This window comes from Chiloscyllium punctatum, chromosome 15 (assembly GCF_047496795.1).
Source record: "Chiloscyllium punctatum isolate Juve2018m chromosome 15, sChiPun1.3, whole genome shotgun sequence".
NCBI lineage: Eukaryota > Metazoa > Chordata > Chondrichthyes > Orectolobiformes > Hemiscylliidae > Chiloscyllium > Chiloscyllium punctatum.
The window spans coordinates 95,194,859-95,266,947 of record NC_092753.1 but is presented as its reverse complement, the minus strand read 5'-3'; the positions used below and the strand labels follow the sequence as shown (position 1 = coordinate 95,266,947).

The following is a 72,089-nucleotide window of genomic DNA, read 5'->3' as shown; positions in this document are numbered from 1 at the left end:
CCCTGGTCATGGCGGATGGAGGTGTAGAGGGATTGGATATCCATGGTGAAGATGAGGCATTGGGGGCCGGGGAAACGGAAGTCTTGGAGGAGGTGGAGGGCGTGGGTGGTGTCTCGATCGTATGTGGGGAGTTCCTGGAATAGGGGGGATAGGACAGTGTCAAGGTAGGTAGAGATGAGTTCAGTGGGGCAGGAGCATGCTGAGACAATGGGTCGGCCAGGGTGGTTAGGCTTGTGGATCTTGGGAAGGAGGTCGAACCGGGCAGTGCGGGGTTCCCGGACTATGAGGTTGGAAGCTGTGGGTGGGAGATCTCCTGAGGTGATGAGGTTCTGTATGGTCTGGGAGATGATGGTTTGGTGTTGGGGGATGGGGTCATGGTCAAGGGAGCAGTAGGAAGAGGTGTCCTCGAGTTGGTGTAGGGGTCAGTACGCCAGACTACCACTGCGCCCCCTTTATCCGCTGGCTTGATGGTGAGGTTGGGATTAGAGCAGAGGGATTGGAGGGCTGCGCATTGTGAGGGTGAGAGGTTGGAGTGGGGGAGGGGGGACGACAGGTTGAGGCGGTTAATGTCCTGGCGGCAGTTGGAAATGAAGAGGTCGAGGGCAGGTAATAGGCCAGCACGGGGTGTCCAGTTGGATGCAGTGTGTTGGAGGTGGGCGAAGGGGTCCTCGGAAGGTGGGCGGGAGTCCTGATTGTGAAAGTAAGCTCGGAGGCGGAGACGATGGAAGAATTGTTCGATGTCACGTCGTGTATTAAATTCATTGATGCGTGGACGGAGGGGGATGAAGGTGAGTCCTTTGCTGAGGACTGATCGTTCGTCCTCAGTGAGTGGGAGGTCTGGAGGGATGGTGAAAACTCGGCAGGGCCGGGAGCTGGGATCTGGTGTGGGTGTGGAGCTGGGAGTGGGGTCGGAGCCAGTACAAGGGTAGCCTGCCTTTCTGGGATCTGTGCAATAATACACCAGATCATTTACATTTCTGCTACACACTCAGTTTTAATGGTTTTGCAGTTTGTAGGTGGCAATCCCTTCACCATTTAGAAGCTGCTGCATGCATCATTATTTTAAAATGTTGCTGCTCAACCTTCTTAAAACTCGAACAGTGGTTCAGAACAAGCAAGTAAATTCAATCATTTCAGTTGTATTTCATGATTAATTGGGGTAACTGCTGTGAGGCTGTTTCTCCTCACTGGAGAGTCTGATCTCATGGGTCATAGTCTCGGGAGAAATAGTCGACAGCTTATAGAATCATCGGTCTGAAAGGAGACCATTCAGCCCATCAGGTCAATGCAATTTTCTGCAGGAGTTACTCAGCGAGCCCGCCATCTTTGCCTGTTCCCCATATTTCTGTAAATGTTTCTATTTGATGATTGTTCAATTCTCTTTAGCAATGGGGCTGCATGGTGGCTCAGCGGTTAGCACTGCTGCCTCACAGTGCCAGGGACCCGGGTTCAATTCCTGCTTCGGGCAACTGTCTGTGTGAAATTTGCACATTCTTCCTGGGTGTGTGTGGGTTGGCTCCTGCAGTCCAAAGATGTGCAGGTTAGGTAGATTAGCCATGCTAAATTGCCTGTAGTCTTAGATGCATTACTCAGGAATGAATGTAGGGGAACGGGTCTGAGTGGGTTGCTCTTTGGAGGGTCGGTATGGACCTGTGGGGCCAAAGAGCCTATTTCCACACTATAGGGAATCTGGTCTAAAACCACCATTGAATCAGACTCCATCATGCTCGAAGGCAGTACATTCCAGATCCACTTGCTGCATAAAAATATTGCTCCTCATTTTACCACTGGTGATTTTCCTTATGTCTGTACCCTCTGGTTCATGACCTTTTAGCCAATGGGAACGGTGAAACATAGAAAATGCGAGTGAGAGTAGGCCATTTGGCCCCTTCAGACCTACTCCACCATTCAACATGATCATGGCGGATCATCCAACTCAGTCCCCGTTCCCACTTTCTCCCCATACTCTTTGATCCCTTTTGCCCTATGAACTATGTTTAACTCTTTTTCAAAAACGTTCAATGTTTGGCCTCAACCGCTTTCAGTGGCAGAGGATTCCACAGTCTTGTCACTCCCTGGGTGAAGTAATGTCTTCTCATCCTGGTCCTAAATGATCGACCCCAGAACACTTTCTGATGACTTACTCTGTTCAGCCAGTTCATGAGTTTGGACACTGGGATCGAATTTGCTGTCACTCCTCTTTTGCCGTGGTTGTGGGTATGTTCGCTTAGCTGGGAATTTGATTTACAGACATTTCGTCCCCTGTCTCGGTGACATCCTCAGGGCTTTGGAGTCTCCTGTGACACGCTGCCATACTGTGTCCTCTGGAATTAATGTTGCTGCTTCCAGTTGTTTGTTGTAGTGGCCGGCATATTGGGTCTAGGTCTGTAGGCTTGTTGATGGAGTCTGTGGATGAGTGCCATCCTTCTAGACCCTGTAGTTTGCAAGATTCCCTGCAAAGACTGCATGAGACACTATATAGGACAAACAAGCAGACAACTAACAATCCACATCCACCAACGCCAACTAGCCATGAAATGCCACGATCAGCTGCCCCTAGTGGCCATACACTCAAGTTGGCCACAAATTCAACGAGGACCAAACAACGATCATAGGACAAGCTAAACAGAGGACAGCCAGAGAATTTCTAAAAGCATGGCACTCATCCACGGACTCCATCAACAAACACATAGACCTCAACCCAATATACTGGCCACTACAATGAACAATTGGAACTGGCAACTGGGAAGCAGCAGGAATGGAACCAAATAAATTGTAGAAGACGCAGTACAGTAGCACATCAGGGGAGGCTCCAAAGCACTGAAGATATCACCTAGACCAGGGACAAAACATCTGCAAATCAACTTCCCAGCTCGGCAAATACACCCACAACCATGGAAACCAACACCCAGGCTACAAATCTTTACACAAGCCTTTGTCACCCCTTTCTAAAGAGCACAAGTCCGGCTCTATCAATCATCCACATCGCTGATGTTCCTCATCTCCAGCACCATTCTCATAAAACTTTCCTGCACCAACACCTTCACAATCCTCCTGAATAATGGCTAGGACACAAAACACCACTGCACAATAAAGGTTTACCATCACTTCCTTTTGTCTCTTTTCAATGCCCCCATTTACAATCTCCAATCAGGCTTAACAAATTTACTAGAACTCATTGAGTCAGTAACAATCAGGAGAAATAAAGAGTGATATATTTGGATTTTCAGAAAGCATTCAATAAGGTACCATACATTAGACTGCTGAATGAAGTAAGAGTCCATGGAAGAGGTGGTATATTAGCAAAAGTAGAGGATTGGCTAATGAATAGAAGACAGAGAGCTGGGATAAGGGGGGCATTTTCAAGATGGCAACTTTTGACTGATGGGATGCCACAGGGAATAGTGCTAAGGCCACAATTATTGACCATATCAATACATATCAATAACTTGGATGAGGAAAGTGAATATATTATGGTCAAGTTTGCAGATGACACAAAAGTAGGTGAAAAGGCAAGCAGTGATAATGACACAAAGAATCTACAGAGGGATAAAGACAGATTAAATGAGTGAGCAAAAGTGTGGCAGTTGGAATAGAGTGTTAGAAACGTGAGATTTTGCACTTTGGCAGGAAGAACAGAGGAGCTGAATACTGTTTAAATGGAGAAAGACTGTGGGATTTGATAGTCCTTCAAAGTTTGGGAGAAGATTTGTAGCTCGGGTGCTCGTTGTGGTTCTGTTCGCCGAGCTGGGAATTTGTCTTGCAAGCGTTTCGTCCCCTGTCTAGGTGACATCCTCAGTGCTTGGGAGCCTCCTGTGAAGCGCCTCTGTGATGTTTCCTCTGGCATTTATAGTGGCCTGTCTCTGCCGCTTCCGGTTGTCAGTTCCAGCTGTCCGCTGTAGTGGCCAGTATATTGGGTCCAGGTCGATGTATTTGTTGATAGAGTCTGTGGATGAGTGCCATGCCTCTAGGAATTCCCTGGCTGTTCTCTGTTTGGCTTGCCCTGTAATGGTAGTGTTGTCCCAGTCGAATTCATGTTGCTTGTCGTCTGTGTGTGTGGCTACTAAGGATAGCTGGTCGTGTCGTTTCGTGGCTAGTTGGTGTTCGTGTATACGGATCGTTAGCTGTCTTCCTGTTTGTCCTATGTAGTGTTTTGTGCAGTCCTTGCATGGGATTTTGTACACTACATTAGTTTTGCTCATGTTGGGTATCGGGTCCTTTGTTCTGGTGAGTTGTTGTCTGAGAGTGGCTGTTGGTTTGTGTGCTGTTATGAGTCCTAGTGGTTGCAGTAGTCTGGCTGTCAGTTCAGAAATGCTCCTGATGTATGGTAGTGTGGCTAGTCCTTTGGGTTGCGGCATGTCCTCGTTCCGTTATCTCTCCCTTAGGCATCTGTTGATGAAATTGCGAGGGTATCCATTTTTGGCGAATATTTTGTATAGGTGTTCCTCTTCCTCTTTTTGTATTCCTTGTGTGCTGCAGTGTGTTGTGGCCCTTTTGAATAGTGTCCTGATGCAACTTCGTTTGTGTGTGTTGGGGTGGTTGCTTTCATAGTTTAGGACTTGGTCTGTGTGTGTGGCTTTCCTGTAAACCTTTGTGGTGAATTCTCCGTTCGGTGTTCTCTGTCCCATCACGTTTAGGAATGGGAGTTGGTTGTCCTTTTCTTCCTCTCTAGTGAATCAGATTCCTGTGAGTGTGGTGTTGATGATCTGGTGTGTGTTCTCTAGTTCTGTGTTTTTAATTATTACAAAGGTGTCATCCACATATCTGACCCAGAGTTTGGGTTGAAGTTGCGGTAAGACAGTTTGTTCTAACCTTTGCATTACTGCTTCTGCTATGAGTCCAGAGATCGGTGAGCCCACGGGTGTTCCATTGATTTGTTCGTATATTTGGTTGTTGAATGTGAAGTGTGTTGTGAGGCACAAGTCCAGTAGTTTAAGTATGCCGTCTTTGTTTATAGGTTCAACATCCTGTTGACTGTTATATCTGTCCAGCAGGTTGGCTCTTGTTTCTTTGGCTAGGGTTTTGTCGATGGAGGTGAACAGTGCTGTTACATCAAATGAGACCATAGTTTCTTCCTTGTCTATGTGTATATTTCTGATGATGTCCAAGAATTCCTGTGTTGATTGTATAGATTGTCTGGATCCGCTGATCAGGTGTTTCAGTTTCTGCTGTAGTTCTTTAGCCAGTTTGTGTGATGGTGTCCCTGGTAGTGATACTATGGGTCTGAGTGGGATGTCTGGTTTGTGCACTTTGGGTAGTCCATAGAATCTGGGGGTGTTGTTGCTTTCAGGTTTCATTCTTTGTAGGTCAGACCTGGTTATCTGTCCGTTTTTTTGTAGATTCCTCAGTGTGTTGTTTATCCTATTGGTGAGCTGTGGGGTGGGGTCAAACTCCCTCTTTTGGTAGGTGTTGGTATCTGCAAGTAGTTGTTGTGCTTTTTGCATGTACTCTGCTTTGTTCAGGATGACCGTCATTCTGCCTTTGTCTGCTGGTAGTATAATTATGTTCTTATCGTTTCTTAGTGATTTTAGTGCTTCCTTCTCCTTGGTGTTGAGCTTATGTGTTTGTCTTTTCCTTGTTATCAGCGGTACGATACTTTGTCTCACAGTTTGTTGTGTCTCTTCTGTCAGTCCATTGTTCCTGAGTGTGCATTCTAGTGCTGCTAGGAAGTCTGCTGTCTTGGCGTCCCTGTGGTTGTAGTTGAGTCCCTTGGCCAGTATTGTTCTTTCCGTGTCTGTGAGCTGTCTGTGGGAGAGGTTTTTAACCCAGGTGTGTGTTGTGGTGTCCTCTTCTTTGTGTGTTAGTTTGGCCATTTTTTCTTTTAGTGCCGTTTTTTTGCAGTGTGTGGTCCTGTTCTGTTCTATGGTGACGGCCTGTTCTATGGTCCGGGTCCATTCCTGATTGGTGGTTTTTGAAATTAACGATTTTTGGCGCGCAATTTCTTGTCTATATTTGTGTAGTCTGTTGTGAGCGTCTGTAATCATTACCCGCATCATCCTGAATCCGTTCTGTCTGGCTGTGTCCCTGGCTTGTGGATTGTTGACTGGTGGTCTGTATCTGACACATGGTGGAAGGATTCGATTCTTTCGGCATTCATGCAGGAACCGGAGTTGTTCGTATGTGGCGCTTAGGCAGTTGGCACAGGATTCCCATTTCCTGGCTTGTCTTAGCGTCTCTCGCCCGTAGGTGTTCAAAGTTTGGGAGAAGATTTGTAGCTCGGGTGCTCGTTGTTGTGGTTCTGTTCGCCGATAGTCCTCATGCATAAATCGCAAAAAGCTAGCATCCAAGCCAAACTGGTTATAAGGAATACCAGTAGAATGCTGGACTTTATTTCAAAGGGAATGAGGTTTAAAAATTAAGGAGGTTTTGCTGAATTTATATAGGGCACTAGTTAGTCCACAATCAGACTACTGTGAACTGTTTAGAGCTCTTTACCGAAGGAAAGTGTACGTGGCACCAGAGGCAGTCCAGTAAAAGGTCACTAGGCTGACATCAGGAATGGAGGGCATGCCGAATGAGGAGAGGTCAAATAGGTTGAGCCTGTACTCATTTGAATATAGAAGAATGAGAGGCATACAAGTGTTACAACACAGGGTAAACCCTCCTGCTTAATTTAAAACATGCAACGCAGAAAAGATTTATCCCGTGCAGTAATCTGTAAAAATACGTGTGGCCAAGCACCATTTAAAGTAAAAAGTAACAACTTTATTTCTTAAAGTATAACAGAGATTAATTAACTGACAACTATTTACCATGCCTTACTCTAACCTATCTGTTACCTTCCCTTCTTTAATACTAGTCTGATAAAACTCCCAATTAAGATTTACAAAAGCACCCTTCTTATCTCAAAACCAGGCAGCTTTTGGTCTTCTATTCGGGTCTTCCTGTGTCTTCATTTCTTCTTCTTAGGAATTTCTGCATCACAAGTTACTGATCAAAAAGGTACCTTTTAAGAGAGCTATTTTCATGCTGGGCTTGGCAGTTCTCTTCTCAACTGGTCAATTTTCCCTGGTCTTATACCCCCAAAACATCCGATTGTCATTGGCTTTTAAGATTGACAATATACTCAATTCAAACTGGATTGGAGTTTGATATTTTTGGCGTATAATTTAAATTGATTGGCTGAATTTGAATTTGTTTTTGTCTCCAGGCAACGAGCTAATTGAGTTGTTTTACCAAGTGTTACATTGTTGCCTTATTGAGAGCACTTGGTGCTGTGTCCAGTAGTTTTGCTGCTTTTAACTCTCTTAAAGTACACCCACATCTTCATAACAAAAGATGTTGAGAGAACTTGACAGAATCGATGTGGCACATTTGTTTCTGCTTGTGGGAGAGTGTAGGAACCGAGAGTGTAATCTCAGAATAAGGGGTTTCCCATTTAAGACAGAGATGAGTCGAAATTTCTTCTCTCAGAGGGTGCAGAGTGCTGTTGAGGCTGGATTGTTAAAGTATATTCATGGCCAGGATATATTTTTAGTTAGTAAGAGAATCATAGGCTATGGGGGGAAAGGCATGAAACTGGATTGAGGATTATCAGATCTGCCATGATCTCATTGAACGGTGGATCAGACTCGATGGGCTGAATGGCCCACTGCAGCTCCTACATCTTATGGTCTTAAGATCCTTAATATCTTATTAACTGCTGTCAAACTGCTCCACCTGTTTCAAGGATTGTGTCCCTCTGCCTGGCACCACTTTGAGAATTGTACTCTTGATGTGATATTGCTTCTCTTTGTTTTCCTGCTGTAGTCTATCACTTCACCTTCCTATACGTTAAACTTATTCTCTCATATGTCTGCCCACCATAGTACAGAATGTTTCAAAGTTTTGTGACATCCAGGTCTAGAACATTAAAGTCCACACTAAGGAGAAATTTCACACAAAACTTTGTAAATCTTTAGGAATTCTCTGTCACAGGTTGCTGTGGATGCTCAGTTATTTGGTACTGTTATGGACTAGGCCAGACCACTCAAAACATTCTTAATCAAGCAGCCCAGAGCATAACTTTGCAATTTGTTTTGGTAGGTTTACAATGAAAATTACCTGGAGGAAGTTAGCGAGGTTGACTACCAGGTTTTAAAACAGACAAAAATTTATTCACAAAATTACACAATGAAACACAAAGAACACAATAAAGGACCCCTACAGAACTTAGCCTATCCAAACGGGACTTAATTATCCTGTTCTGAAAATACACAACAGTACCAATAAGAAACCCCCTTAAAAACAATTGGAAAATGAACAGGTGCTTCCAGGTTGAAGTTAGAAGGGCAGAAGGGAGAGAGAGAGAGAGAGAGAGAGAGAAAGGTTCTGGACTGAGCTGCTCAGGTGGAGAGCTAACCAATCCCCTTTCATTATACAAGTCACTTCTAAAACATGACCATTTTGGCCTGAAGTCTCATCTATTTACATATAAACAAAAAGCCTGTCAACATCCTTGACCATCTCTGTACCAATCTAGTCACCTCAGAGCCAGGGCTGTGTATGATCCCTCTGAAAATAATCAAGGACACAGTATCCTTGAGGAAAGGAGCAGCTTTTAGAAAAAAGGACCAGCTTTGTGACAGTACACTCAAGCTTGAGGTGTTTTGGACACTAAGGGAACCATGTGATGTGAGAATGATTTGCCAATGTAGAATTGAGGTCAAAGATCAGGGTTTTTATCTTTGCAAATGGCAGAGCTGCTTAACAGCTATTTGTACAAATGCCCAGTTTATGCACCTTAACTTGCATGAGCTTTCTTTAACATTCATTCACAGGATGTTGGTGTCACTAGCCAGGCCAGCATTTATTGCCCATCCCTAACTGCCCAGAGACAGTTAAAAGTCAACCACATTGTCGTGGGTCTGGAGTCACATGTAGGCCAGACCAGGTAAGGATGGCTGCTTCCTTCCCTAAAGGATATGAGAGAACCAGATGGGGGTTTCCAATAACTGACAAGGGTCATCATTAAACTCTTAAATTCTGAATTTTTTAAACTGAATTCACAATCCACCATCTGGAGCCTGGTCCCCAGAAGGTTACCTGGGTCTCTGGATTAACAATGTAGCATTGAGCCATCACCTCCCCATTAAGGAATGACAATGAACTAAATGTTCTGCTGCTCTTTATGGGACAGTGTTTCACACCTCTATCGTTTGAATATGAACTAACACCCACAATGCTTCTGCAGAGCAGCCAATCATGGGATACCACCATTACAGGTTTGGTAGTGTTTTATTGCCTCTCCCTAACTGTCCTGCAGATGCTGGTTAGCTGACTCCTTGAACCTCTTTGACCCGCTCTTGCAGTCGAAGTATGTACAGGGCTGGCCTCCAACAAAAGATGATGTTTGGATTCTCTCTTGTTTGAGCTGGCCATTGAGGTGGCCCGAATGTTGCTTGCCATTTGTCAACTCAAACCGAGATATTGTCCAGTTCTTGTTGCATATCTAAACATTGTGCAATCATTGGTGAACATCCCCACCTCTGTCCTGATGAAGGAAGGGAGGTTATTGATGAAGCAGCTGAACAGACACTCGGACTACAACAATCAGCAACTTTATGGTCATAACTCGACTCTCAGTTCCAGATTTTAAAAAAAATTATTTCAATTCCATTATATACCATGGTGGGGAGCATAGATTCCCAACAGTGTGGAAACAGGACCTTGGCCCCAACAAGTACGTCCCAATCCCCGAAGAGTAACCCACCCAGAACCACTCCCCTACCACATTATCTTATCTTTACCCCTGCCGAATGCACCTAACCTACACATTCCTGAACACTATGGGAAATTTAACATGGCTACTTCATCTAATCTGCGCATCTTTGGATTGTGGGAGGAAACCAGAGCACCCGGAGGAATCCCACACAGACACGGGGAGAATGTGCAACTCCACACAGACAGTCACCTGAGGCTGGAATCGAACCTGAGTCCCTGGCGCTGTGAGGCAGCAATGCTAAGTACTGAGAGACCATGCCGCCCTGCGATTGGAGCCCAGATCCCTGAAATATCACCTGGGACTCTTGAACAATAATACCACAAAACCATCAATAGGAAAAAGCTCAGCTTTAGTGCTATGGAAGGTGCTGGAGAATGAAAGTTATTTCTATATCTTTCCTGTTTCCTAAAACAGAGGCTGGAGTTTAGGAGCAGGAGTAATCCACCCAGCCCCTTATTTCTGCTGCACCATTCAACATAAACAAGTCTGATTTCATTGAGGTATGATATCCACACTCACTTCACAACCATTGAGCTCCTTGCAAAGTGTAAATTCAACACAGCCTTCAGTATACTCAGCGACACAGCTATCACTATACTCAGTGACACAGCTATCACTATACTCAGTGACACAGCTATCACTATACTCAGTGACACAGCTATCACTATACTCAGTGACACAGCCTTCAGTATACTCAATGACAAAGCTATCACTATATTCGGTGACACAGCCTTCAGTATACTTAGCGACACAGCTATCACTATACTCGGTGACATAGCCTGCAGTATACTTAGTGACACAGCCTTCTTTGCTTTCTGCAGAAGATGTAAAGCATAGAAGAGAAGTTGAGAAAGGACTAGAGAGAAGGAACTGACACTGAGAAGCAGTCAATGGGGACAGAAGGATTGGAAATTCAAGAACTCCATAAATCTTGAGAAGATGTATAAAATAGGCCAAACCAAATAAGGCTATTTTGGAGATTTAATAATCATTAGAATTCTCTATTCTAGTGTCTTGAAGAGACTTGATCAATGAGTATGACCAAGATGGAAGTCAGTAGATTTCTAAAATTCAAAGGCATTTAGGTTTTGAAAGTTGTCATTGTGGTAGATGATCAGCTCTAATGTTACTTCATGGTAGAATAGGCTGGATGGGATGAATAGTCTCCTCCTGCTCCTATTTTCAATGTTCCTCCTGGTCAGTTAGCCCTATTACATATGAACATAAGAACTAGGGGCAGGAGTAGGCAGTTCAGCCTCTCCTGTCTGTACTGTCATCTAAAACGATCATGACTGACCTTATACATTCATGCATTCATAAGAAATAGGAGCAGAATTAAGCCATTTGAACCATTGAGTCTGCTCTTCCATTTGATAATGGCAGATATGCCCCTTACCCCCATTTTCCTGCCAGCTCCCCAGAACCCTTCAACCCATTGCTCATTAAAAATCTGTCTATCTCTTCCTTAAATATACACAATGTCCCAGCATCCACCGCACTCTGGGGGAGTGAATTGCACAGATTCACAATCCTTTGAATGAAGTGATTCCTGTTTTATATCTCTGTTTTAAATCTGCTCGCCCTTATCCTGAAGCTATGACCTCTTGCTCTAGATTACCCCAGGTGAGGAAACATTCTCTCTACATCTACTTTGTCAATCCCCTTGAGTATCTTGTACACCTCAATTCAATAATTACACTCCCACTGCACCATTGCCTTGAAAATATGTCGAGAGTTCTCAGCAGCAGGTCAATGGAAGGAGAGGAAATTACAGGAGGGCCAGCTGCAGCTTAGAATGTCTGGAGCTCGAACTTACCTTAACCAGGAACTATATTCAAGCATTTTCCAGTGGACCTCACCAGACAGGGAGTAATGGTGTAAGGACAGCGTTAATCAGGCTGTCCTGAAAGCTACAAATACTGTGGATACTGGAATGCTGAAATAAGACAGAAATGTCGGTTTAAAGCTAATAGTTTGTTGGGTTTGGGTGACTCTGCGGCAATGGTCAGTTTCAGCATGATGCATTAGTTTGTTCACATTAAGAGTTTGCGTCCAGTTCTGGTCATCATACTTTATGAAGGACAGGTGTTTCCATGAGGAGGTACCGAGGAGATTGAAGAGGATGCTTCCAAGATGAGGAATTTTAGTTTACTAGATTAGATTGGAGAGACCACGGTCATTCTCCTTCGAGCAGAAATTTGATTAAAATGTATAAGATTGTTACAGGTTTAGTTAAGTGGTTACACAAAATAAGTGAAATCAATAAGTGATACCAGAAAGTTAATTGAGAAGAAATCTTTTTATGCAGGAAGTGGTAATAATGTGGAAGGCAATTTCAAAAGGAAACTGAAGAGCAACTTGAGGGAAATAAATGTATAGGATTTCAGGGTTAGAGTGACAGAGTAGGTTTGATTGAATTCTACAGAGAGCTAGATGTCCTAGGCTGAATGTCCTGCATCTGCACAGGAATGACTCTATAAGTACAACCTTTTACACACTGCTTTCTTTTACTTGCTGCTGAATAGTACAGAAAGAAACCATTCTTATAATTAAAGTTTCACTTGGTGGAAAAGCAATTATGTGGACGAAGGGTGAGACTATCGATAAGATAACAAAAGGAACATTAGAGTGCTTGTTCATTCACAGAAAAGAGTTTGTTAAGCAAAGAAAACTACTAATAAGGTTATGTCAATTGAATTTGACTTATAGGGTGTTGCATTTCACCTGTTAGATAAATAATGCAGAAATGTGTACATTGTCAGACAAAGGAGGATTGAGAAATGTAATCAGTGGAGGTGTGTAATTTGTAATTTGGATTTGTAAGCATCTTGGAATGTATTACTAAATGGGAAAATGTTGAACTGTGGTAAACATGTTGAACATGCAAACTGTGATAAACACCTAAGATATTAACTCATTAGTATAAGAATTCTGAGCATTTGAATTCCAAACTCAGCTAGGATGCAAAATAAAAAAAAACGAAAGAACTGCAGCTGCTGTAAATCAGTTCTGAGGAAGGGTCACTGGAATCGAAACGTTAACTCTGCTGCCAGATGTGCTGAGCTTTTCCAGCAGCTTCTGTTTTTGAGTCCAGATTGATTAGTGCACTGAAACTAAACTGTAGAGAATGGAGGTGGTTATCGTGACACATAAAATACATCAGTGTGCAAAGAAGGAAAATAAAACAAAGGAAAGAAGTTCCTATTACACCTTCCAGTTGGTGAGTACGTAGTGAGAATGAGTATGTAGTTTCAGACCTTCAGAGGCAGTGTGGGAATTTGGTGCAGGCAGAAAAGAGGTGCTTTTTTGCTTCTTTTTTAACTAACAGCTGCTAATTTGACCACCTATTACAAGTTACTTTCAGATTGAAGGTAAATAGGGGAAATATTTACAGGCCACAAACTAAAAGACCTCTATGAGATTTCTCAAAATCAAATTAAGAATTCTGTAATGAAAATGGACATGTCGGGCCAGATGATGTGTTGTACCTGCATGATGTGAGTGCTGCTCGACCCCATTGTGGTCTATATCGATCACATCTACAACAAGAGTAATTTACTTGAGGAACTCCGGCTAAGAGTTGATGAACTGGAGTCTGAGCTTCAAACACTACAACTCAGCAGGGACGGGGAAGAGTTACCTGGTCACTATGTTTCATGAGGCAGTCACACCCATCAGGTTAACTCCCTTGAACTCAGTCAGTGGTCAGGGAGAGGAAGACCAAATAAATACCGAAGGAACTGTGGATGCTGTAAATCAGGAACAAAACCAGAAATTGCTGGAGAGGCTCAGCAGGTCTGGCAGCATCAGTGAAGATGTCGTCAAGGTCATTGAGGAGGGTTTGTCTACAGATTCAGGATGGGTGGAAGTCAGAAACAAGAAAGAAGCAGTCACTTTATCGGGACTTTTTCACAGTTCCCCCCAATAGCAACAGAGACAGAGGAGCAGGTTGGGAGGCAGATTTTGAAAAGATGCAGAACTAACAGGATTGTTGTCATGGATGACTTTAACTTCCTTAATATTGATTGGATATTTCAATAGTTTGGATGGAGCAGTTTTTGTCAGGTGTGTCCAGGAAGGGTTCCTGACTCAACATGTAGACAGGCCGACTTGAGGGGAGGCCATATTGGATTTTGTACTTGGCAACGGACCATGCCAGGTGTCAGATCTCTCAGTGGAAGAGAATTTCAGTCATTGTGATCACAACTCCCTGACCTTTACTATATGTGTGGAGAGCAATAGGAGCACATAGCATGGACAAGTATTTATTTGGGGAAGGGGAAATTACAATGTTATTTGGCAGGAACTTGGGCACCTAAGTTGGGAACAGGTGTTCTCAGGGGCATGCATGACAGAAATGTGGAGGTTGTTCAGGAAGCACTTGCTGATAGTGCTGGACAGGTTTGTCCCACTGAGGCAAGGAAGGGATGGTAGGGTGAAAGAATCTTGGGTGTAAAGGGTTGTGGAACATCGAGTCAAGAGGATGAGGGAAGCTTACTTAAGGTTGAGGAGGCAAGGATCAGACAGGGCTCCAAAGGGTTACAAGGGAGCCAGGAAGGAACTGAACAATGGACTTAGGAGAGCTAGAAGGGGGAATGAAAAAGCTTTAGCGGGAAGGATTAAGGAAAACCCTCAGGCATTCTATACTTATGTGAGGAACAAGAGGATGGCCAGAGTGAGGGTAGGCTGATCAGGGATACTGGAGGGAACTTGTGCCTGGAGTCGGAGGAGGTAAGGGAGGTCCTTAATGAATATGTTGATTCAGTATTCACTAGGGAGAGGGACCTTGACGTTTCTGAGGACAGTGTGAAACAGACCAATATGCTTGAACAGGCTGATGTTAAGAAGGACGATGTGCTGAAAATTTTGAAAAACACAGGATAGATAATTCCCCTGGGCCAGATGGGATATACCCAAGGTTACTACAGGAAGTGAGGGAAGAGATTGCTGCACCTTTGGTGATGATTTTTGCATCCTCACTGTCCACTGGAGTAGTGCCAGATGATTGGAGGGTGGCAAATGTTATTCCCTTGATCAAGAAAAGGACGAGGCATAATCCTGGGAATTATAGACCAGTCAGTCTTACAAAGAACAAAGAAAATTAAAGCACATGAATAGGCTTTTTGGCCTGCACGAATTCAGATCCTCTATCTAAACCTACTACCTATTTTCCAATGATCTGTATCCCTCTGCTCCCTGCCCCTTCATGTTTCTGTCTTGATATATCTTAAATGACGCCATCGTTCCTGCCTCTACCACCTCCGCTGGCAACGCATTCCAAGTACCCACCATCCTCAACGTAAAGAACTTTCCACACATCTCTCCCTTAAACCTTTCCCCTCTCACCTTTGACTTGTGACCCCTAGTAATTGAGTCCTCCACTCTGAGAAAAAAACTTCTTGCTATCCACCCTATCATTCCTCTGATGATTTTGTAAACCTCAATCAGGTCCTCCCTCAACCTTCATCTTTCTAATGAAAATAATCTTAATCTATTCAACGTCTCTTCATAGCTAGCAACCTCCACACCAGGCAACATCCTCGTGAACCTCCCCTATACCAAAGCATCCACACCCTTTTGGTGATGTGGTGACCAGAACTGTACGCAGTGTTCCAAATGTGGCTGAACCAAAGTCCCATGCAACTGTAATGCGACCTGCCAAATCTTGTACTTAATACCCCATCCAATGAAGGCAAACATGTCATATGCCTTCTTGACCACTCTATTGACCTGCATTGCCACCTTCAGGGTACAATAGACCTGAACACTCAGATCTCTCTGTACATCAATTTTCCCCAGGGCTTTTCCACTCACTCTAGAATTAGATCTTCCAAAATGCATCAACTTGCATTTGCCCATATTGAATCCCAACTGCCATTTCTCTGCCCAACTCTCCAATCTATCTCTATCCTGCTGCATTCTCTGACAGACCCCTTCACTATCTGCTACTCCACCAATCTTAGTGTCATCTGCAAACTTGCTAATCAGACCACTTATACCTTCCTCCAGATCATCCATATACATCACAAACAACAGTGGTCCCAGCACGGATCCCTGTGGAACACCACTGGTCACAGTTCTCCATTTTGTGAAATCCCTTCCACTACTACTCTCTGTCTCCTGTTGCCCAGCCAGTTCTCTAACTAGTACACCCAGGACCCCATGCGACTCCATTTTCTCCATCAGCCTACCATGGGGAACTCATCAAATGCCTTACTGAAGTCTTGTATGTGACATCTACAGTCCTTCCCACATCAATCAACTTTGTCATTTCCTCAAAGAATTCTACGTCTGTGGTGGGCAAATTATTGGAGAAGATTTTGAGAGACAGGATTTGCTTGGAAAACCATAGCTTGATTAGAAACAGTCAGCATGGCTTTGTGAGGGTCAGGTCATGCCTCACAAACCTTATCAAACTCTTTGAGAATGTGACAAAATCCATTGATGAAGATAGAGCAGTGGATGTGGTGTACATGGATTTTAGCAAGGCATTCGATAAGGTTCCCCATGGTAGGCTCATTCAGAAAGTAAGGAGGCATGGGATACAGGGAAATCTGTCTGTCTGGATACAGAATTGGCTGGCCCATAGAAGACAGAGGGGGCAGTAGATGGAAAGTATTCAGCCTTGAGCTCAGTGACCAGTGTATTCTGTAGGGATCTGCTCTGGGACCTCTGCTCTTTGTGATTTTTACAAATGACTTGCATGAGGAAGTGGAAGGGTGAGTTAGTAATGTTTGCTAATGGCATGAAGGTTGGTGGATTGGTGGATAATGTGGAAGAGGGGGGCTATTGTAGTTGCAGCGGGACATTGACAGGATATAGAACTAGGCTGAGAAGTGGCAGATGGAGTTCAACCTGGAAAAGTGTGAAGTGATTCATTTTAGAAGGTCGAAGTTGAATGCAGAATACAGTGTTAAAGGCAGGATTCTTGACAGTGTGGAGGAACAGAGGGACCTTGGGGTCCACATAGGTCCCTCAAAGTTGCCACCCAAGTTGATAGAGTGGTAAAGAACGTGTATGGTATGTTGGCTTTCATTAGCAGCGGGATTGAGTTTAAAAGCTGCGAGGTTATGCTGCAGATCTGTATTACCCTGGTTAGATCACGCTTGGAATATTGTGTTCAGTTATGGAGCCTCATTGTATGAAGAATGTGGAAGCTTTAGAGAGTGTGTAGAGGAGATTTACCAGGATGCTGCCTGAACTGGAGGGCATGTCTTATGAAGAAAGGCTGAGGGAGCGAAGACTTTTCTTATTGGAGCAAAGAAAGATGAGAGGTAACTTGATGGAGGTGTGCAAGATGGTGAGAGGCACATGGTGAAAATGTCTATCACGAGGGGGCAACATTTTAGGGTGGTTTGAGGAAGGTTTAGGAAAGCTGTCAGAGGTAGGTTCTTGACACAGAGAGTGGTGGGTGTGTGAAATGCACTACCAGCAGTGGTAATAGAGTCAGATACATTAGGAACGTTTAAGCAATTCTTGGATTGGCACATGGATGATAGTAAAATGAAGGGTATGTAGGTTAGTTTGATCTTAGAGTAAGATAAACATTCGGCTCAACATCAAGGGCCGAAGGGCTTGTACTGTACTGTACTGTTCTATGTTCTCCCTCAGAACTGAAGGAGAGGGAGGTGTGACTATGAATGGGGCAGGTATAGGGATCCAGAAGGTAGTGCTGAAGGAGTCTCAGCCCTTGAGCTTATCTAACAGGTTTGAAATTCTTGCTCCCTCTGTGGGTGAGAGCGGGGGCTGCAGGGAGGATGAACAAACTGACCATAGCACTGTGGTAAAGGGAGCCATTCAAGAGAGGGTGAAGAAAAGAGAAATAGAATTGTGATTGGGGATAGTATATTCCAGGAGTAGACACTGTTCTCTGTAGCCAGGATTGAGAATCCTGAAGGCTGTATTGCCTGCCTGGTTCCCAGGTTATAGTCATAGATTCATCCATCACGGAATCAGACCCATCTGTCCAACCAGTCCACACTGACCATGTTCCCAAACCAAACCAGTCCCATCTGTCTGCGCTTGGTCCATATCCTTTCAAACCTTTTCTATTCATGAGCATATCAAACATTGTAACTCTACCTGCATCCACCAATTTCTTTGGCAGTTCATTCCACACATGAACTGCACTCTGTGTCAAAACATTGTTCCTCATCTCTGTCTTTGGTCAGACTGCATTCGAATATTGTGAGCAGTTTTGGGCCGTAAGGGAGGACGTGCTGCCGTTAGAAGGAGTTCAAAGAGGGTTTACAAGAATGATCCCGGGGATGAAGGGCTTGTCATCTGAGGAGCGGGTGAGGACTCTGAGTCCGTACTTGATGGAGTTTAGAAGGATGAGGGGGGATCTGAATGTAACTGGGAGAATACTGAGGCCTGGATAGAGTGGACATGGAGAAGATGTTTCTATGAGAAAGAGAGACTAGAGCTGGTAGGCACGGCCTCAGAGTGAAGGGACAACCCTTTAGAACTAAGATGAGGAGGAATTTCTTCTGACAGAGTGTAGTGAATATGTGGAACTCATTGCCACAGAGGGCTGTGGAGCCCAAGTCATTGAATATCTTTCGTCATGATATGGAGGTGTCAGTGTTGGACTGGGATGGATAAAGTGAAAAATCACATGACATCAGTTTAGAGTCCAACAGGTTTATTTGAAGTGGCACTTGATGAAGGAGCAGTGCTCTGAAAGCCTGTGATTTCAAATAAAAGTCTAGATTAGAATGGTGCTGGAAAAGCACAGTAGGTCAGGCAGCATCTGAGGAGCAGGAAAATCAATGTTTCGGGCAAAAGCCCTTCATCAGGAATCGGATGCTGCCTGACCTGCTGTGCTTTTCCAGCACCATTCTAATCTAAACTCTGATCTCCAGCATCTGCAGTCCTCACTTTCACCCTGTGATTTCAAATAAACCTGTTGGCCAATAATCAGGAGAATCTTTAGGATGGAGATTGATAGGTTCTTGAAGGGTAAAGGGATTGGAAATTACAAGGAGAAGGCAGGAGAATGGGTTGAGAAACACATCAACCAGGGCCAAATGTTCGAATTCGGCTCCCATATCTTAAAAAATGATGGTGTATGTAATGTTGGGATAGTGTCCTTTTAAGACGTGAGTCACACTGGTTCGTCATCAGCAGGGTGGAGGCTTGTTCTGATGTGTTTCAGGTTCTTACACGCTGCCCAGTTTTGGAATAAAGCCTGTTCAGTTGCAGCAACTCCAAGTTTGTATGTTCTTCAGTTTGAGGAGACAGTGAGGACTGCAGATGCTGGAGATCAGAGTTGAGAGTGTGTTGCTGGAAAAACACAGCAGGTCAGCCAGCATCTGAGGAGCAGGAAAATTGACATTTTGGGCCAGAGCCCTTCATCAAAAATGTTGTTGAGTTCTGACAGGAGCCTTGTAACCACTGAGAACCACAGAGAGTAGTTACAATTCCCAAGCACTTTAAAAACAACGATATTTATATTAGTGCATGATATTTCTATCATGTTAGTGCTGGGATCTTTGTTATTTGTTATTTACATAAATGATCTGGGTGTGAATGTACACGACATGATTAGTAAGTTTGTGGATGATACAAAATTAGGAGGTATCATTGATAGTGAGGGAGGTTATCAAACATTTCAGAGGGATCTGGATCAGATGGGGAAGTGGGCTTCGAATTGCCAAATGCAATTCAATACAGATAAGTGCGAGGTGTTACACTTTGGAAAGTCAAACCAAGGTAGGACTTATACAGTAAATGGTAAGGTCTTGAGGAGTGTTGTGGAACAGAGGGAGCTAGGAGTACAAGTACATAACCAAAACAGAAAATGCTGGAAAATCTCAGCAGGTCTGGCAGCATCTGTAAGGAGAGAAAAGAGCTGACATTTCGAGTCTAACTGACCCTTTGTCAAAGAGAGGGCTTTGACAAGGGATCAGTTAGACTCAAAACGTCAGCTCTTTTCTCTCCTTACAGATGCTGCCAGACCTGCTGAGATTTTCCAGCATTTTCTCTTGTGGCTTCAGATTCCAGCATCCGCAGTAATTTGTTTTTTATTTAGTGCAAGTACACAGTTCATTGAGAGCAGCGTCACAGGTAGACAGGGCGGTGAAGAAAGCATTTAGCATGCTGGCTTTCATCAGTCAAAGCTTTGAGTGTAGGAATTAGGACGTTATGTTACAATTGTATAAGTTGTTAGTGAGGCCACACTTGGAGTATTATGTACAGGTTCGGTCACCCAGTTAGAGTTAAGCTGGAAAGTGTCCAAAGCAGGTTTATGAGGATGTTGCCAGGACCAGTAGGCCTGAGTTAAAGGGAGAGGTTGGCCAGGGTAGGACTTTATTCCTTAGAACGTGGGATAATGAGAGGTGAAAGTATTGAGGTGTATAAAGTCATGATGGGCATAGATTGGATGAATGAATATAGTCTTTTTCCCAGGGATGGGGAATTGAAAACTAGAAGGGCATAGGTTTAAGGTGACAGGGGAAAGATTTAGGAAGGACCTGAGGGGCAACTTCTTCACACAGAGAGTAGAATGGGCTGCCAGAGAAAGTGGTTGGGCAGGTACAATAGCAACATTTAAAAACCACTCAGATAGGTACATGGATGGGAAGGGTTTAGAGGGATATGGACCACATGGGCAATTGGAACTAGCTGAGTGGGCACCATGGTTAGCATGGACCAGTTTGGGCTGAAGGGCTGTATTCCATGCTGTATTGCTCAATGACCCTACGTGGTTTAGAATTCAATAAGTCAGTGTCCAGTGAGTTCTTGCAATGGCTGGCCTGGCAGAATTTCTTTTCATTGAAGCTCAGATGTAAAAGGTTACAGTTGAATGTTCAGCAATTCTATTTCCCGGCTATGTTCAATCACACATTGTGGGCATTCCTAGCTGGTCAGTACTATTACTGGTAGATTGGAAGTTAGCTCAATTATTGGCTGAAATACAAGACCGTATTTGGATGCCAAGGCTCAAAAGAGGTTAAGAGGAGAAGTGTACTGTTTGCTGAGATGAGAACTGCTTGTAGTTTGCTAACCTGAAGTGAATAGCAGTCTGAGGAAAGAATTCAAGACTGTGTTGTTAAAGCCAATCAGAAACTGAAATTCCAGTCAATTGACTAGAGTTCCTGGATGAGACATTCAGCCAATGAATTGGATTTGAAATCTCCCATCAAAACTTATTGTGTGTTGTAGGAGATAATTGTGGGCCATCAGTTCCATCTCAGGCATAATGAGTTTCAATTTCACAGAATCACAAAAGTGGCACAGTGCAAAAGGAGGTCATTTAAACCTTCGTGTATTTTAATTGTGTGCCAGTCTCCTGCCTTTTCCCCTTAATTTGCAAACTATTTCTATTTAAGTACTCATTCCTCAGTGCCTTCTTGAATGCATCAATGGAACTTTCCGCCACTAATGGTTGGTGACCAGTGATGCCCCACAGGGATCTGTTCTTGAGCCTCTGTTCTTTGTAGTTTTTATAAATGACTTGGATGAGGAAGTGGAATGGTGGGTTAGTAAATATGCCGATGGCACAAAGGTCGGTGGTGTTAGAGATAGTGTTGAGGGTTGTTGTAGCCTACAACAAGACATTGACAGGATGCAGAGCTGGTCTTAGAAGTGGCAGATGGAGTTCAACCTGGATAAATGCGCAGTGATTCTTTTTAGTAGGTTGAATTTGAACGCTGAATACAGGGTTAAAGGCAGGATTCTTGGCAGTATGGTGAAACAGCAGGATCTTGGGGTGCACCTACATGGATCCCTCAAAGTTGCCACCCAAGTTGACAAGGTTGTTAAAAAAGTGTATAGTGTTTTGGCTTTCATTAACAGGGGCATTAATAGCTGTGAAATTTTGCTGCAGCTCTATAAAACCCTGGTTAGACCACACTTGGAATATTGTGTCCAGTTCTGGTCACCTCATTAAAGGAAGGATGTAGATGTTTTAGAGAGGGTTCAGAGGAGAATTACCAGGGTGCTTCCTGGATTGGAGGACACGTCTTACAAAGAGAGATTGAGTGAGCTAGGGCTTTTCAAGCTGCAGAGAAGGAGGAAGAGAGATGACTTGATAGAGGTGTACAAGGTGATGAGAGGCATAGATAGAGCAGATGGCCAGAGACTTTTCCCAGGGCAGAAATAGCTGTCACAAGGGGTCATAATTTTAAGGTGTTTGGAGGAAGGTATCAGGGTGATGTCAGAGGTAGGTTCTTTACACAGAGTGAGGGGTGTGTGGAATGCACTGCCTGCGGTGGTAGTAGAGTCAGAGACACTAGGGACATTTAAGCGACTGCTGGACAATTGTGATCCCACAATTGACAGATAAAGCTGAGTTCTCCAACTCTGTCACATCCAGTCATGAATGGTAGTGGACAGTTAAGCAACTCATTGGAGGGGAAAGGTCCACAAGAGAGGTTTTGCCAAACAGATTTGTTTGAATTTGAACTTTGAACAAATTGGAATGAGGTGATCAGGAGTGGAGTGGATTGGATTGGAAGGACTGTTATTCTGAACGTTTTATTTCTTTATTTTTCTGATTTTTTGTTCTGTAAGAATTTGTACTTAGGAGTTATGTACCTTTGCACCTAAGTGGCAACTTGTTAACTTTTCATTGTACTCATTTGAGTACACGTGACCATAAACTAATCGTAATTCATTCTAATTCTACTGATTAAATTTTCAGATGATCTCAATAGCAGTTCCCTCATAACAAAAAATATGGAAAATAGGAACTGGAGTAGGCCATTCGGCCCTTTGGGCCTAATCTGCCGTTCACTATGATCATGGCTGATCATCCAACTCAATAGCCTGTTCCTGCTGTTCCCCCACATCCTTCGATCTCTTTAGCTCCAAGTGCTATATCCAGCTCCTTCCTGAAATTGTTCAATGTTTTGGTCTCAACAACTTTCTGTGGCAGAGAATTCCACAGGTTCACCACTCTGTGGGTGAAGAAATTTCTCCTTATCTCAGTCCTAAACCGTTTACCCCATTTGCTCAGACTGTGATCCCTGGTCCCGAATGCCCCTGATCATCAATAACCCTCCTCATCTACCCTGTCCAGTCAATAGACAATAGACAATAGACAATTGGTGCAGGAGTAGGCCATTCTGCCCTCAAGCCTGCACCATCATTCAATATGATCATGGCTGATCATCCTTAATAAGTATCCTGTTCCTGCCTTATCTCCATAACCCTTGATTCCACTATCCTTGAGAGCTCTATCCAACTCTTTCTTAAATGAATCCAGAGACTGGGCCTCCACTGCCTTCTGGGGCAGAGCATTCCACACAGCCACCACTCTCTGGGTGAAGAGGTTTCTCCTCATCTCTGTCCTAATTGGTCCACCCCGTATTTTTAAGCTGTGTCCTCTGGTTCGGCACTCACCCATCAGCGGAAATATGTTTCCTGCTGCCAGAGTGTCCAGTCCTTTAATAATCTTATATGTCTCAATCAGATCCCCTCTCAGTCTTCTAAACTCAAGGGTATACAAGACCAGTCGCTCCAGTCTTTCAGTGTAAGGTAGTCCTGCCATTCCAGGAATGGACCTCGTGAACCTACACTGTACACCCTCAATAGCCATAATGTCTTTCTTCAAATTTGGAGACCAGAACTGCACGCACTACTCCAGGCGTGGTCTCACCAGGGCCCTGTACAGCTGCAGAAGAACCTCTTTGCTTCTATACTCAATCCCTCTTGTTATGAAGGCCAGCACGCTATTAGCCTTCTTCACTACCTGCTGTACCTGCATGCTTACCTGTTAGAATTGATGGGTTTCTATTAGATCTCCCCTTATTCTTCTGAACATAATCCTAAACGATTCAACTTCTCCTCTTGCCTCAGTCCCACCATCTCAGGAACCAGGAATTCCAAATTCATTAATATTCCTTTGTAATTAAAACTCCCCCACTTGAAGATTGATCTCTATTATTTCATGGAGTGAAACACCAGTGTTTTGATATTAGTTTATTTCAGTGAGATGTGACAGAACCAATTCCTGTTTGGGCTCCCCAGCTGTTTTAACAATGTTGAACGAGATAGTGATAGTGTCCCATGGTCTGAAATGCCAAAGTTTGAGGGTTTGATCAGCACGATTTCCTCCATCTTTACCAAAAGCAAAAGAATGTGAAATAATCAATCCATCTCCCCTTACAGTGGTCAACCCAGGAAGGCCTGAAAAACCAAACATCAGAAAATATGAGTCCATCAGTAAGACATACGGCCTTTTTTTGAAAAATTGACTGGAGGCATTGGGATTACCTTTCTCTGTCCCCCTGAAATCACGCCCACACCCTCGTCCCCTGAAAGTGCTGACTCATTTGAGGGTAAAGTAATCTATAAAGAGCTGATTTAGGAATTATTCCACATGCAGAGCAAAAAGCAACATACTGCAGATCCAAGAGACCTGAAATTAAAACAGAAAGTGCTGGAGAAACTCTGCAGGTCTTGCAACAATCTGAGGAGGGAGAAAACAGACTTAGCGTTTTGAGTCTGATATACTTCTGACTGAGAACACCAAATGTGTCACTAATTCTAGGAATGTACGAGGAATTATTCTCAATTAGCCAATACCAGGCTCTCCCATGAGATCTGTACCCAATCATTAGGAATCTCCATGTATTTCTAAATACATGCTCTATATTGTTCCAACAAAATATGGGCAAATAGAGTCTTGGAACTATAGCTCGGGCACAGAAGGAGGCCAGTTGCCCCCTCATATCAATGTCTGTTTACTAAGAGAACAACTCTCCTCGTTGGGTGGTTATCGTGCGGCTGTACAGCACAATGGTTAGGCCACTTTTGGAATACCATATTCAGTTCTGACCTCCCTCTTATAGGGAGGATGTTGTGAAACTTGAAAGGGTTCAGAAAAGGTTAACAAGTATTGTACTGGGGTTGGAGGCTTTGAGCTACATGGAGAGGCTGAATAGGCTGGGGCTGTTTTCCATGGAGCGTCTTTATCCCTAGGGTGCCAGAATCCAAAGCGAGAGGGCCTAGGTTTAAGGTGAGGTGGAAAAATTTAAAAGGAACCTGAGGGGCAACCTTTTCATGCAGAGGGTGGTACGTGTACGGAATGAGCTGCCAGAGGAAATGGTGGAGGTCGGTACGATTACAACATTTAAAAGGCATCTGGATGGATGGTTTGGAGGGATATGGGCCAAATACTGGCAAATGGGACTATATTTGTTTAAGATATCTGGTCAGCATGGACAAGTTGGAGTGAAGGGTCTGTTCACTTGCTGTACATCTCTATGACTCTATGACACTCCTCTGCCTTTATACCTTCAATCCACAAAATGTCTCTCTTCAGGTATTTATCCAGTTCTCCATTGACAGTCACGAAACACTCACTACCAGGAATGCTTTCCCTCATATCCCCTTCTTTTGCAAATCATCCTCAGTCAGAGTCCTTTGGATTTTGATCCTTCTTGCAAAGTGATCAACTATTCTATTTACTTTAACCAGATTCCTTATGATTCCTGGACTAGATCTCCTCTAAATGTTCTCTGCTCCAAAGACAATACCCCATCCAGTTAAAATCGATACTCCTCAGACTTGGCAGCACTCTCATTGTCTTTTTCTGCACCATCTCTAATGCCTTCACATTTTTCCTGAAGTGAAATACTCCATTTGAACCAGGAACAGAGTCTAATTCACCAGAAATTCCCTGCGATTAAACTCTCCCCTCCTAATGCACCTGAGGGAGGAGGCAGTAACAAACCAATCTCTGCAGCAATGTTGGGGTAACCAATCAGCATCTGTAAAACTCTCTGTAACACTCACTATGAAATCTGGATTTCACATGTTTACATTATAATGTTCAGTAATACTTATCTCACTGCAACAATCTTTGTTCCACTTCTACACCACAACACTCTCTTTGACTCACTGTAACACTATAACACACCACTCACTCCATCACTCGACAATGCACCTTCATTGTAACAGACCCTCACTGTAACACTCTATGACACATCCTCACTGTCACACTGTATAACCCACCCTCAACTGTACCACTCTATAACACACCACTCAATCCAACACTCAACAACACACCTTCACTGTAACACTGTATAACACACCTTGATTGTAACACACCCTCACTGTAACATTCTACAACACACCCCTCATTGTAACACACTCTATCACACATTTTCTCTGTAACACTCTCCCATACTGGAGGATGAACGTCTCATTTTTTTGCCTTTGGACCCTCCGACCGCAACATCAATTCCACCAGTTTCCTTATCTCCCCTCCTCCCCACCTCATCCCAGACCCATCCCTCCAAGTTGGCACTGTCCTCTTGACCTGTCCTACCTGTCCATCTTCTTTCCCACCGATCTGCTCCACCTTCTTCACCAACCTATCATTATCACCTGCACTGAACTATCACCTTCCCAGCTACCTTACCCCCACCCTCACCTCCACCCTCCTATTTATCTCTCTGTGGAGGTCAGGTCATTGAGTATATTTAAGACCAAGATAGATAGGTTCTTGAGTACCAAGGGGATCGAAGGTTTTGGGGAGAAAGCAGGAGAATAGGGTTGAAAAACGAATCAGCTATGATTGAATGGCGAAGCAGACTCGATGGGCTGAATGGTTTAAGCTTTGCTTCTGTATCTTATGGTCTTATAATACACTGTTCATTCACAAGCTCTCTGAAACCCTTTCCTAGCTGATACCTGAAATATCTGTTCACAGCAGGGGTTGATGTGTGTGGCCTCAATGTCATTACAGTGTTTATAACCTGGATACAGAAACCAGCAGCATCCCATCAATCTATTACAAACTAGACACATCACTCCAAAGTGAGAGAAGGTACAATTTCTATTGTAACATACCAGGCCTGCATTCCTTGTTGATTCACGATCACTGCTGCACAATCGATGTCAGTTTGTAGATTACTATTTTTGTTCAGGAATACTATAGTGAGCAAAGAAATGTGGTGTTAGAATCAGAGTTTAAATCTGTTGTGTTTTGATACAGATTGAGAAATTTCTATGTTGCTGATCTTGTAGATATTGATCCACAACTATTATTTATGGTGGAGAGGACAACGTTCTCACCTGTTCCCAGGTAAAGAGTTACTTCTAATTTGGTATCCACTAAGATTGTGGGTACCTCATTGGGCTGGTCATTCCAGAGAATGAGACTAATGATCCAGGGAAATCAGGACGCCCACCATGGCTGACAGGTTGTTAAACATTCTGAATTTAATGAGGTCTAAACAAATTGCTAGTGCCAGTAATGGTGACCATGAGACTATCACAAAACACATCTAGTTCAGGATGTCTCATCCTTAGCCACATGAACCTTGCAGTGATTCTGAATCCATGACAATCTGCTTCACTCTGAACTTCCCTTTAAAGTTATACACTTGCACCTTTTCACAAGTTATAAATGTTGACCTGACCAGTGATTCCCAGTTCCATGAGGGACAACTGATAGAACTGATTCCTTGGTTAGCATCTTCTATTGATGCCGTGTAGATGTATTCTCTCAGGAAACATCACCAAGAATACATCTATTTGATATGTCTATTCAATCACCCCTCACTCTCTGTGTAAAACAATAAGGTGACCCAAGTGGTTCATCCTTTTGTCATGGTAATAACCTCAGAGTGTTTACCACCTTTGAAATGTATTTTCTTTGAATTCACACTCGACACAAATGTTGACGTTATGATCAGTCAATGTAGAGATGACACAAGAATTGGTGGTATGGTAAATAATAAGGAAGGAAGACTGAGACATTACAGGATGGTGCAGATGAGTTGAACAGTGACAGATAGAATTTAATCCGGAAAATTGTTAGGTCATGAATTTTGGAAGAACTCAGAAAGCAAGAGAGTACACATTGAATGGAAGGGCCCAAGGAAGTGCAGATGATCAGCGGGACATTGCTATGCATCTACATAGATCCTTGAAGGCGGCAGGGCAAGTAGATAGGTGGTTAAGAGGGCAAACTTACCTTTATTAGTGAAGGCACTGCCTACAAGAGCAAGCAGTTGTATATAACAGTAGTTAGGCCACATCGAGAGTATTGTGTGCAGTTCTTGTCACCATTCAATGTGAAGGTTGTGATTGCAGTAGAGAAGGTGTGGAGAAGATTCACCAGGATGTTGTTTGGCCTAGAGAGATTTAGTAGGAAGAGAGACTGGAGAGGAGCCAAAGAAGATGAGCTGCTTGAGGTGTACAAAGTTAAAAATCACACAACACCAGGCTATGTGAACAACTACCTGATGAAGGAGCAGTGCTCTGAAAGCTAGTACTTCCAAATAAATCTGTTGGACTATAACCTGGCGTTGTGTGATTTTTAACTTTGTCCGCCCCAGTTCAACACTGGCACTTCCAAATCAGAGGTGTACAAAGTTAGGCTTGATAAGGAGAAACTTTTCCCCTTAGGAGTGAGGTCAATGACCATCAGGCATAGTTGTAAGGTAAGGAGGAAGTGGTTTAGAGGGGATTTGAACCAAAAAATCCCACTGAGAGGGTTGTTTTTATATGAAATCCACTGTCAGAATAGGTGGGAGAAGAATGAACCCTCAAGACATTTAAGAAATATTTAGATGATCACTTGAGAGGCTATGGGGTAAGTGCTAAAAATTGGATTAGAATAGATGTATGATTGATGATCGGTGCAAACAGCAATGGGCTGAAGGGCCTCTACTGTGATTGGAATGAGGTCAGCCAGCTGGTCTTCATAGAATATTGAGTTCCCTGATTGAGGCTGTTAAATTGGCTGATTGGTCCAATCAGGGAGCCAGGGCTGACAGCTATAAACAGGAGTGTCAGAGATCCTGACACTGCAGGACCTGACTCTGATGAGGTGGCACCGTGGTCAAGGACTGTTCCTGTCTTATTAAAGGCTGACGCAGGCCGGTGCTGGGATACCTGCCTCTGTGGAGTCATTTTCAGCCTGTTCCCTGCAGCAAAATCTCTAAAACTGTCCACTATCACTTAATCTAATTTGTAATGTAGCAAATAGAGATATAGTCAGCTCTCCAGCGACATGGTTTTATAAGGAAAATAATGAGAAAATCATTTTGGATTTTGCATTGTGCTAATTCACTTACAGTTGCAGTTCATGTGGCATTCATTTGTACCATTTGGAAATATGGCATCTGCGCACCACTGTTTGCTGCTGATCTGAAAGATCCCATAGTCTGCTGACCAGATCTTTCCCTCACAGCTTCTCTCATATTGTACTGCCAATGTATTGTACCCACTTGCATAGTAGGCCAAGCACACCCCTAGAATTAAAATGGACAGAGAACACTGAAGGTTAGAACACAAAACAAGCCCTCATATGACTCACACTACACCTGACAGAATGGAAACAATCCACAGTAAACATTTCCTTTCCACACGGCCTTAACACTGAATTCACCAGTTTCTAAATCTCCCTTCCCCCCACCTATCAGATCTGATCCTCTAACTCAGCTCCGCCCTCCTGACCTCTCCAGCTCCCTTCCCATGTATCCATTCCAACACTTCCCAGTCACCTATCACCATCACCTCCCACTTTCGCCCACCTATCGCCATCCTACCTATCTTTCCCCCAGTCCCATCCTCCCTCCCCTATTCATCTCTCAGCCCCCTCCACAGTCCTGAAGAAGGGTTAAGCCCAAAACATTGACTCTCTTGCTCCTCGGATGCTGTCTGACCTGCTTTGTTTTCTCCAGCATCACACTTTATCGACGCTGACTTCTCCAGCATCTGCAGTCCTCACTATCTCCTTTGTTGTATCCTGTTAGATTGTAGTTGTACCTTTCTGTTGGCTTAGGAGAAATATAAATAACCAGTCAAAGGTAAATGAGTAGAATTTGGCCAGCGAGCTGATCAGGTGTGACCTACATCAGGATCCTGAGATTTTATTATTTGGAGAAATGTATTTGTGAGGACACTGGGCTCTGTGGCTTGCCATAGTCACGTGACCCTCTGCTGTCAGTGCTTTTGGTTCAGAAGGAGAAGCCATTAAAACCTCCCCATGGAGCAACCATCACCGATTGTCCCTTGTTCCCCTGCACCCCAGCCCAAACCCCATCCCCCATCACAGCCATGACCACCACAGCCTTCTCTGTGGAGAGGCAGCACGCCAGAGACAATGAGGGGAACAATACTCAGAAAGAATCCTTCTGGATCCCCTCAGCTGATCAAAACCAATCCAGGAGATCACAGGGAACATACGTGTTACTACAATGATAATACCCTTCTGCAGAAGGAGGTCTCTGCCCCAGTCAGATACCAGTCAGCTCCTTGTTGGAAGCAGACAATCAGTAGCCGGTGCACCAGCTAGCAACGTAACCCAGAGGTTCATGACTCTCTGCAAAAAGAACCATCCAACATCCAATCTATTCCTGCCCTTGCAGAGTTTAAACTAAAGAGCAATTTACTCAGTCCAGGCCAGACTCAGGCATTCACTGTCCCCATCAACCAGACACTCACCCACTGACTGACAGAACTACAGGACTACAACTACAACTGTCCCAACCTGTCAGGGCACTCAGTACGGCTTAAATAGAACAGAGAGGATGTTACTCACAGTCGGCAACTTTGTACTCGGTGAAGTGAACCAGTATGGAATTCTTTACAATGTGAGCAAGTTCACATCGTGAAAGGACCTTGGCGCTGGAGAGAGTGAACAGGACACTGAGAACAATCAGTATCTTCATCCTGTCGGCGAGAGATGTGTCTGTGTCTGTGTCTGGTAACAGCTGCTCCTTTATACAGAATCATGCCCGTGATTATCTGCTCCACAAAGTGAATTAACCTTGTACAAAAAAAAAGGTCATCTAAATTTACCAGATTTGTACCAGGTTGTTCATGTCACACCGAGATTTAACAATCACGGCAACATAAGGGAATGGAAACACAAGCTTTTCAGGTTGTCTTCATTAATTTCAGGCCCCTTTTTATTTATTCATGGGATGTGGGTATCACTGGCTGATCCAGTGTTTGTTGCCCATCCCTAGTTGCCCTTGAGAAGGTGGTAGTGAGCTGCCTTCTTGAACCACTGCAGTCCGTAAGTTGTAAGTAGACCCATAATCTTATGAAGTAAGGAATTCCAGGATTTGGACCCAATAACAGTGAAGGAATGTTGATATAGTTCCAAGTCAGGATGGTGAGTGGTTTGGACAGGAACCTGCAGGTTCCCATGTTTCTGCTGCCCTTGTCCTTCTCGATGGAAGTGGGGCTGGGTTTGGAATTGGGCGAGTCTTGTACATGGTACACACTGCTGCGACTGAACATTGGTGGTGGATGGAGTGGATGCTTGTGGATGGTGGGGTCAATCATGTTTTGCCCTGGATGATCAAACTTCTTGAGTGTTATTGAAGCTGTATCCATCCATGCCAATGAGGAGTATTCCATCACACTGCTGACTTGTGCCTTGTAGATAGAGGATAGGTTTTGGGGAGTCAGGAAGTGAGTTATTCACTGCAGTGTTCCTAGCCTCTGATTTGCTTTTGTAACCATTGTGATTTTGTTGCAAACCTGGGTGAATTTCTGGTCAATGGTAGTCCCTAGAATGTTAATAATAAGGGATTCAGTGATTCATATAAAAAATACCCTGCAAGGACTGCAACAAAGACTACTTTGGACAACGGGCAAGAAACTAGCCACCAGGATACATGAGCACCAACTAGCCACCAAACCACATGACCAACTATCATGAGTACTCTTACACACAGACAATTAGTGATACCAGTTTGTTTGAGACAGTTCATCCATCGTGGGATAGACTAAACTACACGCACAGGAATTCCTAGAGGCCTGGCATTCAAAACAGAACTTTATTAACAAACACATCGATTTGGATCCTATTTACCAACCTCTCAGAAACAGAACTGGAAATGATATCACCCACCACAACAAACCAAGACCCATATATAGGAAGTGGGACAGAACACCAGCACTTCATCAAAGGCTCACTGATGATGTTACCGAGCATGGTGATGGAACGTCTGAGAACAAAGCTACCAGCTCAGCGAGCTAACTTATAACCTGATTTGCATGGTTACTTGAATGTATTTTGCAACTTGTCAGCTCAAGCCTGGATAGTGTGCAGATCTTGGATTAGTGGTGCTGGAAGAGCACAGCAGTTCAGGCAGCATCCAACGAGCAGCGAAATCAACGTTTCGGGCAAAAGCCCTTCATCAGGAATAAAGGCAGTGAGCCTGAAGCATGGAGAGAGCTCCTCTAGCTTATCTCTCCATGCTTCAGGCTCACTGCCTTTATTCCTGATGAAGGGCTTTTGCCCGAAACGTTGATTTCGCTGCTCGTTGGATGCTGCCTGAACTGCTGTGCTCTTCCAGCACCAGTAATCCAGTATTTGATTTTCAGCATCTGCAGTCATTGTTTTTACCTTAGTGTGCAGATCTTGTTGAGTTGAAATAGGCCCTATGCATACACATGCGTTTCCTGTCGGTGTAGTAATATTTGCAGCTTCCAATAATGACAAGTGTGCAACACTCTGAGCTCATCTGACAATTCTAAATTGATTGACCAAGCGATTCCTCACATACTTGGGATTATCCAGCAAATGCTATCCAACTGCAGGATCACATTGGGCACTGTGAAGCGTGTCTGGAGGTATAGGCTGGGTGGGCACAGTTGGCACTTTGCTTATTGGGTAGCTGTTTAATACCTTCTGCTAGTCTTTGGGACTTACAGCCAACATAGTTGGCACTACCCCAGCACTGTAATTCATATACCACATTGTTCAGTTGTCTGAAACACAGAGCATCATCTTGGCTTGACAGCAGCGACCTGTCATGCAAATGCCACTTATGTTACATCCCCAGTGCATCATTTAACAAGTCTCTGCCATTAAATGATTGTGTTATCATACTGTCACAGCCTTGTGATGCTGAGATCCAGGCTAATGACTCAGGGACATGGGCTTGAATACCACCGTGGAAGATGGTCAGATTGGAGTTCCACAAATCTGGAGTTTGAGAAATGCGAGTCAAACAGCTCACCAATAAAAACCTTGGCTTCTAGTTAAAAAGCAAAGTCATAGAAAACCTATCCCAAAAGCAGGGGTCTGGAGTCACATGTAGGCCAGACCAGATAAGAATGGCAGTTTCATTCTCAAAAGGACATTAGTGAACCTGATGGGTTTTTCCAAGAATTGATTCACAGCTATCATTAAACTTTAGGTGAATTGGCCATGCTAAATTGCCTGCAGTGTTAGGTGAAGGGGTAAATGTAGGGGAATGGGTCTGGGTGGGTTGCTCTTTGGAGGGTTGGTGTGGACTTGTTGGGCTGAAGGGCCTGCTTCCACACTGTAAGTAATCTAATTTAATCTAATCTAATCTTCCTTCCAGATTTTATGGAGTTCAAATTCCACCATCTGTTATGGCAGGATTAAAACCCAAGGTCCCCAAAACGTTACCTGGGTCTCTGGATTAACAGTTGAGCAATAATGCCACTAGGCCGTTGCAAGTCCTGAGCTGGCCTCAGTTGAATTCACAACAATTGGATCAGATTGTGATTTCCTTTTCTCCTTGGACTTCCTCAGTGAGGATCTCATTCACTCACTCACCCAGCCTCCTTCACTCACTCACTCATACAGCGATAGTCATAGAGGGATATATAGCACAGAAAGAGACACTTTTGTCCAACTCATCCATGCCGATCTGATAGCCTATATAAATCTAGTCCCATTTGCAAGCATTTGGCCTTTCCCATCTAAATCCTTCTATTCATATACACATCCAGATGCCTTTTAAATGCTATAATTGTACCAGTCTCCACCACTTCCTCTGGCAGCTCTTTTCATACACGCACCATGCTCTGCTTGAAAAAGTTGCCCCTTAGGTCTCTTTTATATCTTTCCCCTCTCACCCTAAACCTATGCTCTCTAGTTCTGGACTCCCCCACCCTGGGAAAAGAACTTGGTTATTTACCCTATCCATACCCCTCATGATTTTATGAACCTCGATAAGGTCACTTCTCAGCTTCCGATGCTCCAGGGAAAACAGCTCCAGCCTATTCAGCCTTTCCCTGTGGATCAAACCCTCCAAACCTGGCAACATCTTCATCAATGTTTTCTGAACCCTTTCAAGTTTCACAACACCCTTCCGATAGCAGGGAGACCAGAATTGCACACAATATTCCAAACCTGGCCAAATCAATGTCCTGTATAGCCATAACATGACCTCCCAACTCCTATACTTACCTTGCATTGACCAAGAAAGGTAAGTGTACCAAATGCCACCTTCATCATCCTATCTACCTGTATTTCCACTTTCAAGGAGCTATGAACCTGCACTCCAAGGTCTCTTTGTTCCGCAACACTCTCCAAGATCTTACTATCAAATATACCAATCACTTACGCACTCACTTACTCACACACTCACTCACCATCCCTCACTCATCCACCCCAGGCTCCCTCAATTACCCCCCCTCCACTAAACTCACTCACTAACATCCCCGTTCTCTTCCTCACGAACTCACTTCATTCCTCACTCTCTGCCTCCATCCGTCCCTGACCCAGCCAGCTGTCCCCCCACCATTGCTGCTCCTTGTCTCTCCCTGACTGACACACAGCTGTCACCTCTTCAAAGCCTTCAAGTTAGACATACATAGATTGTGAACAAAGATGTTTTGTGCCAGATAGACCCCTGGGCATGTCATACGTCAGTTTTCACAGTGGAATTCACCAGCAGCATACCAGAACTTCAGGAGAATCGGGACAGAGGTAAGTGTAGTGGCCATCAATGAAGAGAAGGTGCTGGGAAAGCTGAAAGGTCTGAACGTGGATAAATACCTTGGACCAGATGGGCTACATCGCAGGGTTCTGAAGGAGATAGCTGAGGAGATTGTAGAGGCATTGGTGGTGAATCACTGGAGTTATTTAGGATTCCAGAGGATGGGATAATGGTTAAAGCAACACCTTTGGTAAGGAAGGGGGGTTGGGTATGGTGGGGGGGGGGGGGGGGGGGGGGGGGGGGGCGTGGGGGGCGCAAAGTCATATGGAAGGTTTCAGAGTTCATTATTAAGGATGAGTTTGAGGAATACTTGTAAGCGCATGGTCATACAGAGCTGAGTCAGCACGGCCTCCTCAACTGGAGATCATACCTGACCAATCTATCAGAATTCTTGCCGATCTAATGAGAAAATTACTCAAAGGTGAGTCAGTGGATGTGATCTATTTAGATGCGATCCATTTGGATTTCCAGCAGACCTTTGATAAAGTGTTGCATGGGTAACTGCTCAATAACATAACAGCCCATGATATTAGGGACGTGTACTGGTATGGATAGAGGGATGACTGACTGGCAGAAGTGAAGGACAAAGAGGTCTTTTTCAGGAAGGCAGCTGGTGACTAGTGGAGCTCCGCAGGGATCTGTGCTGGGACCACAACAATTCACATTGTCCATTAGCGATCTGGACAAAGGAACCGAGGTCATTGTTGCTACGTTTGCAGATCACACAAAGATAAGTCAAAGGCCAGGTAGTGTTGAGGAAACAGGAAGGCTGCAGAAGGTTTTGGACAGACTAGCAGAGAAGGCAAAGGAGTGACAGATGGAAGATGTGAAAATGTGAGGTTGTCCAGTTTTGGTGGGAAGAATAGAGGGGTAGACTATTTTCTCAATGGTGAAAGGCTTCATAAATCTGAAGCACAAAGGGATTTAGAAGCCCTAGTTGAGGGTTCATGCTGGTTCAGTTGGCAGTTAGGAAGTCAAAAGTTAGCATTTATTTTGAGGGGGCTAGAATACAAGAGCAGAGATGTACTGCTGAGGCTGTATAAGGCTTTGGTCAGACCACATTGGGAATATTGTGATCAGTTTTAGGCCCTGTGTCTCAGGAAGGATGTGCTGACATTGGAGGGAGTCTAGAGGAGGTTTATGAGAATGATCTCGGGGATGAAGTCTTAGAAAGATGAGGGGGAGATCCCATTGAATCTTATAGAATACTGGGAGACCTGGATAGAGTTGATGTGGAATAGATATTTCCAATCGTAGGAGAAACAAGAACCTTACGGCACAGCCTCAGAGTGAAGAGGCGAGAACTGAGAAATTATTTTAGCCAGAGGATGTGGAATCTATGGAACTCACTGCTGCAGAGGCATGGATAGATGCGCCTGTGATAGATAGATTGGTAAGGATGGGCGAGGATGGGTTTGCATAGTTTTTTCATTGTTTTTGATTCTCTTGCCACCTGGTGCAGACCCTATGTAGAAGCTACATCCTTTAGTCAGAAGTCACATGACACCAAGTTATAGTCCAACAGGTTTATGTGAAATCACAAGATTTTAGAGCACTACCCCTTCATCAGATGAAGTAAGAGAGAAGAACACACAGGCACAGAATTCATAGGTAGAGAGAGATCAAGGACAGAGAGATCAAAAGATCGTACAAATGGTGTGAGTGAAGTGTCAAATAATGAGTCTTTGCAGGTGACCGGAGGGTTACTCAAACTGCCTTGGTCACCTGCAGAGACTTATTATTCAACACTGCACTCACATCAGTTGCATGATCCTTTGATCTCTCTGCCCTCGCACTCTGCCTTTGAATTCTGTGCCTGTGTGCTCTTCTCTCCCACTTCACCTGAGGAAGGGGCAATGCTCCGAAACCTTGTGATTTCACATAAACCTGTTGGGCTATAACCTGGTGTCATGTGACTTCTGACCTTGGCCATGCCAGTCCGACACCAGCACCTCCACATCATGGCTACATCCTTTAGGATTCAAACCAGCTCAATCAATAGTTGTGCTGCTAAGTCAATCTTGGTGATGGGCATTGACATGTTGACCTACAGTATATTCTGTGCCCGAAATTAAAAATCACAACACCAGGTTATAGTCCAACAGGTTTATTTGGAAGCACTAACTTTTGGAGCGCTGCTGCTTCATCAGGTAGTTGTGGAGTACACAATTATAAGACACAGAATTTATAGCAAAAGTTTAAAGTGTGGTGTAACTGAAATTATACATTGAAAAAGTACATTGTTAAGTCTCTCATCTGTTAGAATGACCATGTTAGTTTCATTTCTTTCACATGTAAATCACAAACCTTTTTTTAAAAGTTACATTCTCAAGTGAACTTTAATAACTGGTGTCAACCCAGATTATGTATTGATGGTGTTAGCCTCCTGTGTGCTGCTGTCTGTGCCATAATGTTTAGACTGATTCTAATCCAAAAAATGAATTAACAGAATCTTACATGAATTCATGCAGTTTTTGAGCAAATTACAATGTAACTCTGCAAGTACAAATTCATCACAGAAATGTATGTATGTGTGCATGTGGGCTTCTATGCATGTATGGGTGGGTGGGGGGAGGGGTTGCATGAATCTGTGAGAGAGAATTTATGTGTGTGTGTATGTGTGTGTGTGTGTGTATGTGTGTGTGTGTGTGTAATGGGATCTAAGTTTGTGAGAGGGTGTGTGTGCATGTGTTTAGGAGTGCCTGTGTGCATGTGCATCTGTGTATGTGTGTGTGTGTGAGTGTGTGCATGTGTGTGTGTTTAGGAGTGCCTCTGTGCGTCTGTGTATGTTTGTGTGTGTGGAGGGGTGTGTGCGTGTGTGTTTAGGAGTGCCTGTGTACGTCTGTGTATGTGTGCGTGTGTGTCCCTGTGTTTGTGTGTGTGCATGTGTTTAGGAGTGCCTGTGTGTGTGTGTTTAGGAGTGCCTGTGTGCGTCTGTGTATGTGTGTGCGTGTGTGGGTGTGTGTGTAGGAGGTTCTGTGTGTGTGTGTAGTGCAATGGTGGTCACCTGTAATGTGACATGAACCTAAGGTCCCGGTTAAGGCCCTACCTACGGGCACCGAACTTAGCTATCAGCCTCTGCTCGGCCACTTTTCTCTGCTGCCTGACCCGAAGTCTGCCTTGGAGGATGGTCATCAGAAGGTCCAAGGTTGAATGTCCCGGACCACTGAAGTGTTCTCCAACTGGGAGATAACACTCTCCAAGTCATTTTGTGCCCTTGCTACCTTGAGTCATTCTGCTAGTTGACACATTTTTGTACCAACATGTGTGTGTAGGTGTTAGTTATCAGTGCAACAATGTTAATCAACCAAGAATTGGCAAAATATTAAAGGTCAATGTATTGGTATCAGATTTTCCAATATCATGCTGTGATTTAGTAAACATTGTGGTGTCAGGCAAGTGGCCAGAGGCTTTTAGGCCTTCACTAATTTTAGCTTCGCCCTTGACAAGGAAGACATATGAGATGTGACTGTTTCAGTATCCACAGTTATGTTACGGAGATTGCACTCTGCAAAGTTACAGATAGCATAAATTGATCAAAAACGGCCAATCTGCAAAGGAAAACTGAGAAAGTGAGGATTGAAGATGAAGAGAATGTGGGGTTTATGCAGTGAAACCTGAAATTTGGCTGCAGAAGGCTTGGGAGTGTAGCTGCTGAGAGGCTGGTCACTGTCTCCAGAAAGCAGGACAATGAAGAGATTGGTTAGTGGCTGAAAGGTAAAGTCACTGTCATCTTACCAAACTACAGCCCTGCTATCCCATTAGAGAGAGGTCAGAGGTCATACAAAGTACCAGGTTATAGTCCAACAGACTTATTTGAAATCACAAACTCTCGGAGTGCTGCACATTCTTCAGGTGAAGCAAGAGAGAGAAGCACACAGGCACAGAATTTATAATCGGAGAGATCTAAAGATCATACAAACAATATTGAATAGTAGGTCTCTGCAGGCGATCAAGTGTATCAGAGGGTATGAGTGAAGTGTCAACAGCTGAATAATAAGTGAAAGGATGACCTATAATCCGATTAAATGAGGCAGAGAGAAAATTTGCAAAAAATGAAAACTAAGGTGGTGTTGGAGACAAACCAAATGACTGGAATAACATGACAGGTAGAAGAGTCACATGCCAAGGGTTTGACCAAAGTAGCAAGTAATCCAAAACTGTACAAACTAATTAAGGTAGAGAGATCATAGCAATTTATCAAGGTGATGGTGAGGACAGTGAGGAAGATTTTACAAATACAGAATAGTGTGGTGGGGTCACATGTAGTGAGACATGACCCCAAGATCAGGGTTGAGGCCATCTTCATTGGTTTGGAATTTGGCTATCAGTTTCTGCTTGGTGATTCTGCGTTGTTGTCTATCTTGAAAGCCGCCTTGGAGGACACTTATCTGAAGATCAGAAGCCGAATATCCCTGATCACTGATGTGTTCTCTGACTGCGAGGGAATATCGCTGTCTGGCAATTGTTGCGCAGTGTCCATTCATCTGTCATCATAGTGTCTGCGTAATCTTGCTGAAATACCATGTTTTGTAATTATCTCTCTGCCTTAATTAATTGGATTATACATCATCCTTTCACCTGCTATTCAGTTACTGACACTTTATTCACATAATCTGACACTCTTGATCACCTGCAGAGATCAATTATTTGTCCACTCCAGCACCTCTGTACCATTAGAGAGTTAACAAGGAATATTGTTTTAATGTGAGTGTCAGGGGCCTCAGGCAATTGGAGAGGTTAAAAAGGAAATTCCTTCAGTGTTAACCTCAGCCAATATTGGGAAATATACCCACACTGTTAGGAACACTCTGCATCATAAACTGTCTCTACAGCCAACTGAACTAAACCCTCAGGTTTAGTGCTGCATTTAGGAAAATGGTGGAGGGAAGGGGGAATGATTTTTTTCAAGAAGACGTTAGATCCAGATCTTAGGACAGAAGTGATCAAAAGTACTGGGAGACAGCAAGAACACAATAATAAGTTGGATGATCAGCCATGATCATATTGAAGGCTCATAGAGCCAAATGGCCTATTCCTAGTCCTTTTCCCTTTTTTACCTGTGTTTCTGTTAGCGATTAACCATTTCTGGAATCATGAATTGACTATAACACAGAAAGAAGCCATTCAATCTGTCATATCAATGAAGCTCTTTGAAAGAGCAACTCAGCTAGTCCCACATCCTGGCATGTTCTGTGTAGGCCTGAAAATGATTTTTCAATAATGACCTTAAATTGGTGTCCCTGAGCTTTCTGACCTTTCTGCCAATGGGAACAGCTACTGATTACCCATTCCATGCAGACACCTCTCAGGTTTAAACATCAAGATCAAACCCTCCCTCTCAAACAGCTGTAATGAGGCTTCTATCAAACCATCATCACAACTCATCCCTAAACCCCTTCTCACAAATATTTGCTGCACTGTTTTAAATGCCTTATTAGTTGATATATTGATTGATTTATTGTCATGTGTACCGAAGTACAGTGAAAAGCTTTGTTTATGAGCAGTACAGGCAGATCATAGAAAGCAAGGATGGACAGATCAGAAAAGCTTAGCTGAAAGATTTATACAGGTGATATTACACAGAGCATACGGGAGAGATCAACATTAGCAAGACCAGCATTATTTGAGGCTGGAGAGTCTATTCAAGAGTCTAACAATGGCAGGGAAGAAGCTGTTCCTGAATTTGCTGGTGTGTGTTCAAGCTTCTGTGTCTTCTGCCTGATGGAAGAGGTTGAAGGAGAGAATTATGAGGTTGACCCTGTACCTAACAAAGGTTCACCATAACTTCCTTCCATTGTGTTACACAGCTCCAGCAGCAAAGAGACATAGAGTCATAGAGATGTACAGCATGGAAACAGACCCTTCGGGCCTTCCCGTCCATGCTGACCAGATATCCCAACCCAATCTAGTTCCACCTGCCAGCACCCGGCCCATATCCCTCCAAACCCTTCCTATTCATATACCCATCCAGATGTCTTTTAAATGTTGCAATTGTACCAGCCTCCACCACTCCCTCTGGCAGCTCATTCCATACACGTACCACCCTCTGCGTGAAAAAGTTGCCCCTTAAGTCTCTTTTATATATTTCCACTCTCACCCGAAACCTATAGTTCTGGACTCCCCCACCACAGGGAAAAGACCAATTCTATTTATCCTATCCATGCCCCTCATGATTTTATGAACCTCTATAAGGTCACCCCTCAGTGTCCGATGCTCCAGGGAAAACAATGCTAGCCTGTTCAATCTCTCCCTATAGCTCAAACCCTCCAACCCTGGCAACATTCATGTGAATGTTTTCTGAACCCTTTCAAGTATCACTACATCTTGCCGATAGGAAGTAGACCAGAATAGCATGCAATACTCCAAATGTGGTCCAACCAATGTCCTGCACAACTGCGACATGACCTCCCAACTCCTGTACTCAATACTCTGACCGATAAAGGAAAGCATACCAAATGCCTTCTTCACTATCTTATCTACTTCCGACTCTACTTTCAAGGAGCTATGAACCTGTACTCCAAGGTCTCTTCATTCAGCAACACTCCCCAGGACCTTACCATTAAGTGTATAAGTCCTGCTAAAATTTGCTTTCCCAAAATACAGCACCTCACATTTATCTGAATTAAACTCCATCTGCCACTTCTCAGCCCATTGGCCCACCTAATCAAGATCCTGTTGTAATCTGAGGTAACCCTCTTCACTGTCCACTACACTTCCAATTTTGGTGACATCTGCAAACTTACTAACTACACCTTTTATGCTCACATCCAAATCATTTATATAAATGATGAAAAGGAGTGGACCCAGCACCGATCCTTGTGGCACTCCACTGGTTACAGGCCTCCAGTCTGAAAAATGACCCTCCACCATGACCATCTGTCTTCTACCTTTGAGCCAGTTCTGTCTCCATGAGATATAACCTCGCTAACCAGCCTCCATGGGGAACCTTGTTGAATGCCTTACTGAATTCCATATAAATATGTCTAATGCTCTGCCCTCATCAATCCTCTTTGTTACTTCTTCAAAAAACTCAATCAAGTTTGTGAGACATGATTTCCCACGCCCAAAGCCATGTTGACTATCCCTGATCAGTCCTTGCTTTTCCAAATACATGTACATCCTGTCCCTCAGGATTCCCTCCAACAACTTTCCTACCACTGACGTCAGGTTCACTGGTCTATAGTTCCCTGGCTGGTCCTTACCACCTTTCTTAAACAGTGGCACCACATTAGCCAACCTCCAGTGTTCCAGCACCTCAATTGTGCAAAGATCAATGATACAAATATCTCAACAAGAGGTCTAGCAATCACTTCCCTAGCTTCCCACAGAGTTCTAGGGTACGCCTGATCAGGTCCTGGGGATTTATCCAAGTTTATGCATTTCAAGATTTCCAGCACTTCCTCCTCTGTAATATGGACATTTTTCAAGATGTCACCATCTATTTCCCTACAATCTATATCCTCCATGTCTTTTCCACAGTAAATACTGATGCAAAATACTTATTTAGTATCTCCCCCATCTCCTGCGGTTCCAAGCAAAGGTCACCTTGCTGATCTTTGAGGGGCCTTTTTGTCCTTAATGTATTGTAAAACCCTTTGGATTCTCCTTAACTCGATTTACCAAAGCTATCTCATGTCTCTTTTAGCCCTCCTGCTTTCCCTTTTAAGTATATTCCTACTGCCTTTTCTACTCTTCTAAGGATTCACTTGATCTTTGGCTTTGATATTTGAGTCGTCATTATCTACAGGTTTAGTACCAGAGGACTGGAGGGTTGCAAATGTTGTGCCCTTGTTCAAGAAGGGCAGCAGAGATGACCCAGGTAATAATAGACCAGTGAGCCTCACATCTGTTGTCGGAAAGGTTTTGGAAAGGATTATAAGAAATACGATTTATAATCATCGAGCAAGCAACAATTTGATTTCAGATATTCAACATGGTTGCATCAAGGGCAGGTCGTGTCTCACAAACCTCATTGAGTTTTTTGAGAAGGTGACCAAGCATGTAGATAAGGTTGGGGCAGTTGACGTGGTATACATGGACTTCAGTAAAGCCTTTGACAAGGTTCCACATGGTAGGCTGATGGAGAAAATGCAGAGGAATGGAATTGAGGGTGATTTAGCAGCTTGGATTAGAAACTGGCTTTCTGAAAGAAGGCAGCGAGTGGTGGTTGATGGAAAATATTCAGTCTGGATTCCAGTTACTAGTGGTGTGGCACAAGGATCTGTTTTGGGACCACTGCTGTTTGTCATTTTTATAAATGACTCAGATGCAGGCACCAGTGGACGGATCAGTAAATTTGCAGACAACACTAATGCTGGTGGAGGAGTGGACAGTTTGGAAGAATGTTACAGGTTGCAGGGGGACTTGGATAAACTGCAGAATCGGGCTGAGAGGTGGGAAATGGAGTTCAATGCAGCTAAATGTGAGGTGATGCACTTTGGGAAGAATAACAGGAAGGCAGAGTACTGGGTCAATGGAAAGATTCTTGGTAGTGTGGATGAGCAGAGGGATCTTGGAGTGCATTTGCATAGATCCCTGAAAGTTGCCACCCAGGTAAATAGTGCTGTTAAGAAGGCATACGGTGTGTGTGGTTTCATTGGGAGAGGGATTGAGTTCCGGAACTGCAAGAACATGCGGCAACTATACAAAATGCTGATGTGGCCACACTTGGAATATTGTGTACAGTTCTGGTCGCCCCATTACAGGAAGGATGTGGAAGCATTGGAAAAGATGCAGAGGAGAATTACCAGGATGTTGCCTGGTCTGGAGGGAAGGTCTTAGGAGGAAAGGCTGAGAGACTTGGGTCTGTTCTCATTGGAAAGAAGAAGGCTAAGAGGGGATTTGATAGAGACATACAAGATGATCAGAGGATTAGATAGGGTAGACAGAGAAAGACTTTTTCCTAGGATGGATGACGTCAGCTTGTCCGAGAGGGCATAACTACAAATTGAGGGTTGAGAGATTAAAGACAGATGTCAGAGGGAGGTTCTTTACACAGAGTGGTCAGGGCGGCCAGCAGTTTATTTTAGATTAATTTATCACCCCCCCCCCCCCCATGGTGAGATTTGAACCCATTCCCTCACACCTTGATTTGGGTTATCTGAATTACCAGAGCAGTGACACTACCTCTCTACTCCCAGCTCCACTTATATATGGGGGCTAAGGAAAATATTGTATTAATTCTGGATCACTGTTTTGATATGATTCTTAGTTACCACTGATGTTAAAAATATGTTTGATTCATAATTCATATTTTTGAGTTCATTAAAGAACTCATCCTTGGTCATTATTTGTTTTGTTTGTGATAGTCGTACAAAAACGGAATTGGCTGTTTTGTTGATTGATTGAACCTTGAATGAACTCTTGGTGCAGTGGTAACCCCAGTAGAATATGATTATTAACGCACTCCTCCCCCCACAGTTCTCACAACATTTCACCCTTTCAATCACAGCTCTTGGAGGAGAAGGTGAGGACTACAGATGCTGGAGATCAGAGTCAAGAGTGTGGTGCTGCATAAGTACAGCAGGTCAGGCAGCATCCAAGAAGCAGGAGAATCGATGTTTCAAGCATGAGCCCTTCAGCTCTTGTGCCATTTCCCGTAGCTCTGTCCCTGTCACCTTGGAACAGAAGCTCCAGGTTTTAATTCCACTTGTTAGGTGCCACAATATGGTCAAACAGATTGACTATCAGCCTGGAATTCCTCTCAACCTGCCTACGGAGGCAGTAAGAGGGTTTGACTTGGCACGACTTCCCTCAGTCTAAAGGGTCTGGTTTCAGACCAGTGATGTGTTTCAGGAATGAGGTGGAGGTGCTGGTGTTGGACTGGGGTGGACAAAGTTAAAAATCACAACACCAGGTTATAATCCAACAGGTTTATTTGTAGGTACTAGCTTTCGGAGCGCTGCCCCTTCATCAGGTGGCTCATGGAGTTTGCATGACAATGTAATCTTTTGCTTTAAATTTTGTCTCTTATGGTCCTGCTCCACTGCTACCTGATGAAGGAGCAGCACTCTGAAAGCTGGTGCTTCCAAATAAACCTGTTGGATTATAACCTGGTGTTGTATGATTTTTAATGTGTTTCAGGAAGACGAGCTATAGAAACAGCCAGATGCACATGCTTTGCTTCATGCACCATTGGATTTAAGAAAGTACCAACGTCTCATAACAGGATCCCAAATTCATCAAGATTTCATTGCAATCAACATCACTTCCAGAATTATCTATTAATTAATGGAATGAAACACTTGAATTTTGATTTTTGCTTGTGTTTATTTCAATAAACTGTGACAAAACTTTTTGTTTTATTTAGCTGTCTTAACAGTGCAAAGCTAGATATTGCAAGTGTTCCATGCTCTTATATTTAAGGACATTTAAATGGTCATTGGATAGACATATGAATGATAATGGAATAGTGTAAGTTAGTTGGGCTTTAGATTGGTCAGTGCAACATCGAGGGCTGAAGGACCTGTACTGCAATATAATGTTCGATATTCTTTTTCAAAGCGAGAGGGTCCCATCAACACGATATCCTCTTCCTTATCAGAAGCAAAAGTAGGAGTAATAATTGATCCATCTACCTTTGCAGTTTTCGACCCAGCTGCTCCTGCAAAACGAAAGCATCAGAGACATGACGTCAGTCAGCAACACATAACCCTGTTATAAATCTTTTAGTGGGATTACCTTTTCCTGCTCCTCAAAGTTTACTCTCCTCGTCTCCTGAAAGTCCTGACTCTTTCTGAAAGTGAAGCAATTCATACAGAGCGCACTCAGCAATCATTGCCCATGCATGTGCCTTTTTTTCAATTTATTTTCAGGATGCGGGCGTCCCTGGTTAGGCCAGTGTGTATTGCCCAGAGGGCAGTTGAGAGTCAACCACATTGCTGCAGGTCTGGAGTCACATGTAGGCCAGACCATGTAAAGATGGCAGAGTTTCTGAATTAATCAGACGGGTTTTTCCACAACAATTAGCAATGGATTCATGATCATCATTAGATCCCTAATTCCAGATTCTTCATCAGCCATGGTGGGATTTGAACCCGGGCCCCCAGAACATTATCTGACTTTCTGGATTAATAGTCTAACAATAATATTACTGGGCCATCACCTCTTACTCTGTCTAAGAATGACTTCAAAATTCTACTGTAATAAACAACACCCGGCTGTCCAACGAACTTTCTTCTGGAATTCAGAGTCTGTCCGTACTTCTAACTATTTAACTATACATTGATGTGATAAAAAGTGGATAAATAGAGTCTTGGATTTTCTAACAGTATAAAAGAGACTATTTGGTCCCTTGTGTGCTTGCCAGTTCTCTGTTAGAGCAATTCAAGTTGTTTCACTCCCCTTCCTTTTTCCCTGTAATTCTGAAGCAAAAAAGTTGTCCAATTTAATCTAGGCTCCTGCCCTTTCACCAGAGCCCAATATATTGTGCCTTTTCCCTTGTGAAGTTTAATGGGGTCTCTACAACAAATCCCTCTCTATAAATACAAGAATGACCACATCCATTGCAACAAAAATCTCTAGTGCACACTCTCGAACAATCATCATAGTTCTCTCCCTGACAGTAATGCCTAATAGGATCTCGACACTCGACCAACATGTGGAGATGTGGTCATCACAGACCCCACTTGCTTCAAACGATGGGCCGAGTCTTGTAACCATCCCCAGGAGATGGACTGAGATTGAGGACCAGGATGAAAGCTGAGGGATGGTTCATTGCACTGTCACAGCAGCTCTGTCAAAGAGGACTTGTAAGAACAGAAACCAGTCACTGAACAGAATCCAGTCATGGTGTGGGAATGAAAATATTTCCAACGTGTTTTCACCTCCTTCAGTAGCAGCCTCTTTCCCACGGACCCTAACACAGTGAGGAAATAGTTCTGCAGCCAAAAGAGAAAATGCTGGAAAATCTTAGCAGGTCTGGCAGCATCTGCAAGGAGAGAAAAGAGCTGACGTTTCAAGTCTAACTGATCCTTTGTCAAAGCTTTGTCAAAGGTCAGTTAGACTCGAAATGTCAGCTCTTTTCTCTCCTTACAGATGCTGCCAGACCTGCTGAGATTTTCCAGCATTTTCTCTTTTGGTTTCAGATTCTCAGCATCTGCAGTAATTTGCTTTTATTTAAATAGTTCTGCATCATTCAGCATTGCTTTTCCTGCAGGAATTTCTCCTCACATTGGCCACAGCCTCAGACTGTGTCAGGCGCTCATAGAATGGGCTGTCACATGGTCCTCATGGCCATCAGATTCATCTTTCTCACCTGATAATGAGCCGTAATTGGCCACTTGCCTGCGACTGAATGGTCACAGCTGGTGACCGGGAGTGTACTGGACATGAACATTCCATAACACACACACCTCACTGCAACAAGATTTGTAATTCACAATCTCTCATTTTAGCTTTCTCTGCCACACACTCACCTCACTGTAACACAATTTATAAAACACACACTTGCTGTAGTATTGTCGAAAATACAGACACCCCAATGTAACACACTCTTTAACACATCTCTCAGTGTAACATAATAGAATACACCCCTTACTGTAACACTCTATAACACACCCCTTACTGTAACACTCTATAACACACCCCTTACTGTAACACTCTATAACACATCCACACTACAACACCTTTATTGGTCACAGCATTGAGTTGGGAGGTCATGTTGTGGTTGTACAGGTCATTAGTTAGGCCACTGTTGGAATATTGCAAGCAATTCTGGTCTCCTTCCTATTGGAAGGATGCTGTCAAACTTGAGAGGGTTCAGAAAAGATTTACAAGGAAGTTGCCGGGCTGGAGGGTTTGGGCTATAGGGAGAGGCTGAATAAGGTGAGGCTGTTTTCCCTGGAGTATCGAAGGCTGAGGGGTGACCTCATAGACGTTTATAAAATCACAAGGGGCATGGATAGGGTAAATCGACAAAGTATTTTCCCTGGGGTGGGGGAGTCCAGAACTAGAGGGCATAGGTTTAGGGTGAGAGGGGAACGATATAAAAGGGACCTAAGGGGCAAAGTTTTCACGCAGAAGGTGGTACGTGTATGGAATGAGCTGACAGAGAAAGTGATGGAGGCTGGTACAATTGCAACATTTAAAAGGCATTTAGATGGGTGTATGAATGGGAAGGGTTTAGAGGGATATGAGCCGGGTGCTGGCAAATATGATTAGATTAGGTTGGGATATCTGGTTGGCATGGACAAGTTGGACTGAAGGGTCTGTTTCCATGCTGTACATCTCTTAGACTCTATCAATCTATAACACACCCTTCACTTTAACACACTTCATAACACACCCCTCACTCTAACATTCTCTATAACGCACCCTTACTGTAACAGACACTATAGCAGACCCTTACTGTAACACACTAATGCACACTCTTCAATGTAACACAATCTATACCAGACCCTCACTATAATACTCTATAACAGACCCCTCATTTTAACACATTCCATAACACATCCCTCACTGTAACAATCTCTATAACACACCGTCACTGTAACACTCTCTTACTGATTTGTGAAATGTCTGTTTAAAATTGACTGTATTGTGTGTCCATTGTACCACCGAAGTACTTATATTGAATGTAACCTCATACTTAAACCTAAATTGAGAGAAAAATATATCAAAAGTTGAACTTACCAGGCCTCCATTCCTTTTGAAGCCACTATTTTTGCAGCACACTCAATGCCAGGTTTCAAATTATTACTCAGTAGTTCTGTATGAAGAGAAGAAACGTGGTTTTGTATTAATTGGTTATGAGAAGGTGCTCAGGTGAAAAGTCCCAAGAACACAGGGAAGTGGATGCTGTGGATGCTGGAAATCTAGAACAAGCACCAAAATTGCTGGAGAAACTCGCAGGTCTGACAGCATCTGTGGAGGGAGAAACCGAGTTAACATTTTGAGTCCAGTCTGACTCTTCTTCAGAACTGAAAGGTGAAAAAGGAGCTCTAGAGAAGGGTCAGCCTCGAAATATTAATTCTGTCTCTCTCTCTACGGACACTACTGCACTCACTGAGTTTCTCCAGTATTCTTCTTGTTGCTTGTGGTGTTAGAGGCTGAAGAGTTTCAATTCAGAATAACTTGTGCTGTTAGGGAGTGGGTATGTGTAATTAAAGGGGGATCAGCAGTGAAGGCAGGAGGCACAATTTCAATTTTCAGAAGTGGTAGTGCCTCACCATATCATTTAAGTATCCCTAAAGAATCCATATATAGTGAATCTGCCTTGATTCACACCTTACAATGTAGTTTGACCTCTATGGGAAAAAGCAAGGCTGGCAAGCAACAATGGCTGACATAACTAACTAACCTGTTGTGACTGAGCTTCTTTCTGACACACAAGACTGAGGCTGGAAGATGCTTAGCGATTCCTACACTGTGAAATAGGTGGGGTTTTGCTGACAGGGTAGGATGGGACTTCTGCATGTGTGGGGTGGGGGTGGGGGGCATGTTGCAGAGATCTGAGTTTCAGTTCTCTACCTCAGAAAAGGGTGGAAGAGTCATAGCTATATATTAAAAATATCAGCGATTGAATAAATTGGAGGGTGGGAGGGAAGGACACTCTCATTATTATGCTGTCGCACAGGGAAGGATGAAAAATAGTTCATTAAAATGACATAACATACTGCTCAGGAAAACCAAATCTCTTTTCACATGCAGGTACTTTCTCTGGGATACTGCCATTCTAGCTGGGGTAGGGGAATATGTCAGGGTTTTGAGATATCACAGTATTCACCAAGCAGTATTGAGTTGAATGGCCAGTTCGTGTGTCTATGTTTTGATGACCAAATGGAGAATGCTGGCCAGGACAAAGGCACATTGATGGTCACATCTGATGTTATGCCATGTTTAATTTCTTTCCCCATTTAAGCCAATGTGGAAGAAACGAGGTGGCGTGTAACTGGCGTTGACTATTCATTATTACTTCATTATTGCTGGTGTTATGTTGCAATTACCAATAAGTAATTCTGTAATTCTGAGACTGACACTCTGCCAGTTCACATACCAGTACATCTGATCCCACAGCCGTTTTCTGAGTTTGGAGTTTTTCCATCATCACACCACCACTTGCTACTGATCTGAAAGATCCCATATTGTGATGCCCAGGCCTCTCCATTCCGTGTTTCATGACCGATTTCCATTGTGTTGTATTGACTCACGTGGTCGGCCAAGCACACCCCTAGAATGACGAAGGATGCAAGAAACAGCATCATTCTATTTGCTTTCCAAATAACATGCTACATCTTCAGACTAACCTGAACGCTTTCATTTGGAGCAAGTGACAAATGAAAATGATTTACCTCACATTCTAGAGGACGGCGATTGCAAATTTTGCCTTTGCAGCAATCCTGGAGTGAATTTCCTGAATTTCTCATGTTCAACCACTTACATGCGACTGATGGGGGTGGATGTTGGGGGAGGATAAATAAAAAAGAAGCTGTGCATTTATGTAGCAACCAGACATCAGAAAGAACTTTGCCCCCAGTGAAGTACTTTCTCTTGTGGGTGTGTTGGTTGTTGTAATGTAGGAAATGGGATGGCTGTTCTGCAGTCAGCAGTGCCCCACAAACAGCGATGTGAGAACGATCAGATTGGTTTTGTTGTGGTGTTGACTGAGGGGTAGATATGGTCCCAGGCATAGGGGATAGCTCGAGAGTGTGGTGCTGGAAAAGCACAGCAGGTCAGGCAGCATCCAAGGAGCCTGATGAAGGGCTTATGCCCGAAACGTTGATTCTCCTGCTCTTCGGATGCTGTCTGACCTGCTATGTTTTTCCATCACCACGCTCTCGACAGTGATCTTCAGCATCTGCAGTCCTCACTTTCTCCATTGGGGATAGCTCATTGATCTTCTTTGAAATAGTGTCCGAGGATCTTCCGCTCCACCTGAGGAGGAGGATGGGACCTTTGTGTAATGTGTCCCCCAAAACACAGTACCTCTGGCAGTATAGAACTCTCTCTCTACTGCACCAGAGTGTCAGTCCTGGATTTGGTATCTGAGCCCTGAATTCAACCCAAAATCTTTTAACTTAGGTACAAGCATGCAGTGGAGAAACAGCTGACACGTATGAGAAAAAGAAATGAAAGAGGGAAATAGAAACTCAGGGCAAGACATTGGCATTCTCATCCACAGTCAGCTGAAGGCAACCATTGTGGGAACGAGAGCAGAGGACAAGCTGGGCCTTTATTTGGCAAATAAAAGCAGGAAGTGCAGGAGAAACTCAGCAGGTCTGACAGCATCTGTGGAGAGAGAGACAGAGTTAACATTTCAAATCTAATGTGACTCTTTGTCAGGACATTTTGCTAGTTTTTTTCAAATTCCCTTGATGATGACAATTGTTGCAGAGACTTGGTTCATTTGTAAACTATTACCTTGATGGAGTGCTGTGTTGGAACTTCATTCATTTTTATACTATGCCACAGCTAATGCAACCCCGCCCTTCTCCAAGGTAGAATATGCAGAGAAGTCAGAAACACAAACAAAACCTATTAGAAATCTTCAGCAGGTCCTCCCCTGGTCTGCTGAATATCTACAGCATTTTCTGGTTATATTCCAGACTTGATAAACATAAGCAAACTCGCATCTGTTTCAGAAATGAAGTCGCTCTCTGCATTTCATTGCACCACTGTCCCTTAAAATTGCACACGTTCCACAAAGGCTTTAAGATTTATTTCCACAGATTTTGCCAGTTGTTGGCGGTTATTGCATTTGTTTGATTTTAAATTTTACAGACAGAAGGCTTGACAGAAACTCTGACATACTTTTAAACTTGGTGAATTGTTCAGTAATTTGTGGAATGAGACATGCAGAGGTAAAAGTAAGGTAGTTAGACCAATCCTTTGTACGTTACTCCTTCGTCGTCAGATGAAGTGTTGTGTCAGTTTCTGGCTACTAAATCTCAGGAAAGGAACCAGAAGAGATTGCCAGCAACTATCTGTTACTTATGTGTCACATTTAATGCAATAAAACCTGTCATCTTTCAGTCATTCACAGGCAAATACTGCAGAGAAAAGATCTGTTTTGCTAAAGCTTTGTGTCTTGCATTCATTGGGACAATTTGCAAAAACTTACAATGTAAAGAGGGAACAATGGTTATGCTGTGTGACATTGATCAGTTAGATGATATCTGACTGTTAACTGCCAAGCTTTGTTAAATTCAGGTAAAGAAGAAAAAGTGTGCTTGTGTCAGGTAATGAATACAATTGAGAAACATGAAGAACAGAGCAGGTTCGGAGGGGTGGTATAGAATTCCTACCATGCAGAAAGCGGACATTCAGCCCATCAAGTCTGCATCTGCACGGCAATTTAGCATGGTCAGTCCACCTAACCTACACAGTGTTGGACTGTGGGGGGAAAGCAGAGCTCTCAGCAGAAGCCAACACAGATATAAAGTGTTCATGCAAACTCCTTACAGACAAGTCACCTGAGGCTAGAATCGAACCCAGGTCCCTGGCACTGTTGCGCCAATTGCTGAGCCATCATGCTGCTCACCTTCTCCACTACAGAAGGCCGTAGGGGCCAGGGCACTGAATATATTCAAGTATTTCTATTTGTTTAAACGCAGCACTTATTTTGCCACAGTTGAGGCGGGTAGCACATGGTGAGGAAGCATATTGGAGAAGCAAAGTGGGACTATGAGAAAAGACTGGCAGCCAACATAAAGGGGAATCTCAAAGCGATCTGTAGGCATATCTATCGTAAGAGAATGACTAAAATAGGAATAGGACTGATGAGTGAACAAAAAGGGGATTGTGTATGAAGAGACAGAGCATGGCTGAGGTACTAAATGAACACTTTGTATCAGACTTTAGCAAGGAGATAGATGCTATCCAGGTCATGAGGACAGAGGAGGAAACTCTGTCATGAGAGGAGTTCAACATTGATAAGGAAGAAGTCTTGGGTAGACTGTTGGGTCTTAAAGTTCATCAAGGATTGATGAGATGCATCCAAGGATTTTGAATCACGTGAGAGTGGAGATTGCAGGGCAAAGACAACAATACTTCAATATTGTTTAGACTCGGCGAGGTTCCAAATGAATGGAGAATTGCAAACATGTTGATTTTGTTCAAAAAAAGATGTTGTGATGTTAAGTCCAACGATTATAAACCAGTTAGTTTCACGTTCAAGGTGGGGAAGCTTCTACAAACAATTACTCAAGATAGAGTTTGTCATCACATGGAAAGAGGTGGGTTAATTCAGATGGAAGAACCAAGACTTCCAGCTGGGAAATCACATTGAGCTAATTTGTTGAAGGTTTTGGAAGAGGTAAAAGAAACAGTCAGTGAGGGTCATGTTGATGATATGATGTGTTTGGGCTTCCTGGAGGTTTTTGATGCAGTGCCTTACAACACATTTATGAGAAACATTAAGCTCATGGAATAAAATGGTCAGTCATAATGTGAATAAACAACTGGCTGAATGATAAGATACAGAGAGTTATGCCCACTAGATATCTTTCAGGGCTGGAAGAAGGTGTGTAATAGAACTCCCTAGGGGTCAGTATTGGGACCCTTGCTTTTCCTGTTTCAGGTTAATGATCCAGGCGTTCAGGGGAACAATTTAAAGTTTGCAGATGATCAAATCTTGAAAACATTGTGAATGGTGAGGCTGGCAGTGGGGAATTTCAAAAGGACATTGATAAATGTGTGATGTGGGCAGATTGGTGACTGATGTGATTCTATGCAGAGAAGGCTGAGTTGATGCACTTTGGTTGGAAGAGCATTGAAAGACAATATAAAATAGGGATTACAAATCGAAAGGGGCTGCATGAACCCACATCTTTGAAGGAGGAAGTAAGGACTGGTGCTGGAGATCAGAGTCAAGAATGTTGTGCTAGAAAAGCACAGCAGGTCAGGCAACATCCAAGGGCATTCCTGATGAAGGGCTTTTGCCCGAAAAATGGATCCTGTTCCTTCTCCTTGGATGCTGCCTAACAGGTTGTGCTTTTCCAGCACCACACTTTCAACATCCTTGAAGGTGACAATGAAATTCAGGCACAGAGACAGTTTAATGGAGCATTCTGCTCCTTGGAGTTTATCAATGAGGTCATGGGGTACAAGAGCAAGGAGGTGATGTTGAACTTGTACAAGAGACTTGTTAGACCTCAACTGGAGGATTATATCCAGCTTTAGGTGACACATAACAGGAAAGATGGCAATACACTGGAGAGTGTGCCAAGGAGAATGACCAGAATTGTTCCCAGGGTTGAGCACTTTCAGTTCAGAGGATCGATGGGAGTGGGTGGGATTATTCTGCTTGGAGAGGTGAAGACCTGATAAAAAGCTTAAAAATCATGTGAGGGCTGGATAGAGTAAAGAGGGAGAAAGTGTTCTTGTTCATAACAGAATGAAGAATGACAGGTTTGAAGTGATTTTCAAAAGAGCCAAATGTGATGTGAGGAAAATGATTTTCACAAAGCGAGTGGCTCGAGTCTGGAATGTTCCTTCTGGAAAAGTGGCGGAGGCGGCTTCAACTGAGATACTCAAGGGTCATGATACTCATTTGAAGAACTGGTATAGCATGATGGGCAGAAAGACCTCCTTCTGCACCCGAACATTTCTGTGGGACTGTGGGATGTGCTGTTTCATACCATCTGTCAATTTTTAGCCTGGTCAGCAATATTGGAGTGATAAAACCTCTCAAGCATTTTTACAGCAGCATTATCAAATACAGCATCGGGGGAGATCATCAAAAGCTCCTACAAAGAGGTAGGTTTTTAAGGAAAAAGTGATGGGGAGAGTTTGAGACATTCAGAATGTGGGGGGAGTGGGAGGAGGGTGGTGGAAGGGGTGGATTCCAAGCCCAGGTCAATTCAGGGTCCAGGCATAGTGTGAGGGGAAGTGGGAATATGTCAGAGGGTCATGGGGTCAGAGGAATTTACAAAGACAGGCACCAAGCCACAGAAGGATCTGGAAACATGGATGAAAATCAAGGCATTATGTAATAGGGAGCTGAAATAGGTCAGTGAGCAAAGGGGTGATAGACAAATGGAATATGGTGTGAGTTAGAATGTGGACTGTGAACATGGAGGGTTTGGATGGTATCAAGTTCATAGAGAGAGTAGAACATGGTAGGCCTAATGCATGAGGAAGGTCATCCCTGAAGGTAACCAGGGCAAAGGTCATGATTTTACTCACAGATGAGCTGAGACAGTGACATAGGTGAACGATGCTAAGATAGGAATAAACAGACATAGTGACAACATGGATAACTGACTAGAAGCTGATGTTTAGGCCAAACGTTCTGTACCCTGTTAAACTTGCTCACAATCCCTGCATCATTCTCAACTCGTGAGTAGTTTCAACAGAGGATAACAGGACATGATCTTGTTTGACATAATCCAACTAGATCTGCACAAAGTTGCTGGAGAAACTCAGCAGGTCTGGCAGCATCTGTGGAAAGAAAACAGTTAACTTTCCGGATCCAGTGACTGTTCTTCAGAACCCGGTTGTATGGTGTATCCATCCTGGTCTGAAGCCTTCAGGCTGAGGGAAGGGGGAAAGGTTCAGTGTGTGAGAGATTAATGGTTTTAATATGAATTAGAATTTTCCGGAATAGTTCCAAAGAGACAGAAACACAACTACTAGAAAAGTTGTGTTTCCTTCAGCCAAAGATGTTGCAGGTAAGAGGTGTTCAAAAGCATGAATAATTTGATTAAATAAATAAGGAGCAACTCCTTCCAGAACAGAGACCAGATACCAAATGTGACAGGTTTAAGTGAAATTAGTAACATAATGATTAGATTTCCTACAGTATGGAAACAGACCCTTCAGCCCAACAAGTCCACACCAACTCTCTGAAGACCCATTCCCAAACCCTATAATTACCCCTGACTAATGCACCCAACACTACGGGCAATTTAGCAAGACCAATTCACCTGACCTGCATATCTTTGGACTGTGGGAGGAAACAAGAGCACCTGGAGGAAACCGACATAGACACGGGGAGAATGTGCAAACTCCACACAGACAGTCACCCGAGGATGGAAACAAACTCAGGTCCCTGGCGCTGCGAGGCAGCAGTGTTAACCACTGAGCCACCGTGCAGCCAGCATTCCTTGCTGTATTCAGTGAAGTGTTAGGGTCTGGAGCAGATCAATAACACTGGAACTGGATAGAAAGGTGAAGGAGAAGATAGAGTAAGGGACATGAGCATAGTAAGATAAATAATCCAGAGATCCAGCAACTGCACTATAGATTGAAGAGTCCAGTTCAATGCTGTACCTTTCTGTTATCTCACACAGTTGGGACTCCATGGGAAGAGATCAAAGGGAAAGATCCTTTAGATTCTCTCTCCCTGACTCTATAGGTCCCAAAGCTTGGCTAAGATCAATGTACTCAGTCTGGGTTAGTTAATCTATCCCCTGGCCCCTCTAATGTAACATGCAGCTGCTCACTAACTGACAGAAATACAGGGGAAACCCACAGCCAACATCTGCAACAGCACTCAGCATTGTTTAAATAGAACAGAGGATCATTACTCACAGTCTGCCACGCTGTAGTGGGTGAATTTTGTCAGTACAGAATCCTTGATAGCTTTAACAACTTGACATCGTGAAAGGATTTCGGCGCTGGAGACTGCAAGCAGGACACTGAGAACAATAAGGAGCTTCATTGTCGTGGCAGCAGATGTGTCTGGATCTGGTTGAAGTTGCACTTTTATACAGGATTGTGTCTGTGGTTATCAGTTCCTAATTAAACAGGAACCTTGGAAAAACATCAAGTGTAAACTGTGTTTCTTAGATTAGTGCCAAGTTCCTGAATGGTAAGCAGTTGTTTAACAAACAATGTAAAAAAGGTAGGGGAGGAAGCAAACACCTTTCAGACTGACTCCATTGATTTTAGTCCTGGAGTGGATGTATTGAGAGGGTCATAAACAATTCAGACAGTTAATATTGTCCAAGTTCCGTTACACATAAGAATTCAGCGCGTTGACCAGAAAATCTCACTGCCAGGGCACAAATGTAGTGAGAGTATAAGGGTCGGAGATGAGGCAGTGGTTTAAACCATTGGGACAATAGAATTAAGTTGTGCAACACTATTGAAAGTAGCAAGAGCCTGGCCTTCCACAGGGACTGTTCCTTCTGGGACACCTGGGTCCTTCTCTCCCAAAGCCTCTCACAGCCCCAGGGCACCATCTCCTGCAACCACAGAAGGTGTAACACCTGCCTGTTTGTCTTCTCCCTCCTCAACATCCAAGGGCCCACACACACTTTCCAAATGGCACTTTACGTGCACTTCACACAATTTAGTCTCCTGCATTCACTGCTCACGGTGTGGTATTTCCTGCACTGGGGAAATGAAGCATAGGCTGAGTGACCACTTTGCAGAACATCTACGTTCTCCCCTGCAAAAATGACCCTGAGCTTCCGGTTTCCTGCCAAATCAACACCCCACCCTGTTCCCTGGCCAGCATCTCTGTCTCAGGCTTGCTGCAGGGCTCCAGCAAAGCTCAGTCCAAACTGGAAGAACAGCACCTCATTTTCCACTTGGGGACCCTACAATCTTTCAGACTCAGTATCGAGTTCAATGATTGTAGGGCTTGAGCTCTCCCATGTCCTTATCCCAATTCCACAACCAGGTGTTGTTATCACACAATCTACTATTACACACAACCTATTGTTAGCCACTAACAGTCCCCATTAATAGCTATGTGCCCTCCCAGCCAGATCAATATCTACTCCTTTGTCTGTCCAACTGCTCTTCTCTCCCTTTGGGTTCTAATACTGTTTGCTTCTTGCCACCTCCTCCCCAATCCTACCTTTTGCATATAAACCAACATTTTCTAAGCCACCATCAAATCTGAGGAAGAGTCACATGGCTTGAAAAGTTAACTGATTTCTCTCCAAAGTTGATGCCAGACCTGTTGAGCTTTTCCAGCAAATTCTGTTTTGGTTTCCGATTTCCAACATCCACAGTTCTTTCAGTTTTTATTTAGCCAGGCGTTATAGAGTCATGGAGTCATACAGGATGGAAACAGACCCTTCGGTCCAACCAGTCCATGCTGACCATAATCTCAAACTAAACTAGTCTCACCTGCCTGCTCCTGGCCCACATCTCACCAAACCTTTCCTCTTCCTATATCTGTCCAAATGTCTTTTAAACATTGCAATTGCACCCACATCCACCACTTCCTCAGGAAGTTCATGTCTTTTTAAAATATCTCTCTTCTCACCTTATAAACGTGCTCCCTGTCTTGAAATTCCCTATCCGAGGGAAAAGGCAAGTATTAATAATTCTATTTATACCCCTCATTATTTTGTAAACTTCTATCAGGTCGTCTCCAAACCTCCGACACTCCAGTGAAGAAGGTTCCAGCCTATCCAGCCTTTCTTTATAACTCAAACCTTCCATTCCTGGAAACAGCCTGGTAAATCTCTTCTGAATCCTCTCCAGCTTAATAACGTCCTTCCTATGACTAGGCAAACAGAACTGGACACAGTGCTCCAGAATGGTCTTCTGAATGAGCATTATGACATTTTAACATTTCACTGCCTTATCCACATAACCAGCCAAATTGCTGTTATTCAAATAATCATCTGATATCTTGTCAAATATCCTTGATTGATCCTGCTTTCCAGCAGGTAGCAGATCCCAAACCCAAAGTACTCACTTCCAGATATTTTCTCAGAGCTGACTTTACAAACCTCTGAAAGAGGAGACTTGACCCCAGGCCTCAGGATCAGGGTGGGGAACTCCAATCACATCACAGTAATTGATTAATTGATTGACTAATCGAGAAGTTCCTGTTACATGGCCCCTTCAATTGAAATAAATATGATGAGTTTGTTTTTTTAAGACAGTTTGACTGTTGGAGTACAGCAGTTACCACATCCTTTGCCAGGAAAAATCCTTTTGGTTATTGCTACCCAAAGCAGGATGAGTGCTGACCCCTGAGGATGGACATGCAAGCCCCATCAGTACATGTCATGTAATGTTAATAAGCTTAAGATGTAGTATAAGCAATCAAATGTGTACTGTGTTGCCACATATTACTTAACTCTCTGACACTCAAATTTCTAGATATTAAATGTGACATTGCGTGTCACTGATCTCTGTGGTTTATAATCCAGTGAAGACGAAGGGCCAACAGAAATGTTGAAATCAGGGTGGTGCATGAGTCAGAGTGGAGCTGATAAGGATTGAGTGCTGGGCTGCTGGTATGTTTGTTAACTCGAAAATAACAAGTAAAATTGCCACAGTCTTACCAGACCACTGGGCTGCTCTCTCATTGGAGATGGGGAGAGACAGGTGACTGGTGGTGGTTTAACCTGAGGATCACCGTGCCTTAGGGAAGGGGAGAGGTTGAGAAGGAGAGTCCTTTATAGTAATCCCCCAGACCAGTATGGGTATTGAACCCCAGGCTGATAGCATTAGTCTGCACCACAAACCTGATGCCAGTTAACTGAGCTAACCAACCCCAATCACCTAAAAAATGACATTTGAATGAAAACATTGGATTGCATGTACATGAGATTACATTGAATGTTTTATTTGCTATCAGGGTCACAGAAATGATAGAATCCATACAGTGTAGAAGCAGGCATTAAGTCCACTCATACCCACTGAAGACCATGCCACCCACACCCCACACCCTATCCCTGTAACCCTGCATTTCCCACAACCAATCCACCTAACTAGAATTCTTTGGACTGTGGAAGGAAATGGTAGCACCTGGAGGGAATCCACGCAGGCGCAGGGAGAATGTGCAAACCCTACACAGACAGTCACCCAAGGCTGGAATTAAATCCGGTCCCTGGGGCTATGAGGCAGTGGTGCTAACCACTGAGCCACGGTGCCAGCCTACAGGTGGTTACAATCTTATCTCAAGTTCTTGGGATAATGACGTTAGAAGCACATTAGGAGTTGCAAGGTCATTGAATGCCCTATAACAGTAACTACCTCAAAATTATTGAAACATTTGTAAAATAAGCCAGTCGACTAAGCATATAATGAGAAATTACTAGAGAAACTCAGCAGGTCTTACAACATCTGTGGAGAGAGAAATAAGATTAACATTTTCAGTTCAGTATGAGTCTTCTTTGGAACTAAAGGCAACTAGGAATGGGCAATAAATGCTATGTTAGCCAGTGACAGCCATATTCCAATGAATTAAATATAAGACCAAACACTTTACAACAATGTGAGGTCATGAAAGCTTCAAAATCACTGGGTGGGGTGGGGGGGGGGGGGGGGGCGGTGGGGGGGGGGGTGGAGGTTAACAAGATTGGACAGGGAGAAACTGTTCCCTCTTTTTTTATATTCATTCACAGGGTGTGGGCACCTCTGGCTAGGCCAGCATTTATTGTCCAAAGGGCAATTAAGAGTCAATCACATTGCTGTATGTCTGAAATCACATGGAGGCCAGACTAGGTAAGGATGGCAGTTTCCTTTCCTAAAGGACATAAGTGAACCAAACAGAGTTTTTTTAACAATTGACAATAGATTCATTGTCATCATTAGACTCTTAACTGCAGATTTTTATTGAATTCAAATTCCACCTATTGTCATTGTGGGATTTTATCCTGGGTCCCCAGAATATTACCTAAATCTCTGGATTAACAGAATCAGCAATAATGCCACTATGCGAAAGTGAGGACTGCAAATGCTGGAGGTCAGAGTCAAGATTAGAGTGGTGCTGGAAAAGCACAGCAGGTCAGGCAGCATCCGAGGAGCAGGAAAATTGACGTTTCGGGCAGGAGCCAATCACCAGGAATGACGCGGGGAGCCTCCGTGGTGGAGAGATAAATGGGAGGGGGTGGAGCTGAAGAGAAGGTAGCTAAGAGTACAATAGGTGAATGGAGATGGGGATGAAGGTGATAGATTGGAGAAGAGGGTGGAGCGGATAGGTGGGAAGGAAGATTGACAGGTGGGACAGGCCATGAGGATGGTGCTGAGCTGGCAGATTGGATCTGGGGTAAGGTGGGGCGAGGGGAAATGAGGAAACTGGTGAAATCCACATTGATGCCCGGGGATTGAAGTGTTCCGAGGCGGAAGATGAGGAGTTCTTCCCCCAAGCGTCAAGTAGTGAGGGAGTGGCGGTGGAGGAGGCCCAGCACCTGCATGTCCTCAGCAGAGTGGGAGGGGGGAGTTGAAATGTTCGGCCACAGGGTGGTGGGGTTGATTGGTGTGGGTGTCCCAGAGATGTTCCCTGAAGTGCTCTGCAAGAAGGCGTCCAGTCTCCCCAATGTAAAGGAGACCACATCAGGAGCAATGGAAGCCATCACCTCCAAATTTTGGATGAGAAAAGACAATCATACAGGGTCCAGGTCTGAAAGGGTGGTAGAAGTAGAATCTATTGAAGCATTCAAGAGGACAATTGGGTGTTTATTTGAATAGAAACAATGTGGGAGTGTCTGGGGAAAAGCCAGGGGAAAGATGCTAAGACATGGTGCTTATTTGAGAGCCAGTTCAGCTGCAGTGGCACAAATGGCTTCCTTCCGGCCAATGGTATTTTTGTGATTCAGTAAAGGCTGAACATCAATCCAGGTTTACTTTTATTTTGTAAGTTGTGATGGCGACAGGATTGGGGCATCTATGACTTTCCTCAAACCCACTAATTCAATAAATCAGCATCAATCATTTGAACAACTGTTAACATCAGAATGCGTTGTCATTGAGATGGGAGATCTTGAAGCCAACAAGATCACATAATTCCATCTTATATTTATCCAATCAATCATTAAATACACAATGCCATTCTCTTTCGATACTGAGCATTGTGATATTTGTAACAACGCCCTGCACTTACTTCATTACCTCCCTTTGCTCCTGATAGCAAACTAAGTATTTTAGTTTATTTTAGTCAACATTAGGATTTAATGTGTTTGGAGAAGTGGTGGTTAGTGATTGAGCAGGCAACATTTAATTTGGCAATGTAGAACCTCGGGGATAAATTTATTTGATGTCCCTTTTGCAGTCTAATGTTAAAAGAACATGTGCTGAAAGTGTCCATGACAGAAAATGGTGATTTAGTAAAATAACATGATTCTCTGTGATATATATTTTGTGAGCTAATACCCAGAGAAGGACTGAGAACTTATCATACTGGCCATGGGTGTCCAACCCAGAAACCATAACATTGAGGAGCTGTCTTATGGGGAGAGGTCGAATAGTTGGGTCATTCTCAGTGGAATTTTGAAGAATGAAAGCCAATCTTATTGAAATATACAAGATTCTTAAGAGAAAGTGCTGGAAAAGCTCAGCAGGTCTGGCAGCATCTGTGGAAAGAAATCAGAGTTAACGTTTTGGGTGCAGTGACCCTCTTCAGACCTATTTCTCTCCACAGATGCTTCCAGACCAGCTAAGATTTCCCAACAATTTCTGTTTTTGTTTCTGGTTTCCAGTTCTTTTGGCTTTTATTTAAGGTTCTTAAGAGACTTGACAGGGAGAAGTTGTTTTCTCTCAGGGGAGAGTCTAGGACCAGAAGGCAAAACCTTAGAACAGGGTGGGACACATTTAAGAGAGAGATGGGGAGGAATTTTTTCCTTCAGAGGGTAATGAACGTGGACCTCTTTACCACAAAGGACAGTTGAGGCTGCAGACTATACTATACACAAAACAAAACTGTACCTCGATCTATGTGACAACAATAAATTAAAGCAAAAAATAAAAACAAACTAAGCATGTTCAAGAATGAGATAGATGGACTTTTAATCAGTAAGAGATTCAAAGGTTATGGGGAAAAGGCAGAAAGTGAGTTGAGAATAATCAGATCAGCCATGATCTCATTAAATGGGCCAAATGGCTTACTTCTGTTCCTATGTCTTATGGTCTTATGGTCACAGGCCTGCCAATATTCTGGCTAGTTGCCATTTTCCAATCTGCAAAACATTGAGCCCAACTGAAGCTCTAGAGGTGACTCACCTGAAACGTGAACTCAGTTTTTCCTTCCACAGCTCCTATCAGACACACTAAGCTTTTCCAGCACTTTCTGTTCTGATATCTGCTAATCATGTCCTCTTCCTCACAAAGTCACGGTCACTTTCACCCATGTTTTTGATGATTTACATTGGTTCTTGGTTCCTTAATACCTCCCATTTGAATTTCTTGTATTTGTGTTTAAACCCTTCATGTTCATGAACTCGGAAACTTTCATCAACTCACAATGATACCAGAATTCTTCTGTTCTCTGAGTTTGCCCATCTGTTAATTCTCCTCTCGTTGTGAGAAGAAGAGGTAAAATTGCCATAGTCTTACCAGACCTTGGGTTTCTCTCCAATTAGAGAAAGAGAGAGGGGGCAAGTAATGGTTTAACCTGAGGGATACCACACTTCAGGTCAGGGAACAGGTTGAGAAAGAGAGCTCTTTACACTCATCTCAGCTGGTGTAGGAATTGATCCTGGGCTGTTGGCATCATACTGCCATCCAACCAACTGAGCTAACTAACCACCAGCTCCCTTTGCACTGCCATTGGTCATGTATATGTACAAATCAAAGAATCCCTACAGAATCATAGAATCCCTCCAGTGGGGAGGCAGGCCCTTCAGCCCAACAAATCCACACTGACTCCCTGAAAAGTAACCCACTCAGACCCATTCCCCTCCCCTACTACTGTATATTTACCCCTGGCTAATGCACCTAACCTACACAACCCTGAACACATGACCAATTCACCTGACCTGCACATCTTTGGACTGTAGGAGGAAACCAGAGCACCCGAAGGAAACCCACGCAGACATAGGGAGCATGTGCAAACTCCACACAGACAGTCACCCTTGGCTGGACTCGAACCCAGATCCCCTGGTGCTGTGAGGCAACAGGGCTAATCACTGAGCCACCATGCCGCCCAAATCCAATCTCTCAGACTCAAATCACCACCCAAAAATTCTTTATCATTTGATTGAACCCATATTGTCTTTGCTGAGAGATTGTTCTCTCATGGACAACCTCTCAAACAAGTCAACCCCACTCCATTGTTAGACATTCTGTGCACAGGCATTTGGACCATACGTGAAAGTTCATTCTACCAAGTTTAGGAGTTTAAAATTGGATAAATCCGTAGACAATCAGAAGGTTGTGGATGTTTTGGAGAGGGTACAGAAAAGGTTTACTAGGATTTGTCTGGTATGAGGGATTTTAGCGATGAAGAAAGGTTGGATAGACTGGGTTTGTTTTCACTGGAATGCAGGAGGTTTAGGGGAGAACCTGATAGAAGTTTATAGGATTGTGAATGGCATGGATGGAGTGGAAAGTATGAGGCTTTTTCCCAGGGTAGAGGGGTCAATTAACAGGAGACTCAGGTTCAAGGTGCAAGGGCGGCAGTTTAGAAGAGATGTACGAGGCAGGATTTTGACACAAAGGGTGGTGAGTGCCTGTAACACACTGCCAGAGGTGGTGGTGGAAGTGGACACAAATAGCAGCATTCAAGAAGTACCTGGATGGATTCATGAAAAGGAAGGGAATAGAGGGATACAGATCCTGTCAGTGAAGACAGTTTTAATATGGAAGGGCAAAATGTGTTGGCACAGGCTTGGAGGGCCAAAGAGTCTGCTCCCACGTTGTAATGTTCTTTGTTCTTTGCTAGGATGAGGTGTACCTTTGACTGCTGAAGGAGGCAGGAAGGGGATATTAGGGGCCCTGGCAGTAATCTTCAAATCCTCTCTGGCCACACGTGAGATGCCAAAGGACTGGGTGACTGCTCATATTGCCTAACTATTTAAAAAAGGAGGGAAGGACAGACCAGGAAATTACTTATCATCAGTCTGACTTCAGCTTTTGGGAATTTCTTAGGAAGAATTCTGAAGGATGGATAGTACCTGCATTTGTAGAGACTCAGATTAACAAGGGATCATCAGCATAGATTGGTTAAGAAAAGGTTGTGTTTGACAATTTAGATTGAAGTTTTCTGAGGAGCTGACTGGGAGTGTTAACAAGGGTAATACATTCATTGTGGTCTACAATGACTTTAGCAAGTCTTTTCAGAAGGTCCCTCATAGTAGACAGGTCAACAAAGATAGAGCCCTTGGATTCAAGTCAAGAAGCACAATGGATCCAAAATTAACTGTGAGGTAGGAAATAGAGGGTGATGATTAAGAGATGTTTCTGTCAGCGTAAAACTGCTTCCATTAGGGTTCTGCAGGGCGTAATGCTGGGTTCCTTGTTGTTTGTGGTGTTCATTAAAGATTTAAACTTGAATGTAAGATATATAATCAAGTTGGTTATGGAAGACTTGATAATTGGTAGGCTGCTAAATATTGAGGAGGATAGCCATAAACTGCAGAAGATGTCAACAATCTTGTCAGCTGGGCGGAGCAAAGATAAATGGAATACAAATGGAAAAGTGTGAGTTAATGTGCTTGAAGAGGGCTGACAAGGCAAGGAGGTGCATTATGAATGGTAAGATCCTGGAAAATGCTAAAGGTGAGAAAGAACTTGATGTGCATATCTACAGATCCCAGAAGGTAGATAAGGTGGTTAAGAAGGCATATGGCATACATATCATTGTCAGCGGAGGCATAGAATACAAGAGAAGAGTGGTTATGCGAGAACAGTACAAAACTCTGGTTAGTCCACAAAAGGACAACTGTGTACAGTTCTGGTCACCACATTATAGGAAGGAAGTGTAGAGGAGAATGCTGCTTAGACTGATGGGGCTGAATGATGAGGAATGGTTGGTTGTTTTCCTTGATGCAGCAAAGATTGAGAGAGGACCTGTTAGAGTGTTTAAAATTATGACAGCCATTGGTAAGGTGAATGAGAAGGCACTTTAACGATTAGGAGACAGGGTCAGCTATCAAGGGGCAGAGATTTAAAGTAAGAAGTGGTAAAGTGAATGGGAGATTTGAGGGGAAATGTTCTTGCAGAAGGTTTTGGGAGCTTGGAACTGATGGCCTGAAAGGATGGTTGAGTCAGAAATTCTTGAAACATCTCAGGAATGTTGAGATATTAACTTCAGTGGCCACAGCTTTCAGGATCATGAGCAAAGAGATGGAAAAGTGAGATGAGGGTCAGTGAAATTTTTGTTAGCCAGTGTCAATGTGATGGGCCAAATGCTCTGTTTCGGTGCCGTAACTGGGCTGTCAATGTTTCGCAATATCCATATTCATGGGAAGGCAATGTCTTCAAATAACATCAGAGCTTATGTCACTCCAATCTGCTCAAACGTCAGTTGAATCTGCTTTTGTGCAAGATTTGGATATCGGTCACGTTGGTTTTTGTAACTGTATACTGTAGTTTCTCCATTCGCACCCTAGGCCCTATTAGGAAACCAAATATTTGTCAAAGATAGGATTTATGTGTTTGATAAAAAAAAGTTGTTTCAGTTGGGCTGGAGCTCTTTGTTGAACAGATGACATTTGTGTTGGTCAATATTGTTGACTGTAACCATAATAAAATACTTTAGTTGAGTGACATTTACGCTGATCAATCCTAACAATGAACTATAGCCAACATCCTCTGTCCTTTCACCTGAAGTGAACCAAGGTGCCAGCTGAGGAACACGCAGACATGGAGCATTTGAACAAAAGGAATGGGATCTGGAAAAGGCCATTGCGACCTTTGATTTTGCTTTACTATTCAATAAGATCAAGCTGTTTTTCTAACTCAACTCTGTCTTTCTAAATTATTTCCATTTCCCTTAACTCTACTGTATCTTAGCAACTATCACCTTCCTTCAGTTTCCTCCCCTACTCCAAAGATATGCAGGTTAGAGGGATTAGAACATAGAACATAGAACAATACAGCACAGAACAGGCCCTTCAGCCCTCAATGTTGCACCGACCTGTGAACTAATCTAAGCCTATCCCCCTACACTATCCCATCAGCATCCATGTGCTTATCCAAGGATTGTTTAAATGCCCCTAATGTGGTTGAGTTAACTACATTGGTAGGTAGGGCATTCCACGCCCTTATCACTCTCTGAGTAAAAAATCTACCTCTGATATCTGTCTTAGATCTATCACCCCTCAATTTGTAGTTATGCCATCTCATACAAGCAGACATCATCATCGCTGATACAAGCTGATGTCTATTCTATCTAATCCTCTGATCATCATGTATGTCTCTATCAAATCCCCTCTTAGCCTTCTTCTTTCCATTGAGAACAGACCCAAGTCTCTCAGCCTTTCCTCAAAAGACCTTCCCTCCAGACCAGGCAATATCCTGGTAAATCTCCTCTGCACCTTTTCCAATGCTTCCACATCCTTCCTGTAATGGGGCGACCAGAACTGTACACAATATAAGTGTGGTCACACTAGATTTTTGTATAGTTGCAGCATAATATTGCAGCTCCAGAATTCAATCCCTCTACCAATAAAACCTATCACACCGTATGCCTTCTTAACTGTACTATCCACCTGGATGGCAACTTTCAGGGATCGATGTATATGGACTCCAAAATCCCTCTGCACATCCACACTACCAAGAATCTTTCCATTGACCCAGTACTCTGCCTTCCTCTTATACTTCCCAAAGGGAATCACTTCACATTTAGCTGCATTGAACTCTAATTGTCACCTTTCTGTCTAATTCTGCAGTTTATCCAAGTCCCCCTGCAACATTCTTCCACACGATCCACTATTCCACCCATTTTCATGTCATCTGCAAACTTACTAACCCATCCTCCTATGCCTGCATCCAAATCATTATTTAAAAATGAGAAACAGCAGATTCATGTGGTACACCACTAGTAACCAGACTCCATGCTGAATATTTTCCAACAACTGCCACTCGCTGCCTTCTTACAGAAAGCCAATTTCTAATCCAAACTGCAAAATCACCCTCAATCCCATGCCTCTGTATTTTCTCCAACAGCTACTATGTGGAACCTCTTCAAAGGCTTTACTGAAGTCCATGTACACCACGTCAACTGCCCTACCCTGATCCACATGCTTGGTCATCTACTCAAAAAAACTCAATGAGGTTTGTGAAACATGACCTGCCCTTAACAAAACCATGTTGACTATCTGAAATCAAATTGTTGCTTGCGAAATGATTATAAATCCTATCTCTCATAATCCTTTTCAAAACCTTTCCTACAACAGACGTGAGGCTCACTGGTCTATAATTACCTGGGTCATCTCTACTGCCCTTCTTGAACAAGGGCACAACATTTGCAATCTTCCAGTCCTCTAATACTAAACCTATAGACAATGATGACTCAATGGTGAAAACCAAAGGCTTTGACACCGCCTCCCTAGCTTCCTAGAGAATCCTCGGATAAATCCCATCCGGCCCAGGGGACCTGTCTACTTTCACTCCTTCGAGAATTTATAACACTTCTTCCTTACTAACCTCGATCCTTTCTACTCTAACGTCTGTCTCATTCTTCTCTCCAACAATATTCTCCTTTTTCTGAGTGAAAACTGATGAGAAATATTCATTTAGCACCTCTCAGATCTCCACAAGGTCCACACACAACTTCCCACTTCTGTCTTTGACTGGCCTTATTCCTACCCTAGTCATCCTTTTATTCCTCACATATCTATAGAAAGCTGTCGGGTTCTCCTTTATTCTACCTGCTAAGAACTATTCATGTCCTCTCTTTGTTCTTTTTAACTCTCTTTAAATCTTTCCTCGCTAATCTGTAACTCTCCATCGCGTCATCTGAACCATCTTGTCTCATCGTCACAGAAACCTACTTCTTTTGCTTAACGAGAGGTGCAATTTCTGTAGTAAACCACGGTTCCCTTACCTTATCACTTCCTTCCTGTCTGACAGGGAAATACCTATCAGAGACACACAATATCTGTTCCTTAAATCAACTTCACATTTTGATTGTCCCCATCCCCTGCATTTTTCTACCCCATTTTAATGCGTCGTAATTCTTGCCTAATCGCATTATAATTGCTCTTGCCCCATCAATAACTCTTGCCCTGTGGCATGTACCTATCACTTTTCATCGCTAAACTAAACGTAACTGAATTATGGTCACTCTTCCCAAAGTACTCACCTCCCACTAAATCAAACACCTAGCATATTAGCCATTGGAAATGCAGGGTTACGGAGATAGGGTAGGCAGTGTGGGCTTGGTGTGGGATGGTCTTCGGAGAATCAGGTGCAGAACGGACTGAATGACCTGGTTGCATACCGTAGAGCATCTGTGATTCTACGATTCTGTCCCAATGACAGAACTTCCACAATTCTATGGAACAGATCGACAATTCTTTGAAAGAAGGAATCCTTTCTTATCTCAGTTCGAAATGGCCAACCCCTTACTCGGAGACTGTCGCTCTCTATTCCAGAGATTCCAGCCAGGGGGAGTATTCTCCCAGCATCTCATCAGAAGGATCTTAATCAATGTAAACAGAAAGTGTTATAGGAACTGAATAGACTAGTAGCATCTATGAAGGTAAAAACAGAGTTAAGTCCATTGTGACTTTTTGTCATAATGAAGACAGGTGGAAAAACAGTGGGCTTCTTTTTATTAAAAGGGGTAGACAGAAACAAATGGAATAGAAGGGAAGGACACAGAAAGATTACTGGTACCAGTTCTGGTGCTGAGACAGGCTTTAATGTATTGAGGGGTATGTCAGGTTCCAAGCGATAAATGGTGATAAGGAACTCTCCTGTCAGAAGCACAGACAGACATTTCTGCAGCCAACAACGTGACATCAGACTGGTGTGTTGCCTCCCGAGTGCCAAGATCAAGGGTATCTCAGAGAGGGTGCAGAGTATTCTCAAAGGGGAGAGGAACCAGCAGGAGGTTGTTGTAATGATATAGGAAGAGAAAAGGATGAGATTCTGAGGAGAGAATATAGAAAATTAGGCAAGAAGTTTAAAGGTAGGTCCTTGAGGAGAGTAATATCAGGATTACTCCCGCTGTTAAGTGCAAGCGACGGTGAGATTAGGAGGATAGAGCAGATGAAGGCTTGGTTGAGGAGCTGGTACGGGGGAGAAGGATTCCTATTTTTGGATCATTGGGATCTCTTCTCTGGTAGAAGTGACCTGTATTGGAAGGATGGATTGCACCTGAATTGGAAGAGGATGAATATCCTGGTGGGAGATTTGTTAGTGCTGCTCAGGAGGCTTTAAACTAGCATAGGCAGGGGAAATGGCGGGAGGGGAGGAATCCAAAGAAAAGAGTTGGAGGTTTTGAGCTATAGGGAGAGGCTGAATAGGCTGGGCGGTTTTCCCTGGAGCATCAGAGGCTGAGAGGTGACCTTATCGAGGTTTATAAAATCATGAGGGGCATGGATAGGGTAGGGAACTCTAAAAACTAGAGGCATAGGTATAAGACAAGAGGGGAAAGATTTAAAAAGGACCCAAGGGGCACCTTTGTGATGCAGAGGATGGTTCATGTATGGAATGTGCTGCCAGAGGAAGTGGTGGAAGCTGGTACAATTACAATGTTTAAAAAGTATTTGGATGGGTAGATACAGAAGGGTTTAGAGAGATATGGGCCAGGTGCTGTCAAATGGGACTTAATTAATTTAGAGTATCTGGTCAGCATGGCTGGATTGGACTGAAGGGTCTATTTCCATGTTGTGCAGCTCTATGACTCTATTAGAAGGTAAGGGAGGTTAGAGATCAAAAATGTTGCATAACAAAAGACAAAGGCAGTAGTAATGGCTGCAGCAAAGTGACAAAGCAGAGATCCCATTGTTGGCATTAATAGCAGATTAAAACCCAGCCGAAAGAAGCACCTGGAAAATAAGAAACTGGAGCTGGACAGAATTGGAAATATAGATACGCCGGACAGCATTCAAGATCTGCTCAACTTCTGTCCAGAAGTTTGAATGTTCCAAATTGATCATCAAAGCTCCAGGAATAGAAGCTTGGTGAACTCAATCTCTTTCTATACAACATTCTCATCACAGCAACCAATCAAATAAACAATTATAGCGCCCCCTTAAGGGTATATATGTCCTCCTTTAAATAAGGAGACCAAGACTTCATGTTGAAAATCACGCAACACCAGATTATAGGCAACAAGTTTATTTGGAAGCACTAGCTTTCAGAGCGCTGCTCCTTCACCAGGTGGTTAGGGAGTATAAGATCCTAAGATACAGACTCTGTGTCTCACGAACTTACATTCAACAAGCACCCCTCACACTACCCAGGAACTTGTTTCCACTCACGTTGCCCAAGGATGTGATTCCCCTCACACTTCCCCAGGATGCGATTCTCCTCACACTGCACCAGGACTTGATTCCCCTCACACTGCCCCAGGACTTGATTCCCCTCACGCTGCCCCAGGATGCGATTCCCCTCACGCTGCCCCAGGATGCGATTCCCCTCACACTGCCGCAGGACTTGTTGCCCCTCATGCTGCCCTGGGACTCGTTTCCCCTCACACTGCCATGGGACTTGTTTACCCTCACACTGCCCCAGGACACGATTCCCCTCACACTGCCCTGGGACTCGTTTCCCCTCACACTGCCATGGGACTTGTTTACCCTCACACTGCCCCAGGACACGTTTCCCCTCACACTGCTCTGGGACTGTTTTCCCCTCACACTGCCCCGGGACTCATTTCCCCTCACACTGCCCCGGGACTCATTTCCCCTCACACTGCCCCGGGACTCATTTCCCCTCACACTGCCCCGGGACTCGTTTCCCCTCGCACTGCCCCGGGACTCGTTTCCCCTCGCACTGCCCCGGGACTCATTTCCCCTCGCACTGCCCCGGGACTCGTTTCCCCTCGCACTGCCCCGGGACTCGTCTCCCCTCACACTGCCCCGGGACTCGTCTCCCCTCACACTGCCCCGGGACCCATTTCCCCTCACACTGCCCCGGGACTCATTTCCCCTCACACTGCCCCGGGACTCGTTTCCCCTCACACTGCCCCGGGACTCATTTCCCCTCGCACTGCCCCGGGACTCATTTCCCCTCACACTGCCCCGGGACTCATTTCCCCTCACACTGCCCCGGGACTCGTCTCCCCTCACACTGCCCCGGGAACCATTTCTCCTCACACTGCCCCGGGACTCATTTCCCCTCACACTGCCCCGGGACTCGTTTCCCCTCACACTGCCCCGGGACTCATTTCCCCTCGCACTGCCCCGGGACTCATTTCCCCTCACACTGCCCCGGGACTCATTTCCCCTCACACTGCCCTGGGACACATCTCCCCTCACACTGCCCCGGGACTCATTTCCCCTCACACTGCCCCGGGGCTCATTTACCCTCATACTGCCCTGGGACTCATTTCCCCTCACACTGCCCCGGGACTCATTTCCCCTCACACTGCCCCGGGACTCATTTCCCCTCACACTGCCCCGGGGCTCATTTACCCTCATACTGCCCCGGGACTCATTTCCCCTCACACTGCCCCGGGGCTCATTTACCCTCACACTGCCCCGGGACTCATTTCCCCTCACACTGCCCCGGGGCTCATTTACCCTCATACTGCCCTGGGACACATTTCCCCTCACACTGCCCCGGGACTCATTTCCCCTCACACTGCCCCGGGACTCATTTCCCCTCACACTGCCCCGGGGCTCATTTACCCTCATACTGCCCCGGGACTCATTTCCCCTCACACTGCCCCGGGGCTCATTTACCCTCACACTGCCCCGGGACTCATTTCCCCTCACACTGCCCCGGGACTCATTTCCCCTCACACTGCCCCGGGACTCATTTCCCCTCACACTTCCCCGGGGCTCATTTACCCTCATACTGCCCCGGGACTCATTTCCCCTCACACTGCCCCGGGGCTCATTTACCCTCATACTGCCCCGGGACTCGTTTCCCCTCACACTGCCCCGGGACTCGTTTCCCCTCACACTGCCCTGGGCCTCGTTTCCCCTCACACTGCTCTGGGACTCATTTCCCCTCAC

General features: G+C 44.0%; 2 protein-coding genes across 2 annotated transcripts; both read right to left on the bottom strand.

Annotated features, from left to right (window-relative positions):
* Positions 1-23,614: 23,614 nt before the first annotated feature.
* LOC140485933 (lysozyme C-1/C-2-like) lies at positions 23,615-30,339 on the bottom strand. Its single transcript, XM_072584378.1, has 4 exons — positions 30,210-30,339; positions 28,741-28,917; positions 26,507-26,588; positions 23,615-23,836 (listed from the first exon to the last, which is right to left on the bottom strand). The coding sequence occupies exons 1-4, from the start codon at positions 30,337-30,339 to the stop codon at positions 23,770-23,772; spliced, it is 456 nt and encodes a 151-aa protein (XP_072440479.1). The 3' UTR covers positions 23,615-23,769.
* Positions 30,340-44,632: 14,293 nt separating this feature from the next.
* On the bottom strand, positions 44,633-56,012 carry LOC140486518 (lysozyme C-1/C-2-like). Its single transcript, XM_072585773.1, has 4 exons — positions 55,855-56,012; positions 49,379-49,552; positions 48,016-48,091; positions 44,633-44,986 (listed from the first exon to the last, which is right to left on the bottom strand). Exons 1-4 carry the CDS (start codon positions 55,982-55,984, stop codon positions 44,923-44,925), a joined length of 444 nt encoding a protein of 147 aa, XP_072441874.1. The 5' UTR covers positions 55,985-56,012; the 3' UTR covers positions 44,633-44,922.
* Positions 56,013-72,089: the final 16,077 nt, after the last annotated feature.

Bases quoted from the DNA above. Each gene is read 5' to 3' on its own strand.
- LOC140485933 (XM_072584378.1), bottom strand. From the start codon at position 30,339: ATGAAGATACTGATTGTTCTCAGTGTCCTGTTCACTCTCTCCAGCGCC. The intron at 28,918-30,209 runs GTGAGTAACATC...TTTTAATTCTAG, and splicing joins CGAGTACAAAGTTGCCGACT to GGGTGTGCTTGGCCTACTAT. The intron at 26,589-28,740 runs GTAAGTGAATTA...TGCTCACTATAG, and splicing joins ATGCCACATGAACTGCAACT to TATTCCTGAACAAAAATAGT.
- LOC140486518 (XM_072585773.1), bottom strand. From the start codon at position 55,984: ATGAAGCTCCTTATTGTTCTCAGTGTCCTGCTTGCAGTCTCCAGCGCC. The intron at 48,092-49,378 runs GTATGTGAACTG...CTCTTCATACAG, and splicing joins CTGTGGGATCAGATGTACTG to AACTACTGAGTAATAATTTG. The intron at 44,987-48,015 runs GTAAGTTCAACT...TTCGTTTTGCAG, and splicing joins TCAAAAGGAATGGAGGCCTG to GAGCAGCTGGGTCGAAAACT.